General features: G+C 41.3%; 1 protein-coding gene across 4 annotated transcripts; it reads right to left on the bottom strand.

Moving 5' to 3' along the window:
- Positions 1–12,462: 12,462 nt before the first annotated feature.
- GPAM (glycerol-3-phosphate acyltransferase, mitochondrial) lies at positions 12,463–46,645 on the bottom strand. 4 transcript variants are annotated; one of them, XM_063337680.1, is made up of 22 exons: positions 46,071–46,645; positions 45,432–45,530; positions 43,926–44,056; positions 41,785–41,907; positions 38,740–38,813; positions 35,671–35,784; positions 34,262–34,411; positions 32,679–32,775; positions 31,571–31,707; positions 30,252–30,351; positions 29,314–29,526; positions 28,810–28,923; positions 26,717–26,802; positions 25,605–25,720; positions 24,823–24,893; positions 23,481–23,745; positions 22,846–22,988; positions 21,225–21,302; positions 18,064–18,204; positions 17,121–17,310; positions 16,953–17,011; positions 12,463–15,851 (listed from the first exon to the last, which is right to left on the bottom strand). In XM_063337680.1, exons 3-22 carry the CDS (start codon positions 44,025–44,027, stop codon positions 15,735–15,737), a joined length of 2,490 nt encoding a protein of 829 aa, XP_063193750.1. In that variant the 5' UTR covers positions 44,028–44,056; positions 45,432–45,530; positions 46,071–46,645; the 3' UTR covers positions 12,463–15,734. The 4 variants fall into 4 exon arrangements, with proteins under 4 accessions (XP_063193750.1, XP_063193752.1, XP_063193748.1 ...); XM_063337682.1 differs by lacking the exon at positions 46,071–46,645 and adding an exon at positions 45,690–45,898 and having other exon boundaries at positions 18,064–18,201; XM_063337678.1 differs by lacking the exon at positions 46,071–46,645 and adding an exon at positions 45,690–45,856.
- Positions 46,646–72,089: the final 25,444 nt, after the last annotated feature.

Here is a 72,089-nt window from a genome sequence, read left to right as displayed (position 1 = left end):
ATGACCTTGTAATGATCATAATTCTTACAGCAACACAAACCTTAGTGTCTCAGAGGCTGTTTGTGTCTCTTAATTTGTCTAAGTATGGCCTAGAGAACTGAAAAAAAAACATTGATACCACAGGTCTGCTCCTATTCCCAATAGGAAACTGAGAGGAAGAAGAAGGAAAAAAAAAAAAAAAAAAAAAGAATAATTTAGGTTGGGAGTGTCCTCTGGAAGTCAGGTGGTCCAACACCACCCCCGCCTCCAAGAAGGGCCAGCTTAGGGCAGGTTGCTCAGCACCTTTTCTAGTTGGATATTTGACACCTCCAAGGACAGAAGTTCAACAGCCCCTCTGAGCCCCTCCTGCAGGGTTTCACTGCCCACACTGAGGATTTGAGGATTTTTTCCTGGGATCTAATAGGAATTTCCTTTGTTGCAGCTTGTGTCTGTTGCCCCTTGAAAGCAGGCTAGAGCAAGCCTTTGTCTTGGGGTAGGGTGGGAGCAAAATTGGGCATGTTTTTCCAGATGTGTCCTATTAAGGGCTGGGTAGAGGGGAATAATCACCTGTGCTGAAGCTAACGCAGCTTAGGTGCAGTTGGCCGTTACGACCTGGGCAAGCAGTGTGGGTGATTGAGCAGCTTGATGCCCACCAGGCAATGGAGGTCCTTTTCTGTAACTGATTTCTATATAAAAGGCTAGTTAGTGTCGCTAAGACAAAAATAACAGCTCTAGCACATCTTCTGTACTTACTGAAATTTTAGTGCCTTCCAAGATTGCTTTGGCGTATCTGGTACACCAAAAAAGAAGAAAAAAAAAATCCCTAAATTTTCCAACACAAACAATTTTTTGCACTGTACTTTACTTTTCTTCTGGTCTGCAGTTGTCTTATTAGAAACCATAGATCCAGAGTGGCTTTAGAAGACAGACATGGGGAAGTCCATCTGGAGAAACAATTCATCGAGTGTCTTTCTCAGGCATTTGAAAGAGAAAATGAGGATAATTTTAGTCGGAGATGAGAAATTTGAGTAAATAACTGATGCCTCTCTGCACTTATTAAGTGCCAGTCTCCACTTTGATTTAAACTTTTTAATGATCTGGTGTCCCGACTCAAATTCTTCAGCTGGGTGTGGTATGTAATTTATGTAGCACCTGGTATGTAATTGGCAGCAGTTTGCTCTTTGCTCGTCTCTTTGGGTGAGCCTCTGTGATCCTAATGACCAGGAAGAATCTTGAAAATCCTTCCCGAACAAGCAGAGTCTCCTGTGCACTGATACTACATTGGCAGCCCTTTAAATCACTCTGTTCTGCTGTCTAACGAGGTTTCCACATCCTGCCTGGCCTCCTTGTCCAGCTCCCAGCTCCGTGCTGTTCCATGGAGCTCCCTTAACCCCTGTGCTCCTGTGGCACCTCCATCCTTCTGGTCCAGCCCTCTCTTCCAGTAGTTCCAGTGTCATCCATCAATAGTTTTCTAGGGCTGGGAGAGAGGGTGAGGATTTTATCAGCATTCTTCTTTTCTAAAACCCGAATCTTAGATAAACTTTCACCAGGCAGACAAGATTTTCCCTCAAAGCAAGAGGAGAGACACAGAGAGGATATGGAAATAGAGGTCCTCATGTAGCCCTTCATTATCCAACTCTACTTTTTTGCAAGGGTGGAAAGATACAGTCCAGTCACTCAAATTTTTCTCCTGCCCAGAAGTTTCAAGTGGGTGTCATGTTCTTATTCACTGAGCTGGTGTCATTTAATGCTGTCTCAAATTGTTAAGCAGCTTCTGGATGCTCTCTTCTGATGGATGAGGCAATTCTCCCTTTACGTAATTCAGAGGAGCCACATGAGACTTAATTAATATTTATAAAGCATTCAGGATGCTCAGTTGAAAAGGGTGATGATATAGAAGCTCTACAAAAACACTTACAATTTTTCAAATTCTCTGATGCTGCAGGTCAAGTTAAAGACTCATTTTTTTCCCCTTCATTTTGCTGCAGCAATTCTGTCCCCTGTGGGTTGTGTGGAAACAGTCCAATGCTCAGAAGCCAGTAACACCGGGAATTTAAAAAGAGAGGATAACCTATTTATACTTGTAAAGGATAGCACCCCATGAACAACCAAGCCAACGAAATGTTATTTCCTGTGAATTTGTGTCCTGTCTCCTCTAACCACCGCCCCGTCGTACATCTCCCCGCAGCCCTTCCCTCTCCCCTGGGGCACACGGCGGTGCGCGCAGCGGCTGGTCTGAGCCCGGCCGCTCAGCTGGCGCACACCGTTCAGCCACGCGGCGGCTGCGTCTTGAACAGCGAACGAGTTGAACCGCGTGGTGATGATATTACAGCTTGTTATTGCATCTGCAATTACTCTGACTTTGCGCGAGTTGGTTGAAACTGTCTGGGAAAAAAAAGGCAGACGTGCCAGATGTCTGAAGAACCTCATTTCTTTAAATTGCCAAGCACAGCCCCGAGCAGAGCAGACCGGACTGGGGCTCTCGAGCGCTCTCCATGATGTCTAGTTTCTACTCTTGCAAACAGCTACTGGTGCCGGCAAAGAATTAAAAAAAACCTGCTTAACTGAGGCTGGAGCAGAGTGGCAACCATCCCACCCTGCTGCAGGGCAGTACCAAAGAGATGCCATAGGGATCACAGTGACAACAGCAAAGGCACCGGACTGGAAAGGATGTGTTACAGCTGGCAAACAAAAGCACCAGTTAGAGGAACATCATATCCCATAGGGAAACGTGCGTGTTTATTTTTTCAGGTCTCATCTAGCACGCAGAGGAAAATTATAGAGAAAGATAGTGTTTGGGTGTGTTTGTATCTCCACTCAACCGTTACGGGAAAGGGAAATCGTCCAGAGCACAGATTTGTTTAATGTGGAATGATTTAATGGCATATGGCGTAATTCAGGGAGTAACCTGAGGCGATCTCCTCCCGCAGCATCCCGGCAGTGCGGTACTGCCATCCCCCGCAGGCCGGGCTCCGCAAGGATGCGGCCCCTCTCCCCTCCTGCTGCCTGATCCAAAGGCTGCTCCCACCCCTGGTGGGGAGCTGGGGGGTGGCGAAGCAGCTGCTCCTAAGACGGTTAGAAGTTGTTTTCTTTCTTAACGTGCAATGCCTACAACTGCTTCCCAGAGGCATTCAAATGATGGCGTCCCTGCTCTGTATCAATTCAAGGGATCGCTGGGACCGAGCTCCTGGACGCCAAGCCTCGGCACCACGCTCTGATGGAAGCGCTGGCATGTGCGGCCCCATCTTGCCTTCCCTTTCCTCCCTGGTGCCAGCTCCAGTGTGTTCCTGGTCCAGTGCTGGGCTACTTCAGCGCTGGCGGCTGGCAGCCAAGTCTCTGCTGGGTTTTTGCACACCCGTCAAACCCCTCCTCTCACCCTCCTCCGTCTCTCTCCCCAGAACGCCCCTCTCCCATTGCACCCACAAAAGCAGGCTGGCCGTCGCCTGAGAGCCCTGCCTGCTCCCCCACCAGTATCACCCTGCTCTTGGGGACTGGTGTCACCGCGAGCCAGCCGCCAGCCTGCCGAGCTGCTGGTGGCTCTGCCACCGCTTGGCATCTCCCGCCCGGCTGCGCCGCGCAGCAGCCAGTCTTCAGCCACAGCACGCCTGACGCTTGTGTCCCTTTTTTCGCTGCTGGGATGCATTTAGCCCACCCTGAAGAAGCTTCAGAGCTGTAAAAGGCCTTTAATCCTGAATTTCATCCATATCGCCCGTCATGCTCAATGCCCGGTCAGGTTACGGAGCGAGAACCTCTGGCAGGAGCAGCGGGGAGAGCTGGAGCACAGAGGGAGAGGGCAGATGCTTGGAGCCGGGGGCGAGCGGTGGTTTGACCCCGCTGGCGTTAGCCGTAGCCTCGGCTGCAGCGCTGCCGGCTGGCGGGTGAGCACCGGGAGCTGCCATCCCGGGTGCTCGAAAAGCTGCTGGATGTGAGAATAACGGAGTGAGAGGAAAAGGAATGTAGGAAAGCAAAAGGGAAATGTTTGCTGCAACAAGATAAGCCTGAAGTGAATCATTCGGGGAAAGATTAGCGGATACAAGGGCAGTTGTGAGTTTTACAGCTGCCCTCCAGTGGCTGCGTTACCATCCATAAATCTCCTCCGGGCTTGGTTAGCTAATATTTCAGATGTGGAAGAAATCCTTTTAGAGCTTCCCTTGCGCCAGAGTGACCACTTCTCTCACCAGCAGTTTAAGACAGAGGAATTGATTCCTTGTAATTTTGAGTAAAGGAACCAAATCCTGATGCCGAACAGTTTGGTCGCAGAATAACAAAAAAAGTACTGCTACTAAAACCATCAGCAGGCCAGGCTGCAGAGGACAGGCACAGGGAGTTAAATGCAACTTCTTCCATGCGTTCTCAGAGCACGCCTTTGGCTTCATGATTTCTGGGTTTCACCACCGTGCTGCTTCTCGCTGTTAAACCGTCCCCAGCTCTCTTTTCCCCGGTGCAGGCCGGGGGGTGAGCTCTGCCCCGCGCAGCAGCTGGGAGGGTCCTGTCGGTGTTGCTTCATCCCCCACACCTCACTTTTTGGGCTAGTTGGAAATCGCTTCAATTGCCACACAAACCTAAAGCCTTAAGGGTAAGAGGCCCTCAAAAATACTGGTGTGAGGTGTTCCCGCTCTCCTTTCAACCTTTCTTCATTATTATTTCTGTCACCGGCTTGGCTCCCTCCACCATGCTGACAGTGGCCAGTGCTGCTTTGCCAGGAGCCGGATCAGGACTTCAATCCGCCTGAAAAATAACCCAGAAGTAAAGGGGACGGAGGTGGAGGAAGCTGTGGAATTTCATTCAGCTGCGCTCCCAGCAAAGCCTCAGACCAGACACCCAGGAACAGGGGACACGGGCGTCTGGGAAGAACTGAGCAAAGACAGGGAAGGGGAAAGGGCAGGGTTTGTCAGCATCAATGCTGTTGTCAAGAAATGCACGTGAACCTCATCTCCTGGCCTCCACTAGCCATCTGGACACCGGGACAGAGGTGCTCAGCAGACACCGGCCACCTCCCTGTCCAGAGCCCGCACCTACGCGCTGTGCAGTCGAGTGAACTGCACCAACCCCCTGCCCTGAAGGACGTCTTAAACCCTGGGGACTTCTCAGTTTTTATTTAGGGCGGGTTCAAATTTGCTTTGCACTGGTGCATCAGGAGGTTTTTGAGTAAAAACCACTGAGGGCTGATGAGTTAGGCTGTTCACTGGTGTTTTAACGGCTCTTCTTCCTGGGACACTTGAGTTCAGAAGGTTATCTTCACAAGGAGAGGCCTGCAGAGTATTTTAAAATTAAATTAATGCTTGTAATGCTTTGCAGAATATTTAGGAGATGTAGTGATGCTGTGAGGACACTTTGTACCCACATTCAGACAAGATCTTGGAGTTGCCCTCCAGCATCAGAGGAAGGTTTTCATCTAAAGGGGTTTTCATCTAAGGTTTTCATCTAAGCTCAGCTGGCAGCGCTGCCAGGCTCTCCCAAACACCCCGAGGACACAGCCTCTCCTTTTCACCTGCCCTGCAGAAGACAATTCTCTGCCTCCCACAGCTGTAGAGGGGCAATGGGGTGTGAGGGTGGGGGGACCTGACATGGGTCTGCAGCCCAGAAGTCAGGTCTGGCATCTGGGACACTTCCAAACTGAGGCATGCTCAGGTCTGGACTTGGAGTGATGGCTTCATGTTTTTTAAAATGCTCATCCAGACCAGAAGTTGCAGGAGGAAGGTGAGGTGAAGAACTTCTCTCCTAATGCAAATTTTCTCTCGAAGCAGCCCAAACACTGCTCTGTGCCCACCGGCGTTGAAGATGGTCTCTCAAGGTGGTGGCGTTTGTGTCAGGTGCCAAACACAGCCTGACTCCTGCAACTATAAAAATCAATCACAGCAACAGATGATATCAGCTCCAAAAGAAGTGCTTTCCATGTTAAGCAAATATTGCATCTGGCTGCCGAGGAAATGATGTTTTGTTTCTAATGGACAGCCTGGGGGCTGAGGTGTGGGAATGGTGCAGGCCCTCTGCGGGAATCGCAGCTGTAGATGAAACTCCACCACCATCTACTGGACACAGTGAAGATGGAGCTGGGCTCCTCTGTGTTTGTTTGCTAGCGAAAAGACAAAATCCTTCTAAAGAAAAAGGTTAAACCCCTCTAAAGAAAAAGGTTAAAAGTGTCAGGGCCAAAGTCCTTACCTCCCTGTTCTCCAGCCGCTGGGAATTTTTCTACACGTGGACGTAAGTGGCAACTATGCATCTTCTGAAAGTCTGGTTTTATTTCATTGTAGTGTAACCCTGATAGATCTGAGAGGCAATTCTTATCTCGCCAAGTACAAGTCTGAATGCAAAAGCAGGCAAACAGTGGGGAAAGAGTGTTTTCTTAGGCAGTTCAAACAAAAAACCTTTATGTGGTTTACACAGTAGGGAGCAGTCGGACTCAAGGTTAACCCTCTGTGTGAGACTGAATTGGGAGAAAGAAATCACTGTACCAGAGCCCATGCAGACCGTGGAAATTGCTACAGTCACATAGCAATAACAGGGAGGACGGAATTTTGTGTATTAAAGAAAATCCCCCTGAGCTAGTTGGATTGGGAGTCTCACTGCGCCTCCCCTCCCCTCCTCCATCCCTACCTGCTGTGGTGCTGCTGGGTGGCCGGGACCTGCCCGGGCTGGCAGCTCTCCGTGCCTCCATCCCTGCGGTGGAGCGGCCGAGCAGGTACCACACCTCCTGCTCAGGGGCAGGGATGGGGCAGAGGTGCCCGGCGCAGAGATGCACCTGGCGATGCCAGCACAGCAGGGCACGGCACCCCGCTCATCGGTACCTGTCCATCCTCCAGCTCTGCCTCCAAGACCTGGGCACCTCAGGGCACCACGCCGTCGCTTCCGGGCACCGAAGGGCTTTCTGACAAACTTAGAGCATTGAGTGGTCTTCCCAGGGTGACATCTGGAGACCCTTTCGGAGCCAGGAGCTGAGTCCTGTATCTCCACGTATCAGAGCGACGTCCCTCCAGCGCACAGCCCTCCCAACTCTCCCTTCCCTCTCAGCTCCGCATCTCTTCACGTGACCTACAATAACAATCCCCAAGGAAGTGACCAGGTTATCTCCAGGAGGTCCCGCATATCCCAAATTTCCTGCACCCAACCCACCTTTCAGCTTATCCCAAGTCTGCAGCAGGACCCAACACCCCAGGCTATTGCAACAGCAATGTCTCAAACCTGCTGCATCATTTAGATTTGATTCTTTAATAAATGAAGAAGTGAGGCTTTAATAAGAGATAAGGGAGCCTTGGACTGCCTTGCTCAGACTAGGCTTTTAATGGTTGAAAATGATAGACAAGCTGCTCCAATTTCTTATCTAGCATTTTGCTTTGAATTATTAATAACAAATTTGTACTTAATTTACTTATTTCAGAAAATTAACTACGTGTCACTGGTTCCAACATTTTTCATTTTTACTGCCTTCTGCATCTGCAGATGGATAACTTCATATAAACCCATTAAAAGGGAAAAACAAACACACAACCTCCTGCCCTGGTGCGCCCTCCTCCCTCTCTGGAGTACAGCCAGAAATCCCAGCCTCTAATATTGCTATGCTGCTTTGCTTCAGACTTCCTTAAACTACAGCTCGGGTTAATGATTACAGCTGGTAAAGGGACAGAATTCTCCTTGTATCTAAAGCAGTTTTCCCAGACTCTTGGACAAAGAGAAACAATTTGGGGTAAAAGGGACAGAATCCGCAGCGTTGAGTGAAGAATGGAAGAGTTCTAAAACCTAGAATTAATTCACATTACATCTAAGTATTACTTAAATGTTGACACAGACGTGTCTAAACTTCCCCATTTCCTAGAGACAGGGAACATTGGCTTCATGTAATGATTTCTTTTGTAGATTTAAAAAATATTGTTCAAGGAATGTAGTATGGCTTCCTCAAATCATGATTTTTTGGCATAGAACATACTATTCTGCCAAGAGCAGCATAGTTTTAAAGTTCATCTCATTGAGTCAGGCTGGTCACTTTCAAAAACAATGAATAACATTTATTAAGGAAAACAAACATTGCTGCATTAATCAAGCTACTCTCCAAAGACAAGAGGAGATGAATGACATTTCAGTGACAGCTGAATGAAACATCACAGACATTTCAAATCCAATGGTCTTGTTGAAAGTATTTATGGAAAATTTTTTGAGAAGAAGCTTGTTCTGCCTTTCGCTTTCAAAACCCCCAACTGAACAAAGCCACTACTTCAATGCAAAGTCTTTCTTCAGATTTAATTCTTTCACAAGCACCTTGCCAAAATACAGAAGCACAGACAGAAATACACCTGCTTTTTAACACATTGATTTTTAAGGAAACAAGATTTCCTGATAGGAAAAAAAAAAAAAAAAGATAAAAAAGATTCATTAATTTTAGCTACCGTGTCTGGGTTTCAAAGGAGCTTATTTTTATATTTTGGGGGGTCTGTTTGAATGAGAAATATGAGTCACCCAGCCAAAGAGTTGCTGTTAGGAAGGATGATGAGAAGCACCTGGGAACAGGAACAGTCGCGAGGATGACGAGCATCTAAACTGGTAGCGCAGAAAGAAGAAACTGGGGAAACTGGAGGCTATAACGGAACGGCCAGCCAGAGGGACAAAGGGAGAGAGTTGTGGGCAAAGCTGCTGAATTACGATCATTAAGTTTAATGGAGGGGAAGTATCAACACTGAAAAAAGGGCTTTTACACCTGACAGGTGCTGGTCTAATTGTCCTTCTCCATCCTGCAGAGACAAGAGGAAGTCTGAGTCCAAAAGGTGCCCAGCACCACTGCTAAAATCAGGCTTCGGCTAAACTTAGAGACCACGTATATTAACGCAGCCGTAAGGTGAGCCGGTAAAACCTTCCACAGACAGGCAAACCGCGTAACTGGGGAACAAACCCAGTCCACCAGCCCTTCCCTAGCCTCATCCGAAGGAGGACAATAAATGAAAGGCGAGCCATTTGTTTTGTAGACACGCTCCAACTAAACCTACGCTAACAAAACCTCTCAGGTACCGATTACCCGGCAGCCATCACACAGTACTGAGCCCAAAGAGGTTGCTTAAGTATTTTGGGGGCATCCTGGAAAGTCTTCCAAAGAAAACGCTTTATGGTAAAACAGCGCCACTGACAATTCTGTGGCATTTATAAATGTTGTTGTTTTCTTTGCACAGATACGATCACTGGAGCCTGAACTCCTGAGGTAACGCAATAGTCAAGGCGGCAGTAAACCCGAAACTCAGGAAATACCACTTGGCTTCCAGCACTTCCAAAGCAGGGTCAGAGTTAAACTGTAACCTGTTAACAGATTACAGGGTTAATTTGTAATTTGTTATTGTGATCTGCCAAGAGCCGTCTGGAAGGGGAAAATGCCGGGGGCAGGATCCATCACCCATTTTCCAGTCACCGGGGGTTTTACTCCTGGCAGAGGTACGAGGGTCCTACACATCTCTCCGTGAAAACGCTCACACAACACTCAAGACGCAGAGCAGAGGCACGGTGATGTTATCCAGCTTCTTCTCTGTTCCTTTCCTGATCCTGGTACTCCATGTGCTTTTTCACACTCAACACACATTTTTTTTACAGAATAACCTTAGTAAAGCCCTCATATATTTTATTCCTGAGCACTTGTAGGAACAAGAAGCATAATTTACATTAGAGCTGTTTCTGATCTCAGAACTCGGGGATGAAGAGCCAGCACATCAAGTCAACGCAGCCTGACCAAGCTGCTTCTGCACAAACCCATTTCTAGTTCCCCCTGGGAAAGGTGCGGGCAGAGCTTCACCTCCCGTCCATTCTGCTCATCACCATCTGCCACAACCGCTGGGGACCGGGGCAGGGGCAGGGGCACAGTACCCAGAACAAGGGAAACATCAGCCCGCTCGGGCCATCTATTTTGATGCTTCTCTAGGCTTACAGCAAAAAGATTTTACAGTATCTAACCCGATTCTTTTCACTGCAACCGAAGACTGGTCTGGTGGGAGGTGTCCCTGCCCAGGGCAGGGGGGTTGGAACGAGATGATCTTTAAGGTCCCTTCCAACCCAAACCATTCTATGATTCTGTGATTCTAAGACTAAATTCACTACTTTCATCCAACCTGGGTACTCCCATATCCAGGGAATAATCCAGATTCTTCTCTTCTTTTCCACAAGCGGAGAAAATAAAAGCCATTTTTTCCCTTCCATCTTGCCCGTATCATCCTTCGAATAAAGCTGCTCAAGCAGAACCCGGTGTCCCAGCTGAGACCTTATCAATCCGAATGGACTGGAAAGTTTTGCCCTGCGTTTGTCATTCATGTGCAGGCGTCAGGTGTCTGTGCACGCCGCCTGCCCTTTTCATAACAGCATGCCACTTTTGACTCGTGTTCTGCTTGTGATCTGCCAGGAAATTGGAGTTTTCTCCAAAGAATTGCTACGCAGCCAGCTTATTTCTTCTCCGGTGCCTGCACGTTTAGTTTTTCCTCTCTTGGTTGTAGTACCTTGTACTTCCCTGGTTGAATTGCGTTCTTCTTTTTGCCTTCAGGACTTTCCAAAAACGTATAATTACCACTGGGGCCATGACAATCTCTGGTGTACTACCCGGCTTGCCCGGATCTCGTTACCTACAAATGTAAAAAGCAAACTCTCTCTCCCATTCCCCGGGTCACTAATGAAGGTCCCGAATAGCTGAGACTCAGAGCAGATGCTAGCGGAATCGTGTCCACTACTAATAGTAATTCTTCCACTCCATAATTCTTCCATTCTGACTGTGAATTGTGCTTTAAGGAGAAGGAAAAAAAATATGCTTAGTACTGTACACATGCAGCCTTTCCCACACTGCCATCACTTGCTAATGAAAATACAAATTAGGAGCAAACGAATAGGTTCATAGGTGTCACTGAACCCACGTATGGCCTTAGACACATTACCTGGTCTCCACGTCTAGGTTTCCTCATCTGTTAGAGGTTGTCACCCTAAAACATCTGAGACCTGGAGACTGCAAGTACTATCAGTTTAAGAATCAATATTATTACTATGCTGGAGAATATCCTTTTTATGCAAATTACTCATAGCAATTATTCCAGGCATCTTTTATTGAAATAGTGCATTGCATAATTACATACGTATGTATTTGTATAACTAATAGTAATACAATAATTAATTAAATAGCTTTTGTTTCTGTAACTGTCAATGCTTTATGACAGATGAAATCTAAAAGTCTCTCTGGGGTTTATGGTCTCTCGGGTCTGAACTCCAGCGTAACACGCAGCAATCGACTTTTCATTTATGTTTCTTCCCCAAAGCCAGAAAGTTCCTTATTCTAATGACAGCATCAATTATGATACTCTACTTTGTAGAGTGGAGATGATGGTTGGACTCGATGATCCCAAGGGTCTTTTCCAACCTAAATGATTCTATTCTATGATTCTATGATACTTTACAGACAATTACATTAACAGGTGGGCCAACGTACAGAAGAATTAACAAGGCTGACACGTCTCACCCAGCGAAGTGCAATGAACACCTGTAAAAGACTGAAACGCCAAAGTTCCAAGCAGCAATCCAGATCAATGTGGATCTCACCTTGAGAACACAGGGCTGCTGGAAACTTGGTGTACCGTAAGAGAGAAGAAAGCAGAGAGCTCCAATCAAGTGATCCTTCTCAATAAGCCTGACAAGCTTTTATTACAAGAAAACTGAATTAAGCAAAAAACGGAGATAAGTGCTTTATCTGACATTTGGGATTTTAAAAGACTGAGAAATAGGAGGACATTTACAGAAAGAATAACACGTAAGGTCATCACCAATACCAACTGGGTTTTATTCAAGCTATTGACAATAATTGAATTTTAGTTTCCTACCTCAGCCTAGATTTGTCAATTAATCGAGCCTTGCTTGCATGTGAACATTGCTAGAGGCCTCTTAAAGAATTGGTTGATTACAACTTTTTTTTTTTTTTTTCCTTTCTTCTGAAGGGTGAAACAGCATCCCTCCTTCTCAATTTAAGTAATGACCATCTATGCAGGTTTTATTCTATTAAAGCCCCACTCCAATTGATTCCCATTTGCCAGATGCTGTCAGAATTGCTGACAGGGGCTTATCGCGCTCCAGGTCAGCTTGGAATCACCCGGAGCAGGGACCGTCTGCAGCCTCAGAGCCCTCCCAGGCTCCTGAATGACCCACCTCCTCCCCCTAAGGCGAGAGGAACTTTTAGCACCTTTAAAAGAGGAAGCCACAAACCACAAACGGGGCCAGGGAAACAGAGAAGCAAAACAGCCCCTCCGCTTCGCAACAAAACAGGCCGTGACTCAGGGGTCAGGATGTCACCTTGATCTGCCTTTTAAACGGTTCTGCTCCAGTACGTACCCTGGTAGAGATACATAAACCATAAAAAGCTTTCATTGTAGAATTTCAGAAACTACCTGGAATGGGACAAAGTTATCGAATGAATTATCTTTGCAGGTTACTTTTAAAAAAAAATAACAAAGAAACCCCCAAAAAACCAAACCACACCAGAAGAGCTTGTTAAATGTCATATTAGCAAACAGTTTAATTTATTAAAATGACTCCAGTACACCTCTGTGCTTCTACAACAGACACGGCATCACACGTAACAGGTAAAACGTGGTAACATTCTCAAGGAAGCAGTATCAGGCTCATTAGCACAGAAACACAAGAGCAACGGCATCTCACATCACCTCCCAGCTCACCCTTCTTCGACACGGTGACTCTGACACTTCTTTGTGGAGCAGGCAGGCAGCGGAACGCGAGCGTGTGCACATGCTTCCTAATCCATAGGGGTGAATAAAGCTCTATACTGTCAAGGAGGCAGGCATGCCTCCCACGTCGGCGTGAGTAAACGCATTAACATTTATGATCCCTGGGGGCCTGGGTAGCTGGGGCAGCATGGGAAGTGGAATTTTACATTTTCATCACTCTCAAAATGTGAGATCTAAAGGATGCACATGGAAAGATTACGTTTTTCGTATCACGAAAAGATCCTGGCCCAAAAGGACTTGCACACCTGAGTAATACGCTCATAAGAATGATGAGGCTCGTGTAAGTCTTTATAAGAGCAGAGTCTTAAAATACATTTGTGGTAATTCAGGGCCAGTCCCTTCTTCTTTACTGGTTAACTTTACTGAAATTAACTCAGCCTGGCATTCTATCAGCACAGGAAACATGAGAGGTTAATAAAATCAGAAGACACTGAAGGTGTAAATACAGTGCAAAATTGTTAGTTTTCATTTTTGACTGTTACAGCCTGATAATTTGATATTCTGTGCTTTATTTTCAGGGAAAAGCATAGTTGTCGTGTGTCATAATATACACGCTTGCATATATATGTATACATACACACTTGCTGCAGAATGCAAAGGCTTCCAGTGCCATACGATTCGTAGTGCTGACTTCTCACATGCAGGTTTTCTTTCATACAAAACCAAACCAGTTTTAGAGGTGCCCCCTCCCTCTGCATACTAAGTGTATTCATTAGTGTGTATTCACATGCATTATTATCCTACTCACTGATTTATATTAACCAGATTTATTTTTTTATTATTTTTTTAAAATGTAAGCCATAAGTTATCTTAGTTGCAACACCTAGCCAGAACACTCCAGTGACCACAGTACTCCTGGGTTTTATGGTAACTAATACATCAGTTGGCAGAACATTCTTAACAAAACGTCTCAAGTTTTGTTTGCTTCATATTGCTTCATCTTTTAAAAAGCTTTTTTATGTACAGTCTTCGTTGTTAGCACACTTCAGATTTACTGAAATGCAGTAAACTATGAGAGCTCGTTATTCAGAAGCACCTAGTCTTTTTTTGACATTAAATGGAAGCCATCAGCAACGACCATTGTACGGAGCATTCCCCAGGCTAACGGACAGTGCACATCAGCTACTATGAGATGAAACTGTTTTCTAAATAGCTAGGAGACTTCACAAAACAAATTCTGTGCGATGTAGTCACTATCCTGCCAAGACAGCAGAAGGACGTCAGAACAAAAGCAACTCTAGGGTCAGTTTCTATCTGTATTAACGTAGCTTTGGTTCAGAAATTCTTTAAGTGTTGTAGAGCACCTGGTTTAGTGACAAATGCATGCGTCTCACAGTGCTAACAGTATAATGCTAATAAACTATAAACTGCAGGTTTCAAATATTAATAGCATTTAATAAAAAAAATCTATAGAAATACTCTTGTTGACAAATGTGCAGTACAAATGCGAGCTCCTTGGCCACAAACTCAAATTGTGTGCATCAGTTTTGTGCTGGCGTAACAGTGCAAACGCTGGGATTCAAGTATGCTTTTCCGTCTTTACGTTAAGCAACAGAGACTACAAGATGAAGTTTGGGGGATTGCTCACAAGGCCAGGACGTAAGAATCAAGCGAAACATTGCAGTAATTGAAATGGTTGATTTCCCTCACATAGAAGGCAATCTAAATGAGGAAAGCCACATTTCACAAGCAAACCAGCGTCACGTACCACCGAGTTATTGCTTCAGCTAGATCAGCTGTACTAAACACAGGCCTACAGCTTGCAATCGCATCTCCACTCGCATGAAGGGAAGATGAAATCTACAGTGCAAGTCCTCCATGCAAAAGGATCGCATCGCAAGACCAGAGTCCTGTTTCATAGGACAGAATTTATTCATCATTCAGTTTTGTCTGCAAATGTTTTGTTGTTGTTGTTGTTGCTAGTCAGTTAGATCAAAGTCAAAAATACACGTTTATGGTATTTCTGTGTTTCTCTAGAGGTTACTATTTCATGCCAATTTAGATCTGCTCAACAACAGAATATAATATGAACATTCGTTTTCAAAGAATTGCAAAAGTTATTGCTGAAATTTTTAGGGCCAAAATTAAAAGTTATTTCACCAAATCAAGGCTTTACTCCACTTTAAAAAAAAAAAAAAAAAAGATATCTGAAATCCTATTAATTAAAAAAAACAAAACCAAACTTAATAGCTTTCTTCAATTAAATAATAATCTAAGATTTTACAAGATATTCACATTCAGGCAACTGTCTCCTGACTTTCATCTGGCTGAATGACAGATGCCATAATAAAAAAAAAAAAAAAAGAGAACGCTACTCTCACATTCTTCATGACAGCAGTGATTAGTGCAATTTACCACTGCACTACACAGCTCTAATAGTGCAAGGTGTGCCTGCTAACAACGTTTCTCACAATCAGCTGCTACATGATCATTATTCTCAGATGTCTGTAACTGTTATTCTCATTAGAATTTTGGCATTTACGTTAACATTTATGAAAAACTATGGCTTTATCCATGAAACATATATCCTGCCTAAGCAAAATTTTTAAACCATTTATTTAAAACAGTAAAACTGAATAGGAATGAAAGTTACTTGTTTATGCCATAAGCTGTGTTGCCACTAAACTCAAGATCTCAGGGTTAGCTACAGATCACAAATATGTGCATTTGTGCATCTGTTACAGTCTTTAAAAGTATACTTAAAACATAACACTGATAAAACTTCACTCTTCATTTTAAACCTAATTCTAATAATTTATCTTATTTTTTGCAACATGTTTAATTACTTGTATCCAAAGTGTCATCTGAGTATCGCTGGATTACAACAGGATTGGGACTGTAAGAAACCCATAAATGCATACATATGAAGGCACTTGTCTTCCAGTAGTTCAAGTCAGAGAAGGCCTTACCCAGACAGTGGCACCTTACACTTTGAAGGATTAGCGAATGTCCCCAGGCTTTGACACAGTCTCAAAACCTGTCTTCATGTCCCTGGACAAAGGTGCTGTATGTGGTCTATAATACCATGAAGCTCATGATGAATTCCAGTAGTTTTTGCCTGTTGCGCTGAGGTAGGAACGTAGTGCTTAGTTCCAAAATGGTGTCTCTTCTTTGCTTCGTCTGATTGAAAACCTAAAGCACAGCAGAAATATATGTAAGTATGACCATGCTAAACAAATTTCCTTTCTTTTGTGATTAAAGTTTTATGGTCTATACTAAAGTTACCCTCATTTACAAGGCCCCCCCCCCCCCCGCGCCCTTTTCCTTTCTTGAAGGCTTTGGTGGCAATTCCCTTAGATATTATTAGAATTCACTCAACACTGAAGCCCTTTTAAGTGGTTAAGGAAGAAGAGGAACTGAGGAATAAGCAGAATGTATGATAAACAGCCAACTCCTAACAGCAAGGGACAAAACATGCACTCAAAAAGCATGCAAGACGGAAGTGTAAGCACTTTGAAAACAAATTCAGATGCTATGCTCTGAACAGATGCTCAGCAGGTGCTAACTAGTTCAACTTTTCCAATAGCAGAATGAACTAGAATTAAAATGATGGATTCGATACGCGCTTTCTTCGCAGCTCTTACAGTGTACAAGAAGATAGCTTTACTATAGGATTCACTATAGGCTAACTAGTGTTAGATTATTTAATACATCAGAATTTAAAGACAAAGACTTCAATAGCAATACTTTGCCCAAATGCTGATGCTTACAAAATTATAATGCTAAATCCCATCTGGCATTCAGGAAACCATGTCATTCTGATGAAAGAAAAACTCATTATTTGCAAAATCTAGATAGGTGATTTAAAATTCAAAATGCTAATGGTAAAGTGCAAAACTGATCCTTTATTTTCAAGAACACCTGTACCCTCATGGTCTATTTTAGGATGGTTCTCCTGGAGCATCAATCATTTGTAAGCCAAAATTCAGTAATTAATACTTTTTGAAGATTTAAGTAGTCCTTCAAAGTTAAATTTAGCCATTACTGAACACAGAGCATGGTCTCAGCCTTCCAACATTGTCACTGGGGTCTAATAAGGACATGGAGTAGAGCTGTGAAGAGAAGTACCTGCTCACCTAGCCCTTACCTAGACAGGTTTTCTCAGGGGCACGTTTGCACAGATACATTCGCAGATTTCAAACTGACACTGAACAGATTCCATGAGTTGTCAAGATTGGGCTCGTTATTAAAATGAAACTTAACAGTCTCCAACTTTGCTCACCGAACACTTACCCCAATTTCCTTAAAGACTTTGACTGCGTTTTTCACATGACTGTAGGTAGCACTCTCAGCTGCAAGAAAGAAAACCCAGAGATAAACAAACTGGAATTGAATTTGGCCTACCTTGCGCTAAGAGGAGCGGAACGAATAAAATACAGTTCCAAAACCAGTTTAACATACCATATACAGCAACATTCTTCTCTGTCCTGCTTATTAAGTGCCTGTGTAACTTTTGAACGTATTCGGACTCCGAAACTGGCCCACTAAAATTGTGCACGAAGATGACAGCAGAGCTATATGCCTCCAGTAAAGGACCCAACAACCTCTGCAGGAAAGTGATGTACTGCTGGTGCTCTTGAGACTGGCTCACCTAAGAAAGGGCAACAAGAGCTTAAGTGACAGAGACCAGCGGAAACAAGAAACGACCTGCAACACAGCACATGGCAAAATGGCAGCCCAAGTAATTCTTAGTACAAAAAGGAGGACAAGGGCAAAACACAGCACGTTATGAAAGCGTGGCAAAAAAGCAGTTTACCACGAGGGACAAAACGGGCACACTACATCACAGATCAATGCTACTTTTTTCTCCTCCGGGATATTAATAAGTATTTTCCTAAGATAAAATTAAAGGCATCATACTGTCCTGCAGCCAACAGAAGGGTTGCCAAACACTCACAGAGATGGACGGAAGTTTCCAAGTGTTAAGGAGATATCCTAAACAGTATTTGTGTCAGCTCTGTGAGAAAACTGGTGATATGTCTAAAATCAACATGATCAACCTATGAAGCGAAATTTCATCTGAACATAAATACCAGCCGGATGTGCCTCTTTTAGAGTGCATGCTCTCAGTAAAGAATATAACATTTAGATACTAAGATGCTTAAACCTTCATCAGTTTTCATGACACTAACCATCACCCTTCCACCTCCCTACAAGATTATTTGATGTTTATTCAGCTGTTTTCCCTAGGGGAAGGAGAGAAAGGCGTTTTACCGACTGTAGAAAAACACTACAGACTAACACTACGAAACAGCAAAAAATAAAATTATCATTTACAAACTAGTCAAGCAGTTTGTATCTCTCACAATGGACTTCAACGTTATTAGCCTTAGGATAATATTACCTTCAGGTAGCAATCTCTCTGCTCTTCTCCAAAATCACTGTCTTCATCTTCCTCATCACTCCTCCAAGATAATGGCTCAGGGAGTTTTTTATCCCATTGCTGTTCTGTAAGACTAGGGCTAATGTCCTCCTGATCATCCTGCTTAAATTTGAAAGACAAAGTGGTAAATATCTAAAAACCCCAGATCCAGGCAAACAACAGGTTTATTTTATAATCTCATCTGACTTAATCAGTCCATTCATTAACCAGTATTTAATGAAAGCAGGTGAGATCCAATTACAGACAGGGCTGAGACAAGCACAGAGAAGAGACATTTGGTGAAAAAGACTTTCTTTAGTTTGCCTGTCACATAAAAGTGAAAATCTTTGCAAGCGTTGCTGAATGTTCCTACCAGAGGCCATGCAGTAGCAGTTGCCAGGAAAGTGTTTTTACTTGTTAGGACAGAAAGTTGCGATGCTATCTGTATGGGGATGTTGCTGAACTCTGTACTAATGTTGCCTTGAAGACAGAGTAGTAAACGCTGTGTAATTCTATTACAATAGCTGAAATCTCAACCTAGAATGCCACAAGTTGCTATTTGGAAGTGGTAACTTACTGCCTCTAACGATGCTGTTCTTGCATTTGTCCCAAAAGTGAGATACTGGTTGGAACAGAATGAGCCACTTTCAATCACAAAGGCCCTAAAGTGTTTAAACCTTGATCACGTTGACATTAGGACCCCTCCACCTGTTGCATCACAGCAATTCCCTTCTGTTAATCACCCTGACAAGCACCACCCAAGTTTAGCCTACAAATGCCTCAAGGTAATCCACGCTCAGAGCAGGACATGGATTTACACTTACATTTATTGGCAGGTAGCTGTCTTAGGTAAATATACATTTCCTCAACCTTTTGAGATGAGCGTGTGACAGCAAGGATACCACTGGTGGAATTTTTTTAACTTGAATATTGAGAGGGGAAAATGAGTTCATCATTTGCTTTTAATCTATTTAGTAAAACCATCTATTGTAGTAAAACCATCAATTAGTAAAATGCTTTGTAAAGTTGTAAAGCATTGTAACCTTCCCCTGCAAGGGCATCGTGAGGTAATCCACCAGAGACAATAAGCACAAGTGACAAACATACATACTAGATCTACATGAACAGCAATTTTATTCTGTTGTGCAATAATGCAGGTCTGTCAGAAGTTCAGGTCTACAGTAACTGAGGTACAACAGAAATACTCCACCTGACTGATCAACGTCTGATGCAATATTCAATTTCAACAACACATCTTCAGAGATGAGTTTTAGAGATAGTAAACACACTCAAAAGAATAAGGGAAGCCTTACTGTCAATCATTCACCTTTTTTTTTTTTTTTTTTTTTTTTTCCCCCTCAAAGTCATAGAACAGAAAGATTCTTCCAAAGGTCATCAGTGCTAAGTCGGTGAGGAAAGACCCTCCACGCAGTAACTCCATTTACAAATGGGAATCAGGCAAGATTAAAACCAAACGGATAACAGACATCTCGAAGATGTGATTACTGTCATAATATGAACAACAAAGAAAAAGCCCTCTGCAGCGAACGAAGAATGTCATCCTTCCAATCTTACACTCTGACCAAATGTTTTATTTTGAATGAAGCAAAGGTCACAAAATAAATTTTGAAAAATATCTCTCTGATAACATGATCACTATGTGTCAGGAATATTTCTTAGCTTTTGAAATAGACACTAGAATCACAGGAAAATAATAAAAAAAAAAAAGCAGGGATCAATCAAACTCAATTTAATGGGAAATTTATCAATGTATTCTTATTAGCATAATTAGAAATAATTAGAAGGGGCAGAAGCTAGCTGCCTTCTTAGAGAACAGGTTGTAAAAACCCCAGAAACATCTCCAACCTGTCCAAGTCACGAAATAACCATTGCTTAGTGTTTGCACTTATTATGCAAATTCTTAACATTTTAAAAGGAGTAAGCAGGTCCAGAGGTTTTCAAAGTTCAAGAAATTTACTGAGGGAATATATCCCCTTTTTAAGCATTCAAATATTCCATCAGTGGTGTGTATCAGACAACACAAATATTTACATACTGCCTAAAAGCTATCCATATCCCAGCGATAAACAGCAAAGTACCAGACTCAGCATCTGAAAGAACCCTCAAGACAGGTTTCGTGCTTGAGCAGAGAGAGGTGCACATCTACTGCTGTCCACACCTATTTTCCTCATCTGTCCCCAGGCATGGAACATACAGGTTTCTTCCTAATCCTCCGATTAGCATTGATTTTTGGATTTATCTAATAACGATTACAATTTAATGCACGACATCATGTCAGTAGTTCAGATAAAAAGCAAGCAGTAGTAACTCCAAAGAAGGAGAATGTTTAATATCCAGGTATAACAAGTAAATGGTCCTACGGTTACATATATTGAAAATGGAAGCATGTATCAAAAGGAATGCAGTAAGATTAGAGTGAAGCAGTGGCCACTAACAAATACACCAGAAGCAGCTCTAGCCTCCTTTGAAACTGCAGAGCTGCAAGAAGAAAGCAGCCAAATATGTAACACTCTTCCACGCGCTCTTTAGATTTTGTTGCTTACTCCTGGGCGCCAAGGTTTCTTTATTGTGCACAACAAGAGTTTGGGAAGCAAAGGCATGCTGTGACAGCTGCCCCCCGGTCCCCAGGCTTTCTTTACCGTGTGTGCCTCTGGCAGATTGCAGCACACCGCGCCTCCAGCTCCTCCCTGCAACTGCAAACTGTGCTAGCAGGGGAGGCTTACACTAATTTCGAGATGGATGTAAAGAAATCAAAGAATGACAAAAGATCTGGAATACTGACTCCTGTAGAGTAAAAAGTAAACATCCCTGTAGCTACGCTACAATTTGAAAGGGCTCCAATAATAATATAAAACCCCATTTTACAAGACAGTATAAAATATGTGTCTTCCTTGGTAGGTTCAATGGTACAAGGAAATTACACACAAGAGTCATTCATAGCACCACAGGTGACTATACCCAAATGTCTGATGCTTATAAATGTAAGAATGTAAGTAGCATCAGTCCTGCACTTGTTAAATTGTTATAAGCTTTCAGTAACAGCATACATTTAAAACAAGACTCACAACTAAGCAGCATAAACTACAAGAAACAAAACTCATTTAGTATCTCTACCACCTTACCTCGGCCACCAGAAGAATGCCATATTGTATCAGCCTTTCCACAGATTCATGGCAAACTTGATAAATCACCTGGCAAGGCTGCACAACGTAAAAGAAATGCACTGAAAAAATCACATCCATTATACCCATTATAGCAACACCAGTTCCCTGTTCAATACGAATGCTTTAGATACAGTAGTATTATTCCTTTTAAGCAAGTTATTAAATTTTTACCAGCATAATCCCAATGCACCGCTCTTATGTTTGTCCTGACCGACAGGCAGACATTAAAAAAATTACAGTGAAATAGGATATTTAGAATTTGTCCAAGTTTTTTCAAGAAATGCATTACTACGCTGGTAGAAAACCACATTAAATATTCTCTCCTTTTAATTGCCTCTAACTAAATTTTAGTTTGTTAACAATTCTAGAATAAAATCATCATAAAACTAAAATCATTGAGACTCATATCAGCATATTATTTGGAATTTAAAGGAAGGTACACTTTTAAGAAACTCCTTTGTGTGTTTTGAAACTGAATAAAAAAAATAACCTCTTTCACATGGTTCATAATCATGTAGGAAATATTTTCTAAGTTAAAAAAAAAACCATTCAATTATTAGCTCTGAAAGCAGAAGGATAAAATTATTAAAGAACCCCACCATATGAGCTACGTTACTGCCCGGACAAAATTACTAAATTTGGCTTATGCTTCATTTAAAAAGGCACAAGTATGTGTGCAATTTAAGAACTAATTAAAGAATCTCGAGAATTTTAAGTAACTTCTGCATATAAGAAAAAAACCATCTAGCACTTAAAATTGCAAGTACACAGAGTGTAAGTATAGAGAATGTCTGAAAACCGAGATAACATCAGCTTCAACATAACAGATAACAGAGTCAAGCCATGTTTAAAATTGCCACTAAGTACTAGGTGTGGCACGCTGTGACTATTGCACTCCTATGCAAATTAGCAATATCTTTAGAATCTGGAGCCTTAGTTCCCAGCATAACTTCAATCATCTATGCAAACTCATATGAGTTGGGTACTCTCAAAGACTTGTATTTGTTTAAGTAAAAAAAAAAAAAAATATTAAATAGTTTGGGCAGAATGCAGATACAGTTGTGATGGTCTAATGACATAAGCGACACAAAATCTGTTAGAAGGCAATAAAAAGCCCAACCTCAAGTTGTGGGAAGCTGATAGAGAGAGGGTGAGCAGCTTTTCTTTCCTGGGAAAGGCCTAAAGCTGGCACAGCAGCAACGCTGCAGGCTCACCCCAGCATCGCCCACTTAGACCTGCAGGAGCAGCAGGCGTGCAATCAGTACGTATCCCCGAAACCAAACTGATTGATTTTGTCACGCCTTGCCAAGGAAACAAGGTAGTGCAGGAGTCTGGCAAGTTAATTCACGTGTTGTCTTAGATCAGACAACTTTTCGATGAACTGTTCTGACGGAACTACAATCGTTCGGATGCTTCCTTGAAGCAAATGAGAACAATGCTATCTTCCATTTTTTAATTATATTCAACCTCTTCATACCCACTACCACCAGACTGAAATCATCAATTCATTTTAAAGTAACATATGCAGTTACAAGCAGAACAAAAATTTGAAACATGGACGATTAATGCAATTACTTACCAAAGATATAGTAAATTCATTAGAGAGCAAGTAACACAAGCTGGCAGCTTTTCGGACCAGATGTTCTTGACTAATCAAACTGGGAGAAGCACCATTGCTACCATTTCTGTACCTCCTGCTCTGAACCGCATGAAGACTGCAGGCTAGAGCAGAAACAAACATAAGCAAAGTTTGTTTTTCCAAAGAGGTTTGTAGTAAAGGAAACCTAAAAATTTTGTTTTGTCTCTTTCTAGGCCTAAAAGCAGTCAAACGTTTCACATGCAACTGAATAATAAAGGACAGAATTCACCACTATTCCATTTGTGTCCACTTAATGTCAGACTGAAACAGAATCTCATGAAAATATCGGTGACAAAAGCACAGGTTTTGCCATGTTGCCTAAGGCAGTGACCAAGGCATGAATATTTCCAAGAAAGATAAAGGATAATGAGAAAAATGAGTGAAACATTCTACAAAGCAATACGAAGTTCACGTTAAAATTGTTTTTGTTAGAGTAAACATGGGCTGAAGCAGGAAGGGAAGAAATAGATATAAGTAAATCACGTGAAAAAGGGGGGGTGGGAGAGATTGTGCAGATACTTTTGACTTTCATGGGTCACAAAAAAAGTCTTTCCTTGGTAAACCCCAACACGTACCAATAATGGCCTCTTTAATGAATACATGAAGTACTCCATTGCTGTAGAAGTTGAGTTCAAAGACAGCAGGTATCGTTGTGCTGGGAGTGATGAAGAACTCATTGTTTCGGCTAGTGTTCGTGATATTTACGCAGTTCCCCAACAAGTGGATGGCATGCATGACAACATCATCCGAGTTCCCTGAAAATCCCAAATCAAAGTCACGGGCCAAGACCTCCTCCTTCATGGAGAAAAAATCTTCTACCAACCTGGAAAGATCTGTTCCCTAGAAATAAAAACAGAATCACAGAGTGAGACAATATTTCTGCACAGAAGAATGTATATAGCAAACGTATACAGCAAGAACGTATATTAGAAAATCTTATTTTCACAGAGATTTTCCTGAAATAGTCCACAGGTTTTGAATTACATGCAATTGTATTTTAAAGCCACGCAGCTATTTGAAAATCCAAGTTTTTGGTTACTTCTTGGTTTATTTCACAACCTGCAGAGACCTGAGCTGTTCGTTCAGAACATGTTAGAGATATCATATTTCCATTACCTAGGCTATAAAATGAATGATCAATTATCTGGGAATATTGTAACCGGTAGAACTTCTCTTCAGTTGTTTGGGGGCATGAGGAAAAGCCTTTCCTCAAGCACTTCCTTTCCTTGGTTTTTGTCACAATAGCTTCAGATCACATTGTAAAATTTTCTTTTAATCCCATTATTTTAGGAAATTGGAAAGACTGGACTGACGGGAATAGGGATACTGCCCTTGACTAGGAATATTACATATCTCACTAATATTTTTCAATTTGTTCTTGATTTATATGCAATACAAGTTTCAGATTAGAGACAGAACGCATTTCAGAAAAAATGCTATGCACATTTATAGGAGAGAAAAAAAATTTCTTCCATGCCCCATGCACAAGACGTCAGTTAAACATTTGCATCATTTTGCCATCGTGGTATAATGTTCTAGTACCAATGAACAGCAAAACTCATTTAAAAATTAACAGAAGAGTTGCTGGAATATTCAATAGCAAGTGGGTTTAAGATCTAAAAAACAATCTTAACACAATGAACAAAAACAATGTATTCTTTTTAAAAGCATAACTACAGTTTGAATTATAAAAATCTATTTCCACATGAGTATTTATTATCATTCCGTTAATAATGGCTTATCTTCAAGCATCCACTACTAACTAAAATATTAGCTCTCAGACTACCTGAAATCCACTTTAATTTAATTCCATCTTTCCTCTTTTATTAGTATTATACAATAGTAGAATGCATACTATTTTTTTAATTAACAAGGCCAAAGCAATGTTTGGCTATTTAAGCAGCATGGAAGCCTTACCTGCCTGTGTCTATATAGCAGCAAACAGGCAACAATGTGGGTAGACATCACAGCACAGGATTTGTTAGCCGCTAGAGGTAAACAAGATAAACTCGTTAAGCACCTGGGAAGTTCAGAACATTATTACAAATGCAAGAGTACCCGCTATTTAAAAAAGAAAAATAATAGTGATACTGGCACAGAACCGTACCTTCTGAATGAAATACAAAATGTGTTATGTCTATATGGTAACAATATTAAAGTAATCAAATTAAAGTAACTTGAACTGAGAAGGCTGAATAAAGCTTAAATGTTTACTAAGCTAAGTGCCAGTCTGTATGCATCTCATACCACAAATCACAGACACAGTGACTGAAGCATACACCACAAAACCTGTAAACCCTGGCAACACTGGTCAGCGCAGCAAGATGAGTTCACGTGAGCAGGATCTTAGATAAATGCCATTAAGACACTGCAATAACTTCTTTCATTAAATGAAATCAGTGTATCAAAACGACAATCAAATACTTCAGATTACAGCAACTTGAGTATACCAGTACAAGGAACACAAAAGTTAACAAAACAGAGTAAAAGGTTAAACTTAATTAGAAAGAGAATTTATTATACTTTGAAGAGGAGGGAGGGAGAGAGGCAAAGGATGGAGAATTGTCAAGAGAGCATGTGAAATCATGAAATGACCACCTGAATGGAGGGATTCGTGAAGTTAAAAATATTACCAAACAGCAAGTTCATGCAATCAGCAAAACAATACAGGTAGCAGATAGTGATAATGTAACACTTACTGAACAAAATATGCTCAGCCAAGTTGGATATCAGCTCTCTTCGGAACGGCTCACTGGTGATATCCCTGGAGTTGGGCAGCGAGGCCTCTGTACCTTCATGCACAGTATCATTAGGTCTGAATACAGAATAAAAAATTCACAGTATGACATTTAGATTTACAAAATGTAAAATAACCTAGACTGATTTTTTTTTTTTTTTTATACACTAACTGAACCACAGCACAGAAAACCACTATGCAGTCTGGTAAGGGTACAAAAATGTTATGTGTAACAAGCTCCACAAAAATTTTCATGCCTACGAACTTTTCCACATCATTTCTTCACACTAAACAATCATCCAAGATAAGACTACCAAAAGAAAAATTGCAATACAGAACATGTAGCTTGTGCTACTGGCTATCCCTGATTTTGCCATTACACCATTTGCACCTCATGGCTCTTTTCCCTTCAATGAATACGGACAACAGTAGAGTAAGCAAACCTGCCTAAAAGGCAGTTTCCAGCCCAGCCTCTCTACCAACTAGAAGTAGTTTTACATATGGACATACATACCTACCTGTAGGACCTGTATGGACCTACCTAAATGGCTTTATCTCTATTAGAACCACACAGGTTTGCAGAAGTCAAGCTAAGACCTCAACTGAAATGTTTATCTGTGTAACAAATGCAGATCTAGCCCGTGAGCACAGTTTTGCATTTCTGAGTGACAGTCACCTCCTTGAGCAAGGGGTACTCGCTCCCAAGTCCTATATGCTTTGAGATTATACCAAAGCCCACCCGAAATGTTTGTGAGGTTTCAAAACAAATCCTTCATTTTTCATTGTGTGTCATTTTTCCCCTAAGTTATTCCATAAAATTTAAACTCACAGAGGTCACAAAAATAAAAAATAAGAAAAAGCCAACTCGAGCTTATTTAAGCAGAACTCCCCAGACAGAATGCAACTCTCATAATAAATTGCAGACTTGCAACCCTGTAAGTTCTTAGTTTTTCTATACACTATTAGGTTACCTTTAGGGAGCTCAAGCACTGCTTGCAATGCAGTGCAGAACACTAAAAAGACAAACAACCCCCAACCTGTTCTCCCTCTACCCAACACCCAAAAAATTTCTACCTTGATGGAAGTATAGCTGGTAACAAAGCTTGTTCCAAAGAAAGAGGAGCAGGCACAGGTTTTTGGCTTTGGCTGTTTACATATTCCTGTTAAGAGAAGACTTGTTATTTTTTATAGATTTTTCCACTTTATTCTTGCATTCAAATGATAATACTATTATATGAAAAAGGCAATTATTCAAAAATACACTGTGATTAAAACTAGCTCACACTAAAGGAGAGGTAATAAGGTCAGAGAAATTAAGAGTTTGCAACATTTTATCCACTTTCAATTTTATTTTATGTAAAGGCAAACTTTCCACAGCAAGGAATCCATACTTCGTAAAGAACACTGCAACAAAAACAATACATAACCCCTGTCAGCACCCTGCTGGGAACAACTCCTTTGAGACTAGCTTCTCCATGATTAAATTAATGAGAACTGCCTTCATTAACATGAATGAGAGCAAAGTCTAATACCCTTTCAGAACCAACACGGAGACTGTAATTAGTGTTTGCTGCTGCTTTCCTCAAAGGCCAGGATAAGAGAATTCTCCGTGGGTAAACACCAGTGTAGAAACTCCAGTTGCAAGACCCCTCAGAGTTCCAAAAACTAAAGCCCCCAGGAAGCAGGCAGGGTACGGCATGTTTGGAATACCTGAATCCCAAATTTCTCAAAAACCAAACACCTCTCCTTCACAGGTTACCATGTACATTACTCTGTTTTCAGGACACAGTGTTCCTTCAGTTTCTATAAAGACTGATGTGGGAAACTAAAGAGCCACTTAACCTGCTGGTCAGGAAAACAGTTCCCTCCCAGGAAAGCTGCTTAAAAGACTTTCCCAGCCGGCTCACTCTCTTCTGCTTCTAAGCCTGTGCCATAGAACTGCACAAGCCCAAAATTAACCCCCAAAACTCCTCTCCTTTAGAATAACCTGCAGTGACATAACTACATCGATTTAAAAATACAGTTACACTTCTGCAAATCTTGGTTAAGGCATACTTAAACAATTTATGTCATTTATTATCTGTCTGGAATACGAAAATGAATACGCGAGCAAATGAGACTTGACAGAGGTTGCAGCGAGTGCTTATCATTTCACTAGATTAAGAGGGCAGATAACCTTCTTTTCCTTACACTGATCCAAGAACAATTGCTAACTCCCTACCAAGAATAGCCTGGAAGTGACCCAAGCCTTCTCCTTTGGAAGTGAATTAATATCTTTTCCTACTACGCTAATTATAATGCAGTGCAGACGGTCACAATAATTTCATGCTGCGGTAATTGAACCCTCCAAGCTCTCCAACCTACTGCTTTTCTGAGAGAAGTAGGGCAGAAAGAAGAACACCTAATTAATTTGAATACTATTCTAGTAGGTTGTTGTTACAGTAGTTAATCTTATTAAAGTCACACTAAAAATAAGGTATACTGTAGCAGAACACAGATTAGTGAAATGTAGATAAATTAAGCATAGTACTAGCAGATTCTGCAAAGAAATCAGAGAAAAATTAAAAAGTGAAGGCAGCCAGTACTGCACCACCCCATTCCCTGAGAAACTAAACAGTATTTGGTGAACTAGTGTATGTAGTAATTGTAAACTAATAATGAACTATGACACTCAAAGAATATGCAGACTTTTATGATATATGATCCATGATACTTTTATAGCTTCTCATTTGCTTAGCAGTTTTAAAAATCCAGTGAGATGAGTGCCTTTCCTCAACAAGAGTGTAAAACAAGTACTCACGACAGGTGAATACTGGAGAACGCTATTCAGTTTCCTTCAACTCCAAATGCCTCTAAAACTTAAACTTAAGGATCATTTTAAAGATTGATTGTTAAAACAAAACAAAAAAGAACCCCAGGGAGAACACTTACGCCATTTCAAACCTAACACAACCCTTTGTATCAACTCTGAGACTATCTTAACACAAACGTGTCTGGAGACTCGTGTCTTCAGCAAAACAGGAATACTTTTGTCTCACAGACTGGACTTCAGCAGATAATACTAGTGATGATAACTCACAAAGAGAAAAATCAAAATAAACGTGCCCCGCTATTGAAACATCAAAAATGTCAAACCTTCAAGAAGATCTTCAAAATATCCAACTTACTTTTAAGGAAAATGGTTGTGCAAAATCTACTCTGACACACCCATAATTCTTCCGCAGCATTCTGAAGACTCCTCTAGCTATACTCCAAAGACTTTCATTCTTCTTAGGCTTGCCCTGGAAAACATGGGTGGTTGTTTTGGGTTATTTCCAATTTGCAATTAAAAGGTTATGTTTAAAATTAAAATGCATACAACAGCACACAAAACAAAGCTGAATCTTTTGACACACCTAATAACTTCAAGTAAATCTAGAGAACTATTGTTTTCCATAGGTACCCACTAGAACATACTATTTGTTATGTCATGAATTTGCATTTAGAAGTATGTCGCCCCTACCTCAGCACTTCCAATCAGAGATTTGCGATTCATGGCTCCACGCTCCTCAACGCTAACACCAAGTACACGTGACAGAGGACTCCTAGCCTATCATTTAACTATGTAACACATTTTCTTGCACATAAACAGAAAATCCCCTAGGCAAAACAAGTTGTTCAGTTGCTCTTACCAGCTGTTCACTGTTATAGTGACCTTCAATTATGCGATCATAAGAGATTCCCACAGGTATAATTAGGACGTCAGGAGTAGCATTTGATAAAAGAGCATCCACCACCACAGATAAAAGACCTGCTCTAGCTCCAGATGTCTTTCCACTTCGAGACCGTGTGCCTTCCAAGAATATTTCTAAAAACTGCTGCTGTCTCAGCAATTCTTCTATATGCTGAATACAAAAAGATTGGGAAAAAAAGGAAAAAATAAATATCTAATTATAGTGGAAAATTCACATTTGAAATATATTGTCAGCAACCACTTCCTTTTAAAAACACTGAAGATCATGAGTTGGCATGAATACTCGTGAAAAAAAAAAAAAAACAAAAGCAGTAATTCATGCTTGACACAAACCCAGACCAAACTGCAACTGAATCTGCACGAATATACAGGCAATATAATGCCATTTGTTCAAAACCAGCATCTCTAGCAACAGCTGATCTAGCCGATTTGCATACATCTCTCCTTCTGGTTCCTCAGTACATTCCATCTTCCAAGATGCAAATACAGCTATTACACCGAATGGCACAAAGGATTACACCAACCCTTCATAAACAGAGACTTCCATTAAGTTAACAGAATCAGCGTAGATATGGCCCAGCACAAAAGAAATCAGAGAAACAAAGTTCGACATTAATTCAGAGACTATTAATTCCACTTTCTTTAATAAGGATTATGCAAGGTGAAAATCTGCTCATCCTCAAAGGTGCCGGGCATTCCACTCTCTCTCATTCTACACATTTGAGACTTCATACAAAAATGTATCCTTTTTTTTCAGCATGAAACCTAAGACAAATTCACAGCAGTAAAAAAAATCCCCAGACTGATGGAACTCACTTTTCCACTTGCCACTGGACTGAAGTGCTCCATACAGAAACGAAGACAAGACATACGTACCACATAGAGCAAAGCTCTGTAGAGGAAATCCTTACGACCATCAGGACTCTGATCTAACTTCCGTCGAATGAAAAATCCTCCTAACTTGCGGATCAACGTGCTACATAATAAAGAAGAATTATACTCATTAATTTTAGTTTGCAGGAAACTTCTATATATCCAGTACAAAATTCCTAGCACACAACAGGAACCGAAATTACTGAAAATCCCAAAGACTAAAATGTATTACCCTATTTGCACATGATGGGACCACACAAATATTACTCTATTTAACTTCAGAAATAGGCTTCTCGACACTGTCTTGCTCTATTTAACGCCCTTGACAGAACACTTACCCTCTGCAGTGACCCTGACTGAGAAACCATTGTACATTGAGATGTTGGTGACCCCCCTAACAGTAAACCTGAGCTGGCGCAAGTCTGCTGCACATACAGCATGGCCTTCGTGCCCGTGCTGCACATACCCCTTGGCAGCAGGATCAGCTCAGCCAGCTAATTTTAAGAGAGCAGCCTGCAGGCAGCTCCCACTTAGCACCAGCAATTACGCCACCTGCATGGCCTTGCCTTTATCTAACAGTGCAGCAAGCAGTTCTCATGCGAACATCCTTTTCGCTTGACAGAAGAAACGATGAATAGAGTTGTTTTCTTGTAAGAAAACTCTACACAAGCTCAAATGACCAAAATGGGGTAACCCTTTCTGCAGACAGGTCTACCCAGCGTGTTGTGTGTGGATCGGAGGCCCGCTGGACACTGCACAACTTGGGATTCCCAGTGTCTAAAGGGATGTTAGATTACATGTGATAGTCTCTCTTTCTTTATACTGCTAGCCCTAATAAACTGCATTTTGATACTTTATAGAGTCTGAATGCCTTTCTTAGTGGGATCGTCACAGACCAGCACCTACTGGTTTTGGTCCTCAAGTTCTTCAGCCACCAGAAATATAATTTAAACAGAGACCAAATTGGAGCACCTCCCCACAAAGTACTATTCACTCAGTACTGTTGCTGCCCATTAGCCAGCTCATTAAACTTCATGAAGAACTTCGCAACGCTTTTTCACATACTCATCTTTCCTTAGTCACCTACCCACTTTGAGACTCCTAGAAGAAAGGAATATCCTTCCTTACCCTATTTAGGTTATGTCAGAATGTCCCAGAAGAATCTTGCTATGCTTTCTCTCTGAGCTTGCAATAGGAACCAAAGCAGTTCTACACGATGACCCAATAATACTCAGATTATCTTACACTGGAACATAAGATATATTGGGGTCATCTGAAGATTGCCCCACCTCGGTCTTTTTCAAGTAAGAAGAGGTTATTACCTGAAGATGGGGATGTTGAGATTGTTCCCTGCAGCAATGTAGGGTGCTTTGATGTTATGGCAGAAAAGAATGAACGTAAGCAGCAGGTAGTCAATGTGGGATTTGTGAACAGGCAAGAAGATAAGAGGCAAATTCATCTATCGTGGGGAGAGAAGGAAAAAAAAGAGATGATGATTGGTAAGAAATGTGGTATATTACTCCTTTTCTAAAATCCATCATTGAGATAGCTAGCATCATATTATCAGAACTGATGGTATTCTCCAGTTACCATCATCCGTTTGTTTACTTCTGGTTTTCGTTCAGCTGTGACAACGAGAACATTTTAGTCAACTGTACTTCTTAATTTTCATGGACTGTCGGTTTTAGTGGCATGCATTACATTAACAATGATTAATATTCCCAGTTTCTTCAGACTCACAGCATTGAGACAACTAGCAAACAAAGGGATGTGTCCAAATCATCAATGTCACCAAAGCACTTCTATTTCTTTCTACTAGATATCAGCAAAGACCTATAAATAGTGGGGTTCCCAAACACTGTAATCAAAAGATAACAGAAAATATCAGGAACCTTTTTTGTTTGTTTTACCTGATCCATCTTTCTAAGGTAAACCCTGCAAAAAGAATCAATTCCTTTGAGTGTAAAGAAAATGGTAGAATTTAGGAGTTATTTTGCTCAATTTCAATAAATATCGAAGGACTGGGAACAGATTGCTAGTAAGAAGCAGGAAAAGTTTACTTCTTAAAGATTTTCATTGCAAATTAAGAGTGAAAAATCCTAAATAGGCCAACTAATTTATTACTGGCTGCCTCAGCACAAAAAGAGAAATCATACTGGATGCAGGTTATCTGAGATAATCATTCAGCCTGATAGTTAAAATTTGATCCTGAAACAAAGGTAAAATCAGAGTTCACATTTTAGGTTACACAACTCAAGTAGCTTTATATTTCATTAAAAACACCATTTCACAGATATGAGACAGTTCTATCTACAATCTGATATCATAAAGACTTAGCAGAGCTCTCCTAAAAAGAGAAAGTACTGTAAACATTACTAGAAACTACATCAGAAATTCTGCCTTACTAGATTCTTTCCCACCCTCCCTTACCTCTGTTGCTGCTTTGACCATTTCTATTTGACCTCTGTGGATCTGAATATTCCAGAAAAAGCTGTTAAACAACTTCAGTAACACCCAGCCAGTCAACCTGAAGGAAGGAAAAACACAAATCCCAAAGTTTCATTTGTTTCTGCCTGGTTTATACCACTTCTATATGACTAAAGGCAAAGCCATAAAATCTGATTACTTTACAGGCAAACAAAATTGTTATAAAACCCAATTGCTTAACAAGTTTTTGCCTACCAGCAAAGCCATGGTTACTAACCACATTTCAGCCTCCTGCAATTATGACACAAAACTTGTTAGTGTCAACCTCGGTGAAGGCTGTTCAAAGGGCAGAGACCACATTACATATGGGCCAAGTTAATGGAGGTCCTATGATCAATGATAATTAAGCTACTTAGGTGACATGTTAGGTGACAGTGTAGTTCTGGTCTTGTGGGAGAACGTAATGGAGTTACAAAAAATATGGGGTTTGCATCACTGAAGTTGGTGAAGGGCACTAGGAACATGACAGATACATATTAATCCTTAGTAGTTATCGTGGTTTCGGCTGGCATGGAGTTGACTTTCTTACTAGCAGCTGGTGTAGTGCTATGTTTTGGGTTTGGGATGAGAATGCTGATGATAGCGCACTAATGTTTTTGGCTATTGCTAAGCAGTCAAGGCCTTTTCTGCTCCTCATACCACCCTGCCGGGGTGTAGGCTGGGAGCACACAAAAAGTTGGGAGGGGACACGGCTGGGACAGTGACACCAACTGACCAAAGAGATATTCCATGCCATGTGGCGTCATGCTCAGTACATAAAGCTGGGGGAAAAGAAGGAAGAGGGGGATGCTCAGAGTTATGGTGTTTGTCTTCCCAAGAAACCATTACGCCCTGCTTTCCTGGGGATGGCTGAACACCTGCCTGCCGATGGGAAGCAGTGAATGAATTCCTTGTTTTGCTTCGCCTGCACGCACAGCTTTTGCTCTACCTATTAAACTGTCTTCATCCCGACCCAGAAGTTTTGCTCACTTTTACTCTTCTGATTCTCTTCCCCATCCCGCCTTGGGGGAAGTAAGTGGCTGCATGGTCCTAGCTGCTGGCTGAGGTTAAACCATGACAGAAGCAAACACCACAGTAGAATATTTTATCTAAGATAAGACTCTCTCTGAGACATTTATAACAGCTTATGATATTCAATGGGCTACTGGAAAAAAGATCTTTCGCAGTCTAAGATGCTGCAGCTAGCTGCTCTCACCTGTATCAGCCTGAAACAACAAAAGATACTAATATTGGTCTAAGCATTACTGGTTTCAGGAGGAAAAAAAAAAAATAAACGTCTGCATTTAATGTTAACATAAGATTTATCCCTTGAAAAGGTGGTGGGTTTCTGCTTGACCTCAAAATGAAGAATAACTACCATTTCATTAGTTAGCATCAGAAAAAGGATTTTTATTAATGTCCTCTTATTTTTTAGAATAATTATTGATTATTTATGAATAATGTGTTACAAGCTCTGCTGGTATAACAGATAGAGATCTTGGCCATTCTTCTACCCATTGACAATACCGATGAGACATTTTTCTTACCTGATTAAAGCAGGTGACACATTTGCTACCATTTCTTGGAGAATTTTCCTAGCTTTTTTCTTCACTTTGTTGATAGCTTTAGGATCCGTCTGAGCAAAACTACCCGGAACACTTGGTTCAGAAGCTTCATCTACAATGGCCTTCTGGACTCTAACATTAAAAAGTAAAACTTATGAAAAAGTCCCACAGCAGAAGTGTTCAAGACACAGACGACAACTGCTGGGAATGAGCTATCTATTACTATAGGAGTAACCTGCGGGCATAAAAGAACATGCGCTCAAGTATTTTGTACTCCAAATGCATTAAATTTAATTCACTAGTCTTCTAAGCTCTGATTAAATAGCTGGATGATGGATGAATGCACTGAAAGTTGACCATATAAACAGTATACACGTAGCTCACAGGTACTGATACTAAGTGATCACCAATTTTCAGAAATGGTTAATACGGTCAATAATGCAAAAGGAACAGCTGAAATCTCCTTTTTGTTACTATTTTCTTTTTCCTGCCATAGCAATTTCACTTACCTCATTAAACAGATTTATGCAGTTGCTATTTTGCACTTCTACAGTGTATTCCCCCTTGAATTCTCACCTTTACAAAGTGTAACTAAATTTTGTAAGGGCTATTTTCCCCATTTAAAGCATAACTAAGAGAGATTAAGTGGTTTAACACACCGTAACTGTGGCACAACTCAGTCTGCTTCGCTTTTCAAAAGCGACACAATCATCTTCAAATGGGACTCAAAGATTAAAATTTCAGGAGAGTTAGGAATGTTAATGTAGGCAGTGCGTGGCCTCTGACAAAAGTAAACTCAAGGGGTGGGCATGCGGTTGAATTTCTTTGTGTCCAGGGAAAACTGATACCTTAATAGCTCAACAGGGGCTCAACGTGTCATTTTAAAATGCAGTATATCAAACAGAAAACAAGCTCCACAAAGTAAATGGTGGGTATTTCATGCTGTAGCCCTTTTCCAGTTTGCCTCACACTCTCAGTGTACGCTCAGGGTACTCTGAAATGCTGCTTTCCTTACATTTCTGAAACACCGACAGTTTCTGATGACTGCAGTATGACTTTAGTGGTAATGATTTACATGAATTAGATAAACAAACGTGTGAAGAGTTCCCATGTAGCAATTTATTTTTCTGTGTACTGTCTGCTGTCCACGCACTATGCATAATTCATTTAGAGATTTGTAATTCTTCATCTCTCCTCTTTTATTATTCACACACTGCATGCTACAGTCCTGAAGGGCTGTGCTGAAGATACGGTATCTTTTAGTATTTTAAATAGCCTGATTTCCAAAACCTGCTGTTTCCAAATTCTTCAATCATATTATAATAATCATATAAAAACTATAATATAATGTATCAGTCATATAAAAAATAGTTTGTTTTTCATTATCTTACCTGCTGTTATTCAGCACATTTTCCGTCAGATTCTTGGCAAACATACCCTTATGAACATCCCTCTCTTGCACAAAAAGGACATAACAAAGGCGTCTTGCAAGCCACCCTCGGTACCTAGAAATATATGAAGGGTATTTGAGCGTGACCCTCAAAATATTTCATTGCCAAAAAAAAAATTTTAAAAATATAATTAAGAAGCAAAAGTAAGTAAAATTTTATGAAGGGCTGTCTAAAAGCTTCTGTATCTTCTAGTAAATTGTCAACATGTTAACATTACGGATGAAATAACTGATGTGTAGCAAAAAATATCTGAGACAACTGAGGTCTGCATTACTTCACTTCAGGGTCATACTGGCCTTAAAACATCCATAGCATCACAGGTTAAGTAGCTACAAACCAGCACATACATTTTGTCTGTCCACTGGAACCGAGTCCCCAGCTCAAGGAGGAGGAAAGATGTAGTGCCCATTTCTGATTCAGTGACCTTCCACTGAGGAATGTAAATGCCCAGCTGAGAGGTTTGTCAACTTCTTCAGGAAACACTGAGCCCTCATGGAAGGCTGCTCACATCGTATGCGCAGGGTAAACTCTCACAGGCACTTTTGAAAATATGTTTGCATTAGCCACTGACGCTAAAAACAGTTTCTTGGTAATCTTTTCTTCCTTTCCAGTGCTTTTAAACGCGCAGTCCTATGTGCCTCCTATGTACCTTCTCCTTGCAAAGTTTTAACAGAAGTAGAACCACTAAATAATCAGTAAATCTCTCTACACATTCAAGCATTTAAGTAAGGCATCTTAGCTTATGTGGCCAGTCGCTGCCTTTTAAATTAACCCTGTCCTCTACTCTCTGGATCATCAGCAGCAATCGTCGGTGAAAATATAATTTTGAACAGTTTTCCTAACACCACAGAAGCTGCATGTGACATAGGAAGGGGTAAAATCCAGCCCCAGCAGTGAATATTCATTACTATTTTCTCTCCTGACCACCCTCACTCACAAGGCCAGGAATGGACAAGCCACCACTTGTGGGTCACTCCACAAATCAAACACAGCTGGGACCTCCGAACAGCAGAGCTGATGTGATGAGGGAGAACTAACAGCTGGAAGAAACTAAATTCTGTCCATTCCTAAGATCTGAGCATTCAGTATTATACAAAAAACCTATCTAAGGACTGCCACGCGATGTATCGCTGATGCTCCAGCAAATATCCCAAACCAAACCACAGGTGGCAATACTCATGTTGGTTTCCATGCTGGAGTGCTGCCAAGGTCTCACTCCTGGTTGTCACTGGAGTTACTCATGTTGGCTGCTAAACCTCCCTGCCCCATTTCAGTAAATTTATACATGCGTTAAAACCGGTTAGGAAAGACGAGATGGAACTTTTAGACTGTAAAAGGCCAAACCACCTGAGCGCACTGGCCACTCGCACTGTAATTAAGAGGAGCGCACATACACAACCCATCAGTACAGTCTGACACGTAGCAGTTATACAAATATTCAGACCGTCTCGAAGGATAAAGAATTTTGCTATTTGTGCTGTCAGGGAAGTAGACTGGTGACTCTGTTTTAATTGTTTTTCCATTTTCCCCTTCCCATTGAAGTTTGAGAGCCTTATTGATTTTTCTAAAAAGCAAAGTTAAGAAGATGTGCTTCTTTCTGACAACAGTTTTGGTAACTACAAATGTATCATCGCAACAGCATACAGTTATTGCAGGGATCTGTCAAAGTATAAATGCTTCTACATTCGTTTTACAGCTTAGATATGACGTAATATAATTAAAAAAAGATATGTTTTCTAATTGTGTACCAAAGACAGCAGACAAAAACCACACAGAATAGACCCAGTCAAGATATATTATAAAACTGACACATTCACACCTCAGAAAAAGGCTGTGGTAACGTCTCAAACCAGGTACAGTATGCTAACAGTTAAAGAGAATCCCTCTTGCTTTCTAAGGCCAAGAAACTGTGACTGTGTAACCCCATGGGACCTCAGAACTTCATTAAAATTGTCAATTTTCAGACTATAATGACATTCTGAGCTAAAGGCATTTTATTTCAGAATAATTCATTAACCCATATTTTGTTGCCCTTATATTTCTCATTTAAGTAACTCTGACCATTCAAAACCATTCAAGCATTGAGACTTTTGAAACTAATTTTTTTAAAAAAGGTTAAAATTAAACTCTATTTCTGTTATTTTTCTGTATTCTAAACTACAAGCTCAACTCCTAAAAAAGCATAATTAATTCAAATTGAAGAAAGAACAGCCTCTAACATTAGCTTCCTCCCTCTCAAGCACAGCACAATGCTGCCTTTCTTACACTCAGACACTTTGGCTCATTTCTTTCAGGCTGCTGGCCTCTCTTTGTTTGCTCTGACTCTACAACAAACACTGCAGGATCTGCTTATGCTAATGATTACTGTAAAGACCTTAGCAAGCATTATTAACTTTCCAAAGAACAGAATAAAGATTTTTGTGTACTTCCAGAGTCTTCATCCCAGAACACAAGATATATTTCCAATAGCACAAAGATACATCATCATTTTTAGGTCACAAATACCATCCTTCAGGAGCTGCACTCTGCCACAGAGGTAGAGGAAAGAGAGTCTAGCAAGACATGTTCAGATTTAATTGTCATTAGTGATAATAGTAAATGCCTAAATTGTAAGCCAGATCTGCTCAGTAAATTAAAATGCAGCCTGAAGTCATTCTTAAGTATGGGAATAAAACAGCTCCTCTCAGCATTATGCTATGGATGCTGCCGTTTGCAGTAAAGGAGAAAGGAATTAAACATGCTCTGCTTTTTGTGAAACAAGTTCGACCCTTCCACTCCTTGCCTATAACCCCAAAAGACTTTGCCCAGCTCCCAAGTACACACAGCCGGATTTAACAAGTCCATTACTTTCCTGAAGTCAGCATCAATTCCTGCATTTAGAATCACAGAATCCCTGCGTTTTAGGACAGCAATACATATTCACTCAGTCCGGACTATCCTAGACGTTTCCCTGACATAAGATCAGAACACATTGAATTTTAAATGCAAAAGAAAGACTTGCTACATTACCTCGTATGCGTTTCATTGATATATATGACGTTACGTAGACCCAAAGAAGGAATACTAGCATTGAAGAAGTTATCCTGTAAAACCAAGAAAAAAGAAAAGATTGCTGGATTACTTTTTTACATAAGAATAGTTGTGTCTTTTCATTCATTGTAACATTTAAGATAATGCAATGTTTTTCACCTCTATTATAAACAAAAGCCAAAGCAGAGAAGTGCTGAACTTGCTTATAAAGTACACACAAACCCTTCTGAAATGAAAACGGAAATTGTCAAGTCACTATTCCCAACTCCCATGCTTTGAAAGTATTCTCTAGGCATTACTGCATGCAGAAATGGTTGTATTGGTTGAATTCTTCAAGCCAGAATATTTTATCCTATTCTGATGTAATATAAACCAGGACTTGTCATAATATAGAATGCAACTTTGAGACAGAACTTTGTTAAGCCACATTCAGCATTAGTATAATCAAGAGCCTTTTGACGCTCAGCCCGCGATATCCAGTTTGCCAGCAGATCACACGTCACGCAACGGCAGCCCAAGGGTCAGGACACCCATCCATGGTTAGATGGCGAATCTACACATCCCTGCTCAGCCTGAACAACAAACTCAATCCAGACTCGTACACCCCCGGTACAGACTCTACATGCCAGGCTATTAAGCATTCTGGGATGAGTTTGGGAGCAGTTCCACTTTGCATAAACAAATATTCCCTGGCAGGAAGACCTAAACTTTAATCGTCCATATTCCAAGTGAGTACTTTGACCGAGAGGCTGGTTTCTCTCTGCCCAAATAATATTTAATTATAAAATTGGTACCATGCCAACCGTGAATTACAGCTAAAACCACTGGGACTGTGCACATCAAGAAGGGCAAAAACAGGACAGCAAAGGAGAAAGATGGTTACCAGCAACAGCGTAGCTGCAGAATAGCCTCACTACCAATTCTGCAATAGGCGTCAGATAAGAGCCTCTTTTTTTTGTATTTTGTTTAGGACACACCACTTGCCACAAATTAAAATATATGAGTGTCTTACGTCATTTGAAAATCAGGTAGAAATTATGTGCTACGGTAGGAACACACAGTCTTTTGCACCATGCTAAAACGCAGCTGTGTAGTACATACAATCAACAAATTGTTGCTCCAGGCCCTTAAGAGGAAACCTCAAGGTAATACTAATTTCTTTGACTATTCACTGGTAATTTTTTGTAGATGAAATGTTCTGGCAAAGAGAATTGAAATGAATTGTTCTTGGTCTCCCAACAAAATCAGCAACAAAGTTAAGTACCACTGAACACCCAAGTCCACCCCAGTGCTCTAACTGCTAGGTTATAACCTCGCCCTGTGAAATTCAACCTCCAGCTGTAATGTCACACGTTAGTTTTTCCTTATTTAACTTTTCCATGACCCTATGTCAAGATGTGGCTCTGTGAAACCAAGTGAGCTGATACAGCATCTCCCTGCCGCTGCGAGAGAGAAGCCCAGGTCCCACCACCACATCCTACCCTTTCCCAGTACTGTCCCCCACCTCATCACTGACACCACCCCTAGCATTCATCACACCCCTCAACGAGCCAACTTCATTCAGGAAAGGTAGAAAACTAAGACAGCCAGACTAAATGAATAAATAAAGCAGGTAGTTTTCTGCTTGGTTAGTGAACTTGATCAGCCCCCAGGAAAGCAGGAAGGAACAGAAGAGGGAGAAGGAAGACTTCCCACTCCCTGCACCAGCAAGGTGTTAGTCTGGCCAACACACTTAAGGAATTCTGTCTTCCTCATACATCCCTTTTCTTTAAGAGAATTAACAAAACAGGTAGCGCAACAAAAGTGAAACATCTAGAGTCTAATGAGAGGGTCTGGTTTGTTATCATTTGCTGCAAGGAGTACTTTCTTCTGTGGCAGAAGGAAATAAAGAACTTAATCAGGTCATGCCCCTTTCGTAAGTGGGATCTCTGGACAGGTAATTAATTCCTTACTAAGTGGACAAAATACAGAACAAGATTTTAGTTCCTAAAGTGTAATTCCCAACTTAAGAGGAACAGCCTAATTACTAAACATATAAAGGCCCAAGTTGAGGATTCCTACACAACGTTTTAGAAGTCAAAACACTTAAGTGTCTGTTAGAAGTAGTTTCAGTTTATCTAATTGGTTGTCTTGTTGCCCATATCTTATATAGCCTTCACAGGACATTTGGATTTTTATCCCACATTTGTATGTCATTGCTACAATTTTCTATTCTGGCGTAGGAACAGAGTGAAATAACAACTCCTTAGCCAAAGAAACAAGCAAATTTTAACTCTAGTCCAGCCAATCCTGGAGCTCAGTAGCTGAGTGCAATTTAAAGCCCATGGGGTACACATAGTCAAATTATGTGATGAACTGGTTGCAAACTATATTATACCATATCAGCATTTTGCATCTTCAGCTTACGGAAAGCCTGCCCAAAACAGTTCAATAAAGGTGACATTTTAAATCAGCTTGTGCAGCCCCTCTAGAGCCACCATCTTGACGCTGTTCCCAGCAGACAACGATCTCCCCTATCCTAACTGGCATTCCTTGTTTTCAGGCTGGGCTGTGAAGCCAGGAATCAGCCAGGGGTAGAAAACCAACCTGTCTTCTCAAGCACAGGACTGAACTCTTCAAGTTTGAAGGGAAGCATGTTGCTTATTTTCAAAACTGTACTTATTCTGTGGACAGAGAATTACATGTCCTAAAAGTAAGTCTTAACACTTTCATATGCACCAAATTCCCATTATTAATGTAGCAGAGCAGATTTTTTTTTTCCATACAATTTCGTGGTGCTAGAGAGTTTTGTGCAAGGACTAAGTCTGCACTGAAAAGCGGGGGACAAAGCATCACAATAGGTCTGTGTCATCCATTAATTCCACGACAAAGAAAATATAAGCACAAACAAAGGTGAAAAACTATATTCCTTTATGAAATAAGAACACTGTGACCTTAATTCTGAAAGTAAGAAAACTACTGAAACTTCATTACGCTGCAACTATGCATTATTGTCAAACATAATCCAGTCTGTAATCTTCTTACCCGGCTCTGGGGAGTGCATACGTAGCAACATCGTCCCACAAACGGCCTTTTTCTGCTCAACAGAGTCTCTTTCCATTTTAAAGTAGCGGATCGGAAGAGAGTGGGCCTAGAGTTACACTCTCCCTGCAGGACAAAAGACAACTGCGTAAGTATCCAGAAATATATGTTCTACTGGGTAAGCAAAATCTTTGAGTAAGAGGAGTTGCCAGATTAAAAGAAAATAAAAAATTATCCCCCAAATTACATTAAACAAACACACTTTTTTCCAAGATTTTTCTAAAATAAATTATATTATCTCCAGATGACGTGATTTTAAAAAATAAAAGCAAAATCACAGTTCTGTACTTATGTATCTTGCACTACAACATTTGCTGACCTACTAAATTCATAAATAAATAGCTTTAATAAGAAACAGCAAGGAAACTGACAGCCCAGAAAAGTGGAAGGAATTAATAGTAAATTACACTCTCAATAACGTAAGGGTGCTTATAAAACGAGCAATGTATTTTAAGCTTTAACTGGACATCAGCCTGTAAAATTGCAAGAACACTGACTGTACGCAAAATATTAACTCTGTTGACACTGTAGGCTCTTATTCAGCAGTTTCATGCAAAGTGGTATGAAAAAGTAACCGCTGTGCCTTTGCCAATGCTATGCTGTCTTTCTGAAGATTACAGAACCAAAAAAGCCAAAGTAACTGCTTTCACAGAACACGTCTCTATGTTAGGACATGAAGAAAATATACTTAACTACCATTTTTAAAAAGACATTGAATGTTCCCATTAAAGTCTACTGAGTTACTGCTTGCCTGAGAGTGAGCACTGGATTGCCATTTTCTGAACCATATATTCTAAGTTTCTAATAAAAGGGAAGTTACGGAAACAAACCAAAACAAAATCAAAATGTTTAAAATAGAATATTTAAGTGGAAGAGAAGCAGGATAGACCCAATACCTTAAAGTGGCATAAGGGCTGGAAAACACAAATACAGATCACCACATACTCAGCTAGAAAGCCAGCCCAGGAAGAAACAACCAGAAAGTCAAAAGCAATGCTGAAGATGCCTAAAAACTAAAATGTGCATATATCACATTTGGCAAGCGGTATGAATTGGCAATTATTCCAGGGCTAAGTCTTCCATCCGAAATAAACAAGCCTCAAGATGCTCAGCCTGGCCCAATCCTTTCCCTATCAGCTTCTGTAATGTTAACTCCAAAATTAACCAACTTTCTAACGATATTGTCTTCCTTCTGCTCGCCTCCAAGCCCTGATTGAGTTCACCACCACTTTCTTACAGAACCTCCTTCCGATCTCTTTTGTCTCTCTTGCTTTTAACCCCACTCTTTCACAGATCTCTTGGTAACCGCAGCTTGCTGTCCCATGTAACTTACATCTAGCTACATGAAAAACCCAGCTGCCAGGACATCTGTCCTTTCCCTCAACTCTGACCACGGCTCCAACTCTTCTGTATCAAGTTCAAACTCCTCCTCTGCACAGCAGTGTCTAATTCCTCCTGACCTATGCTTCTAAACCAGCCAGTACAGCCTGGTCCCCATGTGGCTCTTTTTGCTCCACCCAGCGCTCCCTGCTCACTGCCCCCTTTCTCTCCTCCAAATCCCAAGACTCGCTCAATAGAGAACACAGTCTTTTAATAGGTTCCTTATTTATATCCACCAAATTTTCTCTGCCTCCTGTATTGCATGAAAAGCTCCAGCTATGACGGATACATGACTGTGCATCTTCAGCTTCACGGTCCTTTTCACTTGTGCATTTCAAACTACATCCTTCAGAATAGCAACGAGCTTTCTATTTGTCTTTCTGTTTGACCTCAGTCTACTCCAGAACGGGATTCTGCACATTTACTGCTATATAAAATGATTAGTAAATTCATACCAGAAGACTGTAAGACTATCAATAAGGTTTGAATAGGGCTTTTCTTTTCTAGCAACATTAGCCTTTGGCACAGCAATGAACTGTTGGTTCCTCCTTACATTTCAAGTTAAATTAAAACCAAACTTGCATCATGCATGAGAGAGGTGATGCCTTATCTTCATTCTTTATAATAATAAATAAAATGTCCACCTGTGACGTGAAGAAAAAATAAGATAAAAACGGCCCGTAAGATTCACAATTTTTACTTACCCATTCTTCACTGGAATGCTTACATCTACTTATACTGCACTCTGCTGAGGCGGACAAATAGGAAACATCTATTGCTCCAAGGGACAAAGCAGTTTCATCCATGACACACTAGTTGAACTGAAGATCAGAAGCTGCAAAATAATAACATACATACACACATATATATGCAGACACATATGCAGAAACACATACACACATGCGTAATTTCAGTGATGGGTATCCAGCAACAAATTAGCAAACTGGTACTTCTTCACCCTTCAGTAAAAGTTAGGTTCTGAAGAAGTTTCATCACAGTCAGAAATCAGGATGATTTTAATATGATTAAAAAGAGACTCCAGCACATTCAATTTCCATAAACGCACCATACTGATCAGCTACCGGCATGTTTTTCTCTCCCTGCTCTTCTTCCCATTCAGGTCAGTACAGTCGCTTTATGCTTTTCCACTGTTCTTCACCGCATGGTTTAAACCATTCAGCCACAAGGATACACATTTCAGCCACTTTCAAAAGTTTACTATTCTCTTGCACTACACGACCTCACTCTTTCATCATTTGCTTCTCAAGGACACCTATTATCTACAAAAAAAGTTCATTAATGTTCTCTCCCAATCCTATCTCACAGAATTTTTTTATGTGTCTGATCCAGCTGTAGTCAAACCAGTTTGCAAACTCCTTGGAGGAAAGAGTGCTCTATACAAAATTACACCCCTAAATCTGAACGTGCTGCTGACATAAATGACATCATCGGCTTGTGGGATTAAAAAGCAGTGGAGAAGTCTAAACTTGCACTGTTATTTTAAAATAGAAGTTTTACAGTTCATGTAATAAGCACAGTAAATAATTCTCCCTTGGCCAAAGAAAAAAGAAAGCAGGCTAAACATAGCAAAACAACTTAGCGCTGTATGGGGTATCTGCAAAACACTACAAATTAAATTGCTTTGTTATGGAGACCCATCGAAACAGGAATCCCAGCATTTTCCTCTAGAGAAGCTGTAAAGAGGCAATACCGCCTCTTCCATCTGTCACCGCAAAGAAACTTACATTACGGCCAAGCTTTCAGCCATGCGGGAATGAGACTGTTCCCACCCTATACGCTAAATTTGGGAAAGCGAGGCCTAAAACTTTAGTCCAACATTTTGTCTTTCTTACCGTCCTCCCTGAGCAGACACAAACCTCTGTGGACACCGCCACGCACCAGCTGGAGCTCGTGTAGCCACGCACATACTTGTCTTTGCACAGCCTAAGCACCTAAGTTGTCCTTTATTCTTTGCTGGCTCTTAGGCTCAATTTGCCTTTTCTTTTTTTATTTGTACTGATGCAAATTAGTATCTAAACCACCCACTAAATACACGAGAAAGGCTCACGAACACCTAAACGGTGAAAGCGAAACGCGTCCTGCAATTTGTGCTCAAGGTGACCTTGGCTGCACCGGCACACATAAAAGATGAACTTTAAAAAAAATACGCAATTAAAAGCCTGCTCGAGCAACACCAACTCCGTACGTACCTCTGACGGAACCTGCCCTCCCGAGCGCCCGCTCAGGCCGTCACCCTGCCGGGACACGCCATCCTCCGGGGCCGGGAACCCGCGGGCACACACGATCTGCTATAAATAAAAAACACGAGGGCTGAGCGCCGGGATCGGGTGCGGAGCCTCCCCGGGCACTGCCGGCGCCGCTCCAAGGGGCCGGCCCCAGGGGCGGGCGCCCACCGCCGGGCCCGGAGCCCCCAGCGGGCACGGCCGCCGAGCTTCCCCGCTGCCCACCTGCCCGGCTCCACGGCAGCCACGGGGACGGCCGAGGCCACCGCTCTCCCCTCAGAAGCCACTCGGCGCCCGGGCCGCCCGCTCCGCCGCCGCGCAGCCCCACACGCCCCGGCTCCGCCGGCCGCGGCCCGCCCCCTCCCGCCACGCGGCAGCCCCTCGGCCTGCCCTGCCCTGCCCCGCCGCCGGGGGCAGCACCGCCGCGCCCGCCTCCCGCTGCCCGCCGGACCCTGCCCGCACCGCTGCCCCCCTGCTGCCCGCCCGCCGGCGCCGGGCCTGACGCGACTTCCTGAGCGCCCGTCGCCATGGTGCGGGCCCGCCGCCTCCCGCCCGGCCCTCGCTGCAGGCCCGGGGCCCCGCCGCTGCCCTCCCGCCCCGGCGCACCCGCTGCGGTGCCCGTCCCCTGAGAGGCTCCGGCCGTCCCCGCTGGCGGGTGTCACCGTCTGCGGCCACCGCAGAGGCTGGGACATCCTCGGAGCGCCGCTTCCACCACCGAACCGCCTCCCCCCGCCCCTTCTGGCGACTAACGGTTATTCTGCTCTCGAGTCGGCGCTGCCAGGAAGGAAAAACACGGGGAAAGGGGGTGTAAAATGGTGTTTTATGTGGGTTTACGGCCCGTCCGAGCTGCAGCCGAGGCGCTGCTGAAATGAGAACGATCGCGGAAAATTCGGGACAGGTATCGATCTGCCCGCCCGGCCTTGCCGCGGTGCCAGCGTGCCTTTCACTGCCTGCAAAAGCAAATGTTGATTGAGGTTGCTGCATATCAACAAACATGGGCTGGGAGTATTTTTTGGCTTTGGCAATCTTGGGCTATTTAAAGATAGTCTTTCTGTGGCTTAAGTTGAGCTAGCAGAGCTATGGAGAGGCTAGCGCTGCGTTTTCTTCTTTGCAGGCTTTGAATGCTCCTTCGCTGTTACTTAAAACAGTGCAACAAGGGAATAAAGTGACAAAATACATGACATCATTTTATGTTAATGACAGTAGCCCACTTACAAATTTAAGTAACCAAGGAGGTGTTCTCGTTCTAGGGGTCTCACTTCTAGACGTCATGTTGAATTTATTATAAATGAGAATTGTTAAGTAAGAATTACAAATGCTTTTTGCACATAAAAGAAAATGCATGACGTTTGATGGACAAACCCCAAACTGCTCCACACCTGTGTGAGTTACCCTGCTTCCCACAACCGGCTGCCTGCCAGGGAATATCACGGGGCTCTTACAGCTGATACTTTAGGAAGGGCATTCTGCACTTTACGGGTCAGAAGAGAATTTGGATCTGAATTTTCCTCCGTTTAGCAAGCAAAGATAGTCTACATTGTTGCAAGGTGGACTTTGGAACACGAGAGATCAACTTTTCAAATCACAAAAATACCATAAGATGTGATCTAGTGAAATGTACTACTCTTACAAAAGTTTGTATTTCAGCATAATACACAGTGCAGCACTTGTGCAGAGTGTATAGCAAAGCACCGTTTTCTAGGGCATCATATTTTGTATAAAGGACAATCTCTAATTGTATTTCTTACAGCGCATTCACATACTGAAGTATTCTCCCAGTTTTCACATCATCTGGGTCAAGAATTTCAAATTTGATTAGCGGTTCTGTGTGTCAGTTCTCACGAAGGAGAGTTGGTTGAAATAGTGCCAAACACCCACTTTTAAGTTTTGGTTTTGAAAAGCGACGTTGCCAGAATCTCTTCTGAAATACAAGCCCATAACTGTCCAGCTTTACAACGAACCTTTTGACTTAATATCAACTTTCTCTTGAATTGATTTACTGAAGGTCAGGCGGGAAAGAGGGGGCAGATTCTGCTTTCATCTGGGTCTACTGCAGCTAAGTGGATTTGTAACTGCTTCGCTAATCAGAGCCTGGCGCAGGAGGCCATCGATACAGAAAGAAAAGACATAAGGGTTTTGAGAGTCACAGTGCTACCGCCAGATTTGTGTGATCTCAGTTATTACATCCTCATCTCAGCTTCACTGGCCTAATGAGCATCTCATCGACTTGGCGGAGTGGTGGAGGCCAGAGGAGGAGTTGTCTGTCTCCCATCCTGTGGCCCAGCCCCTCAGCAGGGCCACGTCCCGCGCTCGGGCTTGCCTGGAGTTTGTGTTGGGTGCATCGGAAGGGGAAACTCTGAACCCCCCTCAGAAAAGTGAAATCCAGTGTTACATCACATACGTTTGTGTAACTCTCTTTGCACAAAAAGCAGATCACAAAAGTAGTCAAAGGCCCAAGATAATGCTGCAGCCCGCATCCGGATCACTGCTTCTGCGATGGGTCTGTCTGCGTGAGTGAGAGCGTGTGCAATGAGGGAACCACGGCTGTGACTAAAGTGGCAAAACTGACCTCAGAAATCACATTGGAGGAGATGATTCAACAACTGCATAACGTGAAAACTGAATATAACAGAGATGACACTGGATGGTTACATCTAGAGCCTAAGAAAGTACAGGAAACATATGTCAGTTTAAATTCTTATTAGTGTTCTCTAATAATTTTATTGCTCCACTGCATTTGTATTGTTACATGGGAACTTCTTAGTAGGTGCTTTACATTATAAAGGACCGACAATATTGTTTACGCACAACTTCTTTACTTTCTCTAGGTGTGGCATCACTTTGATTTTTTTTTTCCCCTTTGATGCATAAAAATATGGGATCAAGCAGTGCCCTCAGTTTTTCAGCATGCTCTAATATAACTCGGAGCAAACTCTCAGCCACCGAGTATAAAGCAAGCTTGGCTGCTTTGCTTCCCTCTATAAAAGATGAACTATTTTACATTCAGAATCTGATATATATTTCTTGGCATATTTTTTCCTTGCATGCTTTTACACTGGTATATTTTTCAGGTTGCAAGGAGTTATTTCTGTGATATAAGTAATATGAAAATCAGGACAGAAGCCTCAGTGGCTTTATCATAATTTTATGTAGTCTCTAGAGTCTGATTTTAGTGTCATTTGTGAGAAAACTGCTTAGGCTATTCCCTAGACTGATTTGAAAAGAATAGGATATAGATACAGTGTTTTGCTCAAACATAGCGATTCTGTGTAATAAAAAAAAAAGTTGTTTCTGGTATGATTGTAAAGAAGTTTTCTTGTTTTTCTAACCTTTGTAAATTCTTGGCTTACCGTAAAATAAATCCAGAGAGAATTTTGTCACTCATCTGAAAAAGACGCAGAATTAATCCAATGGCAGTTGCAGCTCAGCAAGATCTTTTTGCAGGGTACACTTGTATAAATCCTCAGGCTTAGTAGTAAAATCTCATTTCAGTATTGAGAGCTTGGTGGGGATGTTGTGTTGCCATGGAATCAAGCAAATGGGAAAAATTTTGGAATGCCCAAAAGGAACAGACTAACAGACTTTCAGAGCTGCATGTGCTCCAAAAAGCTCAAATACCGCCCCAAATACCGCCGGGCCTCGCTTCCAGAAAAGAGAGACTCTCTCCTGCTTCCATTGAAGTCCGTGGGAGGCTTGCCACTGATCTCAGTAGGAGCGGGAGCATGCCTAAGTTTTGCAATCCATCTTTTTAAACTCCTTAAACCGAGGTGTTTGCCGTGCCAATGAGTCCAGGGAGGTAATTTGCATAGGATGGCAAATCAGCAGAACCCTGGCTTTGTGTGAATAAGCCGCTGACCACACCGTGCGCAGCAGCCTGCAAATGAGAAAGAGGGTCTTTTTTTTAACTAATGATCAGTCCTTCCTATGTTTAAACTCCTCATGATGCTTCCAACAGAGTTCAACAAAGTACCTGTTTGCCAGACAGTGCTGGGAGGGGGAGGGAAGGAAGGACGCGGGGGACCTCTTTTTACATCGCCTCTACCCCAGGTCCGTGCCCCCAGCTCGCTTCCAGCGATTCCCATGATGTCACTCTCACTCATGGAGACACGCTTACAAAAGGGGTACACAGCATCCTCTTTAAAAAGAAACTTTCCACCCGGGGAGCGCTGCAAAAGTTAGGAAACCGAAAACTGTGTGAGGAGGGAGTAAAGATCCAAACAAAGGTTCTTTTGTTTGCGGTGACCGAACTCAACCTCACATGACTATGAACAATAATGAATATGCAATTTGGCAGCCGCAGGACTCCATGTCGGCAGCATTGCCTTTGGTATACAACGTATTAAGAGCATCTGAGAGTGGCAAGTGGCCTTGAAATGGACTGATAAGATTGTACATAGAAATGGTTCGGGTATACTTTGTATCTCCTTTCAAGACAAATGATTTCTCCTATTTCATCTCCCTTATCTTGAGAACAAATGCAAAATTCATTAAGAGTGCATTGACTCTCTCCTATGTAATATAGCACATCGTGTTTCTGTAATTTCTTCTCATTCAGATATCGTATTTATTACTGTAATTTTGAAAAGATAAGGAAGGGTATTTCAGCCTGAGCTGCTCCTAGCTTTTCCCTTGAACTTGTTACTCACATTTGTACAAAAAAGGCTTTTGTTCTAACAGAACGCACTACTGGGTTAAAACCAATAAAACTAACTTTTACGCTTGTGAAGTTAGCACCATTTATCTATCAAGCAACTACGCACGTACTCACATTACGTACAAATTAGAAAATCTTAACTATCCAAAGGAATTTACCAGCATTTTTAATTTAGGAATACTGAATGACGGAATTTGGAACAAGACTGTCCCATACTCAGACCTTAAGCAATTATCTGCCATAACAACGCAAGCTTCCCCCTGCCCGCTGTGAGTACGGGGGACGTTTTGTCAGGGTAGTTACTGCAGTTCTCTGCCTTTGTTTGTCGTTCTCTGTTGTTTTGTCTGCAAAGCTGACGTTTTATCTAAAAGTTGGTTTTATCTGACAAATAACACAGATGAAACAACCAATTTACTGCATATAGGCCCTAAATATCATTGGATACCTCAAAGTTATCCATTTGTAAATCATTAAAAATCAGTATGTGTGGGGACTCTGGTTATATAAAGGATAAATCTAGTTTTGCGTTTGCAGATATTTCAAGTTTCACTAGTGACTTTATGGCAAGAATCATAGAATCATAGAATCATAGGGTTGGAAGGGACCTCCCAAAGGACTTCTACTTGTTGCCAACTTCCCCACAGAAGACAGAAGAGTTTCTTCTCATCTGGTCCCCGCTCCAGGAATTTAGAGCCGTTTTCTATCCCTCCAAAGAAGCAACCAAGGAATAGAAATAAAGAAATCTGAGAGCTGAGGGCACTGTGGACCATTTTGAAAAAAAATGACATCTCATAAAGAAATCACAAAATCGTGATCTCATCAAATTTGCTGTGACTCATCCTCGAGGGATTGCAAATTGTTCTAGAATAACACAACCCCTAATTATTATGAGATGCCAGGCAAGTCTTTCGTCAGTATCTCAAAAGGAGGCAGTTTTCACTGCTCAGGTTTGCTCTGTTGTGCAGTTGTTGGCTTCAGAAGGACTTGTCATGTCTTATAATTTAAAGCACTGTAGGTATTGGAAGTTGGGATCAGAGACAGCTCCTCAAACACCAGACCACAAGAGACGATATGGCCCAGGTGTTAAATGATGTGACTTCCCACTCCTCCCTTCATTTTTTGGGTATTCAGGACCTTAATCAAGGCACTGCCATTTGGGCCACCGCAAGAGTGGTCATGCCTTTGACATGGAAGACATAAGACCTGTTGGTTGGGAAATTTTCTCAGAATTTTGAGGACATCTTTTGCAAACACCTTGGGAGGGTTAGGAGAGCGTCAGGGCGTCTGTTCTGACCTGATGCAATGATCCTGAGGGAGACTGCCATATATTCCAATGAAGGCTTTACAACCCCAATATTTTCCAGTCTCCTATTTGATTATCTCTTCTGCAGATGAGCAGAGAGCCAACTCCAAAAGGCAACACCCTCCACCTCAATTTACCCAGGCAAACAAAATGAATTTGCTGATTTGGGTTTTGCAAAATGTAAACAGGAACTAAAACTTCCCAAACTTCTCATAGATATCTAGACATATTTCTTTTTTTTTTTTTTTTAAGTCAGTCTCACTAAAAATACAAGGTCTTCGGGCTTTAGTTTATCATAGATACATATTATTAACTTAATGGAGCTGAAATTTCATCTATGAACAGAAACAACAAAAAGTAAACTATAAATTTTGCTTCAGCGCTGCAAAATTAACTGAGAACCCTGACAAAAGTGGTTATTTGCCTTTGTCCTTCCCTTTGCACTAATCTGGCTACATCAGTTGTTACATTCCAATTCTGACATTTAAATCATGTTGAGCAACTTTCCCACAGTGTGTTTCCCAAACAAAAGCATTTTTTCCCACTCCCACTTATGTGTCTCCTGGATCTGGGAACTGCAGAAAAATATCCTTGTTTACGTCCTAAGACCCGGCCAGCAATCGTGTCGCAGTGCTAGATTTCACGAACTATCTGTGAGCATTTGAGCAAAATGATACCAATTGACGCAGCAAAAGAATACCTTTCAGTTACTAAATAACAGATACTCAACTCACAACACAAAATCCTACTTAATGGTTTTTTAACTGTTTGAAGCATAACCTAATACTTTCCCAAGGACCTTATACCTTCGTGAGAGCAGAAATATTTTTATGCGTATATCCTAAACTATTAAATTGCTTAATTATTCCAGGATATTCACCTGGAATGGCAGACAGCTTGAAAAGGATATCACCTCTTGCTAGGAGATGATGGTTTTGCAGCTCTGGCCTTTCCCCTTTATACAAGAACAGTGCATATTACTAGCTTGGTATTTCACACGTGACCAACCATCGCTTCAGGAGAATTAGATGGGGCATAGCACGGCAGGGTGGTTTCACGCAGCTGTTTGTGGGCTTAGGACTGAGTCGCTCCACAGCTCTTTCAGGCTGAGGATCATGCAGGATCATATATGCCTTGTTTATCCTTGCTGCGCTCTCCCCTGTCGTTCTCTCCACAGGAGGGGTAAAGCAACAGCGGTTTCTGGAGGGTTCTTGTTTGTTTTACCTTTACCTGCAGTGGGAGATTAAACTACACGTCCCCTGCAGCAAAGCAGCCTTGGCTGTAGGGCAGAGGTGTTTTGAACCAGGTCCTTTGGGGAAGAGAAATGATTGATGCCTTTCATTAGGACCTAATCAGGTACAAGAGAAGGTTATATCAGCTTTTGCCTTTAAAACGTCTGTCTTTCAGAGACACAAAGTTACAAAAAAAAAATATTTCATCCAGCATAAAAAAATGTGCAAATTTGAGCACCTATCGATCACCGTAAGTTACTAAAAGTGTCACAGTCGCTCAGGTAAAATAAAATCGGCATAACGCGTGATAGAATTCAGGCTGAAAGGCAAGATGAGGAGCCTCTGGAAGCAACAGCGTTTTATTTCTTCTGAGGAGCTGGAAAAAACCTAGTAAGGTATAGATACCACTTCTGCATTTTGTGATTGATAGAACTTTTAAATTTTCAGCGTTACGGATTGACTACACTGGTCAGATTTTATGAAATAATACAAGTAATGAGCATGCCAGTGCACTCTGAATGTGCATTCAGAAATCTTTAGTGGTGAGAATATACTGGGCATGCATCTGCCTCAGGGTCTTACCAAAATTTTTCTTCTCATTTCCTATCATCTGTGCTACTACAGTGTCTCCAAGATCAAGCTAAATTCTACCACTCAAGCTGAGTGGTGTTTCCCCACCAGCTTTTTTCATATCAGAACTTCCTGCACATTTTCACCAGTGACATTTCTGCCAATGAAATGGGGATCCAAGGAAAAACTGGATGTTCTTGGGGACCAAAATAATAGATAAGAGAGTGCACCTAGAAACATTTACTCTATAAATTTTCATTGTCATCAGTTAGAAACAGAAAAAATAACCTTGGGTTTTAAGTTGATCACAGCGTTAGAGCCACTAATGTGGTGCCACATGAGAAAGACAATTATTTCCAATAATATTTCAACAAAACTAAAGTTTATTTGTGCATTGGTGTAAAACCCTATCTACAATACCGTGTTGAGTGGCTGAATGCGGCTACCCATCTTCTAGGCAGATGGCTTCACACGGTAACAGGTACAGAGGAGGGCTAACAGAATAATCTTAAAAAGTTTACAGTGATTAACTCTAAAGAAACAATGATCAAGAAGGATTCCAGATTCCAAGATTCCCAGAAATTCCTCTGGGAAAACACCATCCAGAGAAGAAAGCCTGTGTGAGCTACAAGGTCATGGGGGCACAACGCTGAGAAAATGGATGAGCATTGGCCATACTGGAAACTGGAGAAGGCTCCTATGCAGTTAAGAAGTCATTTCTGCAGCCTTCCAAGAGGACTGCGGGGCAAATATCAGCCTCAGGTCCAGCCTACATCAGGGATCATCCTGACATTTTTGGCCATTCCTCATTCAGTTTCAGCTCCTCTGGTAGATCGTTAGTACATCTGGGCCAGGAGGTACCGTCAGTAATCCTAGTATGATGAAAGATGGAGCAAAATTTCATAGTTTGTTTACATTAGGAATACCTGTTGCTAAAAATGTCTTAGTTACTATATTTTAACTAAAATTTCAAGCCCTAGCATAGATGTGTTATCTGTTCCCGATCAGCTCTCAAAGTGAGAGCCAATTTATTTTGAAACATGATTTATTTTCTAATCTAGGTCTTGTTAAATTTCATAAAACCTGGGTCAGGCAGAACTGGAGAAAAAGTCATCCATATCTCTGTACTTGGAAAATTTGGAAGCAGAACAATGCACGATCAGAGTCCAAATGTCATTTTGCAACTTTGTGATCAGTAGCATGATCCACCCTCTCTGCTCCTCTGTTCTATCTGTTCCTCTGGTAAATCTATATAAGATGGTTTCTGACTATAGATGTGCCACATCTCATATTCATGTGGTCAGTTGATATTCGGAATTAAAAAAGGCCCCATACAAAGCAAGGTGTGCATTTTCAGAGGACCACACCAGAAAATATATGCTGATGGACCCCTTCAGCGAAGAAATGCCTTAAATCTGACTTGTGGGGTTTGCTATGGGAATTCAAATTAAACATTTAGAAAGGTGTTAAATTAGGAAAGGTGGTAGGTTACTATAGCTAACACATTTCAAATTGCAACTCTGTCTATAATCCTTCAAACATGAGGAGGAACTTCTTTACCCTGAGGGTGGCAGAGCACTGGAACAGGCTGCCCAGAGAGGTGGTGGAGTCTCCAACTCTGGAGACATTCAAAACCCACCTGGACGTGTTCCTGTGTAACCTGCTCTAGGTGACCCTGCTCTGGCAGGGGGGTTGGACTAGATGATCTCCAGAGGTCCCTTCCAACCCTATGATTCTATGATTCTATGATTCTATGATTCTATGATTCTGATTTACATTTAGATTTAAATACTTGTTTCATTTCTGCTAAACTAAGATTCCCTTCCCCATCTCAATTCTCTTCAGTTTCTTCCATTCCAGGCTAAACTCTGTATTTAGTACAACGTCCAAGACATCTTTAGACTCTCCTCGGTACAGATCCCGACTTAGACTAATTAAAATTAGACTAAATACAAGAAAAAGGGCTAACACAGTAGATGTTTTATAAAATGAGAAGAACTTGTGACTGTTGACTAAGTCTTCTGATGTCTTCTCTGCCTGTATGTTATTGTGTTTTAGCTGATCTCGCCTGAGACCCTCAGGGTAAAATCATGGCATTGCAAAAGACAATGGTGAAACTCCCACCCAGAACAGGGAAGCTGCATCACACTGGTATATGGTACGAATATCACAAAACTCATATACTATCTCACAGGACAACCTGTACATACTTTCTGAGCCCTATTTGAACTTACACTGCACACTTCTGTACTAATCAAGCATTTGACTTACGTCGGGAGGATTTTAATGAATGTAAAATTAATTTAACCGGGAGTAACCTTTGAAACCGCACTTGCATTATCAGGGGTGATTTGTGCAGGATACCTGATGGAGCTGCAATCTACGCATCCTTACGTAAGAGGCATTAAGAAGCAGTTACACAACTTAATGCAAACACCACCGACAGATGAAAATCCATGGCACAGACAGGATCTTGAGTAATCGTCAAAGCAGTGCCAGAAAGCAAATTCTACCTGCAGAAAACCTTTTTTTCATGTTAAATGCATTTCAGGGGATGCTCTGCGTTTCAGTTGCTGGTAGGCAGATAGTGCTTTAATCAAATAATAGCCTTAATATAGAGTCTGCCACAAAGTTGCTTTTTTTGGTAAACTTTTTATCCTTCAGAACCTGTTAATACAAACGTTGACCAACACTGCCAGCCACAAAATGTGTGTGCAATTCAACTCATATCTTTGCTGAGTGCAATAATAAACTTTTGGTCTAAAACAAACAGGTCATTAGCAAACAGATACTTTGGTGCACTGTGGTGACTTGGGCCTCTCTCCTCCCGTCATCCCGTTTTTCACTCCCTGTTCACATGCTTAGAGTTTGATGTCTGACTACGTCTTCATGATGCCGTGGCCTTGCAGCTTTCTCAAATTCCGTACCGGGTAAAGAACATACTCCATTTCCCTGTGCACAAAGTTTATTAGTCTCCCTTAATTATAACTGTTCATTCAGGCAATAATTCCATCTCGGGTGTTAACTTAAGTCACAGGATATGTCTAAATTCAGGCCGCCATGCTCGTAGGTAAATGTATTCTAACTTCAAGAAATCTTATCCAATTATCTTTGCTCTAATTTCAGAATAGTTTTTTAAGTTGATGTAATTTCTTGATAAACAGATCTCATTTTGTACAAAAGGAACATTCCAAGACCCCTTTTAGATACTTTATATTGCAGACATTGCAGTGCTATACAGTCCATTTTATGGGACAGATTCTGGTTGCTTTTACATCAATAGAAATTGGGATGACTCCAAATTTCTAGTGGTATAACAGAACACTTGTTTTTCCCCCCAGCCATTACTGGGGAAGATAGATATATCCCGCGTGGCAAGATATAACTATGTGGTCAGAGATACTTTTTGTAAGATGCATAGGTTTTCACTGTTTAACTACATTGCATCTTTAGAAAACACTCGAGTACTTTAAACACCATCACGCCCAGAAGGAGACGCTTACAGAGGTTTTTTTAATCACTGAGAATATCATCACAACAGACTAAGAGGTAATGTGCTTGCATCAAAGATATTCGAACAGCAGTGAAATAGCAGTACTGGGTGACTAGCGCATGCAGATCTGGGCTGCTTTCAGGGGGACAGGAATGCTGAATGAAGGGAAAAATTGGTTTTTACCTTTTTCATAGCCTCATAAGAATCCACCCATACAACTTTACTTCTAACCCGCTAGTCTAAGGAGGTATTTTACTTTCCCTTTTAAGTCTCCTGTACTTAGGCTTCAATCTCTCCAAACACAACCACTTGGAAACACTTAAATACATGAATTTGGTCACTGAAAAACCTACTCAACAAAGCAGAAAGACCAGGTTTAAGAATTACCTGAAAACCTGGTCCTCCTGATTCACCTTTTCCATTGTTTTTCCCGCCTCTCTCAACAGAAAGAAAATACATAATTCCTTTGGGGTTTTTTTTGGTTAAAACTTGCTAACGATTACATACATCCCTCAGCTGGGAGGCGGGCAGTGAGCAAGATGGGAGAAGCGATCCACCTGAGAAATAAGTCATCATCAAAACCACCATATGGTTGGCTGCTCCAACTGTAGAGGCAGCGGAAGGGTGGGAGGAATGACCGAGGGAGGGGCAGGAGCTGCACAAAGTGGCAGGGCCATTAAAAGACATGTATGTGGAGTTGTGCTCAGAGAGTCATATCCTACTGCTTGTGAGGAACAGCCATGTTTCCTGTTATGGAATGAGAACATAAACATGGGGGAGGGAGAGCCCCAGGAAGAAACCAGACTTGATGGAGAATGAGGTCAAACTGCAGCTTTAAAAAGTACATTCTTTACATGATTATCCAGGTTAAGGCTTAGTTTTGTTTTCTGGGGGTGAAAAAAAGGAAAATAACTTAAATACTCATAACATGCCTTTTCCCTCATTTAAACTCCCAGTTTAAAAAAATAAATAAATAAATAAATAAATCAGTTTTTCTTGTATGCCAGCAATTCAATTTACCAGAACATATTTGCATTCATTCCCCAATTGAAACTAAATTCCACTTGTCAAAGCCCTTAAAAGCGCAGTTGTGTCAACGGGACACCAAAGCGTGTTCTTCTTGAATAAGGTGTCTTCTCCAATGCGATGTTTTGCTACAAGCTACATCCAATTCAACCATGCTTGAAAACACTGTAATTATGTCAGTCAGGAACGTAATTTTTTTCTTAATGAAACAGGTTTCCAAAGTGGTTTCTACCACCTACGGTTTGGAAACCAGTATACTGTCACATAGGCCACTTTTCTTCCTTGCCTACTATTGGCAAAGTCCCATTTTATCTCTATCTGCATGGTTAAAACCTCTGCATACAAACTGAGGATCTATGAGTACAGAAGAATCTGGGAAATGTGAAGCATTTATTCACTATCTATCTTCTGAATTACTTTTACCTTCAGCTTTTAATTTTTTAAATGCTTCTTTGTACTGGTTATTCCAGAATTGTCTGTCATCTACAACATCCTAATTGTATTGCTTCAACTAACAGCTAAGTACAAAATATAATTCCATGGACTTATTTTTAATCGTGGATCTCTCTTCCTTGATCAAAAAGTAACAATGAAGGAATGCATAAAAAGATAACTGTAAAGCAGGCAGTGATTCAGGCGGAAATTAAGCTGCTCTGCCCCAAAAAATTCAGTTCACTTTGCCCAACGTAAAACACCTGAGAACTGTGCATTTCGCACCATTCCCTCTGCTTGCAAGAATCCTGAGCTCTGTATGGGCACCTCTAACTGTATTTTCTTTTCCTTTTATGCAAAAAACTAATGACAAATTAACCAGTGTCTTACCACATCCAGCCAATGCTGCTAAGCGTGTGGTCACGAACAAGGACATAAATAAAATGTGCCTGGATGAAGCATGACTCATGTTTAGAGACGAGGTACCCAGGAGATGTGCCAGTGATGATCTCTGTCCCCTGCTATTTTATCTGTCTTGCTAAGGCATTTGCACGGCTCCCATTACCGTGCTGCCAGAATATATAGGGACACACAGCTATTCTTATAACACTCAAATCGAGTGGCCAGATTACATGGGTTATCCCAGGTCAGAAGCCTGAAGCAGAACAGAGCATTACACAAGCTTCACAAGCTCTTGATCAGGAGACGGTGTTTATCGACCATTTTTATATAAATCAACACCTAACGCCATTCCCAAAGTATCCAACTGTTTCTCAAGCATTTATGCCTAAATAATCTAAAGCCCCATGCTGGAGGTTTTATTGGACATGAACCAATGGTTGAAATGAACTGGTGTTTGACTTACAGCAGCTTCTTTTGGTGCACTTCAAATGCTCTTCAGCTATGGCTGTGAAGATAAATATATTTCATAACAACACTTCTAAATTTCTATTTTAGTCAATCATTTTAATCATAGAGTGCCTAGTAAGACTGTATTTCCCCCCATTGTCCCTATGGTCATGAAATTGAGTTCGTTTCTATTAGATGAAGTTGTCACTAACCTACTCATGCCTTTAGGTTTTCAAGGTTAGACTATCAGAACATGCTTTAAAGCCAGTGAGATTTCTGTGTGGAGACGTGTTAACATCTACTATGAGTGATGTAAGTTCGGGCTGATGGTTGGATGTCATCTGGTAGCTTCTCCTACAGATGCACTGCTTGCTGGCTGGCTGGCTAACACATTGTATGCCCGTCCACTAATAAACTCTATACAGCTGCTTCGGCACAAATGGAGGAATCATGCCCTTTATACAAGCTTTTATGATTCCCATATGATACCATACAGTCAGAAATAGTAACATGTTTATAATTATTGTTATCTGTAAAATGGCAAAATATTTACCAACCTGGTAGGATGCTGGTTAAGATAATTAACTATTCTTTGGAGAAGCTCTTAAGACTGCTGAATACTAGGTCCTACAGGAGAGAGAAATATGTGATCTACTAACACTTGGTTAACACACGCCCATGTCATCACTCCTGCAGCCTTTACGGCTTCACCGGCCTCGGTAGCCAAAAGATAAAAGCAAGGCTGAATCGCTCAAAATTAATAATGGCTTTAGACAACACTTGGCAATGAAAAGTAATGTGTTCAGTATGTTGACGTCTTTTCCCTTAAAACAGCTAGTATTCCAGTTTTAACCTAAATATTTTTCATCTAGTACCACCCGTCTAACACGATGCATTACTGTATCTCCCATCATTTCACTGATGCCAATATGTGTTCATGCTCAATAAGCCTAGTCAGCAGGAATTTCCTTCATATTTCATTATGAAAATGCTTTTTTCTAACCATTTTATTTTCTAAACCAACTTCTATTTTTTTATTCTAGGTTTTAAAGTCACGAGGATATGTTGTAGATACCTAGACAAAATCCTCATGACAGAAAACCCGTGACCAATAAAGGTACCACAGCAAAAGCATACAAGAAGAAAATGTCATGAAATTCCAGATGGCAAAGATACCTCCTGCAGCAGCACCATTACAGCAATGTAATGAAGGATGTTTTCAGCATGTATTTAATACATTTCTACTTTTAGTGGTGACAATTTAAGCTTAGCCAAATCAGAGGGCTTAGACTGGAATTCATGGCAACGATGCTAGACAGTTTCTCACAATGCACCCATTCGAGTGGCTTTGGGACATTATGGTTTTCACCTTTCATATCTTCATGCTGAAATACCATTATGACTATTTCAGGTGTAACCAATGTGAGCTTTAAGATTAATTTAACAAAATAACCTTAATATGGTGTGGTCAGATGTAAACACCAACCAATTCTAAAATGTTGTTAACGGGTTTTAATAATATCTTGCACTAGAGCTGGTAGGATATTTTTGCATGAAAGAACTGATAGCAAGTATTATATAAAGTTAGTCTTTATGTGAATTTTTGTTGTTCAGCTCTCATTTCATCCAAAAATATGAGTAATTTTGACCAAATCACTTGCTGATAAATGAAGATGTTAACAGGTTTTGCAACATATGCCCTGGCCTAGTGCATCTGGAGAGATTTTTGTCTGAGATGATGGAAGTTCACGCATGAAATGCATCTCTCCATGTCTCTGCAGCGATATTTCTGAAGAGACAAGCATTTCAGTTGCCTCTCTCAGAAATCTTTGGACAAATCTGGGAACGCAGAGTAACTTTTCTCTGTTCTCTTTACAGAGGCAGCATTGCACATACACATGACAATATTTCCAGTAAGTTCAGCCATGCAGGGCAGTCTGCAGTAGAAGCGCATTAATAGATAATATAGATATAAATTCAAGTCTTGACCCTCGGACATTTGTTCTGCTGAACAGTCTGGTCTCAGGAGAGAAATCTCAGTGATGCTGAAGAGGCCTGCGACATATTTATTACTCATAAGAGCCATGGTGCAAGACTGGAAATTCAGTTCCAACTCATTATGCATGTTTGGTTTCAGTTCTCTTAATGGCAGGCTCACATAGATACATACATTTTAACTATACAGCGGTGGGAGTAACAAAAATCTACAAGCATTCAGCATAAGTGTAACAGTAATATTCTGCAGTAGACACCTCTCCACAGCAACTGGGATGAGCTGGTAGCTGCTGCTGTGCCATATCTCAAACCAGCACTTTCCATGGAGAGGAGATAGGGCAGAATGAAGCCTATGAGGAGTTCTCACATTTTTACACCAGCATGTCTAAATGTTCGTAACAGGCCTTCAGAATTTCCATTTCAACCCCTGGATATGCATATTGGAAAGAATAAGATTCAAGATGCAAGGATCATAAAACGCAGCAAGAAAGAAATCTGTGCGTGAACAAGAGGAAGGAAAAAGTAGGTTCACTATTCAGTGGAGATGGAAATCCACTGATGAATAATGCTGAGAAGGCTGAAGTGTTTTGTGTCTTTTCATTTTCTACAACTACCACAGAGAACTAACAATTCAGTGACTACTTTTGCTAATTCCTCAAATATCCTAGGGCAGTTTTTTCAGATTCTGGTCCTCTCTGTATGCATGCTTTAAAATACTCTTTAAACTGTTTTGTTTTTTTTTCTGTTTTCTGACTTAAGCTCCTACCATATAGTTAGAATTAATTTTGCTAAACTTCTGGACACAACTTTCAGATTCAAAGCTTTGAATGATTTTATTTTCTTATCATCTGCTATTTGATCTCTTTCCACGTTAAGTACTGAGCTTCTAACTTGCCTTTGTCTTTCCTTTACATTTTCATTACAGAATCTTTTCTTCTTGCTTTTTGTTTCAGTTTAGCCCTTCTGACTTTATTCCTGTATTCTTGCCCTTTATTCTCACCCTCAGATATGTCTCCTTGCTTCTACTTTTTACGCACATTTCATTTAGGTTTTCAAGTCACAAAGTGATCCTGATGCGGCTTTGTCAGTTATGGGGGGAGGGCATAAACACAGCTCACTGCAAATCAGAAGATTCAGGTTTTAGTCTTTTTAAGTATAACCCTACAAGAAATTTGATTATTAGAAACCAATAACCAGGAAAATCCAGTTGCTGATACGATAAGATATAACATGACTAGCAGATACTCAGATGAGTGAAAACAGATTTGGTGCTAATCAGGTGGGAAAGTCTGAAACAGCAACACAGAAAACCATTGTGGGTTCTTAATCTAGAGGAGTTAACCATCTGGGACAATATTGCACATATCGTGACCACAATATTATAACCTCAGTTCTATCCTAAGGGGAGCTGTGATTCTCTCTCCCTGGCCGTGTGCGAGACCTGCAAGGTCTGCAGGGTAGCAGGTGTTGCTCTAGTTCACTCGGAAGGGATGATAATTTGGAGCTTTTTTGAAAAAAACATTAATAACACAAAACCGGAGTGGATTCATAGGTCTGAACAAGCTATACACGACTGCCACACTCTGCTTCTCTATCTGCTTTCTCTGTGCTTCCTACAACATAGGAAAATTGTCCTAAGTCCTGCTGAGTCCTGCTAATACTGAGAGATTACTGAGAGGCTAAGGAAAAGCTGAACGGGACTGAAGGGCAAACGTACTGGGTGAGTTTCATCCAGCTAAGCTCAGACATCTATATCTGTATCTCACTCTGGAAAGAAACATTCATTTCTAGGGCACAGTTCATCTGATCCCAAAGCAGATGCCTCAAACATTCAGATGCATTGCTCGTAACAGGCTCCGAAGGACCCTGCTTCTCTGCACTGAATACGAAATCAGTTTAAGGTGACTAGCCCAAATATAGACAAACCACTGACTTCTAATGATGGGCAGACTAAACTGCATCCCAGTTGCCAAGCCTTGACAGTACGGTACAAAGCAAATAAATGAAGAGTTTAGAGAGATGCACAGGACTGACATCAAGCCCTGAGATATTCGTAGTAACCCACTGGAACAGCTCAAGGAAGTCAAAGCCTGGACTTTGAAATACGAAACTATAAACAACTTCAGACTGATCATCAAAGGCTTTAATGAGCCCAGATCTATTCCAGCCGTACTTTGCAGCTGGGCTCCCATCTTCCCTGCAGGGTTGCTTCAGTCCTTGGAGTAGACATTATCCTCCCACTGAAGATCTCCAAGGATCTAGCTGTGATGGAGCTAATTATAGGTAATCTGCTGATGTGTGATTAAATATGCTCGCCAGCACAATTTGTGGGTTGCGTGGTATGCTCTGCTACGCCAAGCAAAAGGATCTGTCATTGAACAAGAATAAATACCAGCTCAGCCTGCAGATTAGTGCCTGTTGTGTGACAAAGACATACAAGCTGGGATGCCAGTTCAAACAAAGTCCCTTAAAGAAGGGATGCCTTGTCACATATGTGTTAGGAAATACAATTATTCCTTAATCACAATTAAGGAATCATTTCTTAATATTTATTTTTTACTACAGACCAGAGGAGGAGTGGGTGGAACTGCTAATCCACCCACCGTGCTAGATGTGCTACAAATATAGTAAGAGACAATTCTTCCACTAAGGAGACTGGAAGGTAAAAATACAAGGCAGAGGCTGAAGGGCAGCCAAAGGCACAGGGTGATACTCCGTATCTGTGATCACACAGCTGGTCTGTGCCCAAGGACTGTTCTCTGTCCCCACAGCACTGCTTAAATACAGCTCAGAGTGACTGTGGAAATGAGAAAAGCCTCTAGAGACCGTAGAAAAAAGGTTGCACGGAATGATGTCTTTCATGCTGTCCTTAAGTTAACATTTAGCCAAAGATCTCAATCAGTGCAAGATTGCATCAGTTGCTGGCTACTCTTCTGTAAAACGGATGGCAGAACCTGCTTCTGAGTGACCGACCCTACCAGCACTGTCTGAGGACTGATAAAACCAGCAGTGGGATTTGATTATGAGTAACCTCAAACTGGATTAAAAAGCTTTTACTCTTTTTTCTGTAAAAAAGTTTTACAGAAACCATTGTGTAACCCACCAAGTGAGCCTTAAGAGAGGTCCAAGGCACCGCAGAAATCCCTACTGAACTGGACACACAGGCCTGGCAAGGGACTTTGTACTACACCAAAGTTCCCAGAGTGCCTCCAGTCTGAACACAAGAAGCTGCAAAAAAAAGGACTATCTTCTACAGAACAACACAAAGTGATTCTGTCTTCTAAACCTAACAAAAAGTAGCCATCACAAAACCAAACATACCTTAACTGCTGAACCCTGGTGGGAAAGTCGAGGTGAAATTACGTCCTCCCAAAGGTTTATGCCACTGTCAAAGACACACAGAGGTCAAAAAAACACAAGAGACCCCCAGAGAGCATGGTGAGTGTCAGAACAAAGTCCAAAATGTTCTGTTCGAGTCATCTCTTTGAAGTTGCCATCAAAAATGAAGCAGACAAATGAAAAAAACAGCATTAAAGTGCTAGTAACAGAATATGAAAAATCCAAAGAAACTACACAAGACTTCTGATTCCCTACGCCAGGGCTAGCATGTAGCACGTACGTACTTGATTTATTCCTATCCACGGACTACTCAGTGTATTTATGTTTGGGATTGATCTATTGCACAATGCAATGAATAACGCAGTAATAACAGAGAATAAATCAGTTTCCTTGGCACCAGGTTCTGGATAGTAATAACCTGCAAATAACACATGACTCATTGGCAATTCCCTTTCACATGCCAATTTAAAGGGAACAATATGGAAGTTCATTAAATTATGCCCATACAGTCAGCTATATCCTGTTCAGAGAAGCAGCTTATGTGGGTGCTGGCACCGAGGTATTTTGTCCACTAACCAGGGTCCCGAGCCAAAGATTATTAACCAAAAAGCAGTTACAAGAGAATGATGAACATGACATAAGTAAATCAGTATCTTTAGGCCATTACACCTATGACAAAACAACTGCTATCATGTAAAAGCAGAGCATAATCTATAAGCGAATTAACAGCCACCTATTTTACAGGTGGGAGAGGATTAGTTTTTTTCCAAAAGAAGGTGGCGGGCAATTTGTTTTGGAAACAATCCATGCCTTCAACATTAAGATCATAACACTTAAGCCACCGCCGTGGGTTGTTTGAGGAAGAACAGCAGAAGACATGCCCCCACATCACAGGAGAAGTCTTGGTCTCCTTGACATTCGATGAAGAAATGTCTCAGTTCTGAGCCTTGCTTTTTACCCCTGTTTGGGTTTGTAAAAACAACACAGGGAGTAGAAATTCAGCACAGGGGAGGCAGGTGGTGGACACAACACACTTCCAAACACTGCATAGTTAATTACAGCCCTGGAGTCACACTCAATTGATAGTGTGGGCCAAATATATTCTGGTGGTTTTTAATTGCTTGTTGCTATATTAATATTACTTTTACAGTGATTAGAAAAGATGTGACTCAGAAATGAGCCACGACAGGAATGACAAACATTTCAAACTGGAAAGAAATGCACTGGGCTTTCCTGCTGCAGAGGCACCAGGTGGTAAGGCAGTGAAAATGAAAGGGAATCTTATAGCAGATAAAATATTTTACTTAGCCCATGCATGTTATTAAAAATCTGTTAGATATGAGTAGCATAGAGTTTTGTGGGGAACAAAACTGATGAAGTTGGGTCCACCGTGCAAGTGTTTCAGAAAGACCAGACCCTTCCTAGAGGTGATTCACATGTCTGCAGGTGGGTGCTTGGCTAATGGGTGTACTTACACCCACAACTGAACACACCCATGCCGGCAGGCATGCACCTCTGTCCATACTCAGGATAACATATCTACACAGCATCATACACACACTGAAGACGACCTCACGCCCCTCCATGGTAATTTTCTGGTCTGTGCTAAGAGCGCATCCTCCCACTGCTTCGTGCTAATTTGGCCTCCCAGCTTATTTCTTTTTTCTCATTCACTTATCTGCTTGCATTTCTTTTGCCTTTCAATGTTTTTCAAAAACAAATGAATGCTATGCAAAAGCTGTGTTATTGCAATGTTTACCCAGCAAGGTCAGGAAGATGGCAAAAGCTATCTGGCATACAAAGATGGGGGAGAAGCGCAAACAAGAGCAGTCATGCCAGACACTTTCAGAAGCATAGCCAAATGCAGGGTCAGGGAGACCAGAACAGTCAAAATCAGTCAAAATGTCCTGTCCTGAACACTGCAGTAGGACTCCAGGGATACTCATGTAAATCATCACCAATATCCAAGAGACTAAAAATATGTTTAAATTTTCCCTCGCACTGTGTAAGAAAAAAGTTTTCACATCAGAAGCATCAAATTTCCTAGTAGAAGCCTTTGGCCACAAAACATTATCAAGATCTCCTACAGGTATCTCTCACTTCAAGGCAGAAATAAAAGCAGGATGCAGAGGCTGACTATTCTCCCGCCCCCTACCAGCTGCTAGCTGGCTATTTAGAAACTCATTAACTTCCTCAAGAGACCTTGGCCCTAATTAGTGCCTGGACTGATCAGCCTGCCCCTTTCTCCTTCACCTCTGCCTCTCAGGGCCTTCCACAATGATTAATGGAAGCCATGCTCCTTTTGTACAAGTTAAAAAAACCAGAATTTCTTGAGCTATCAGGATCTGCATACAACTTCAATTCAGTTCTGCCTTGGAGCTTACCAGACCACTCCAGAATTATCCAGTTTGCTTCAACACCCTAATTCTTCATGTGTACATGTATCATTCTTAAATTCTTCTCTAAACCAAGCTCTGTAGTTTCCTTTTCTTTCCCTTTGGTACAACAGAATCTGTTTTAACTGCAACTGAAGTGTCACCGGGGCCATTCAGCCATCTGCAATGTTGATGCCAATCCTGCAGTCTTTTTAACACTGTCAGTGAGAAGGAAATGAGCAAAAAATGGATTAATTCCACCTTCCAAAACTATAATGTATTTTATATGTAAATATGTAGCTATACGCTCCATAATGGTGACAAAAACCCCATATCGATATAATAGAAAACCAAGAGGACTCCTCACTTCAATTTCTGTCTAAATGGATGCAGTTAACAATGTTAAGTCCAATAAATATGTGAACTGAAAGATAAACAAAATGTAGAAGGCAAAATGAGGAAAGTTATGATTGCAAAGCACAAGCAAAGTCTTACTCACACTTACACAGTTTAATGCATGTGGCCAGCTTATGCAAAATGTTTTTAATTTTCTGAATTTCTTCCAATTTCTCAGAAATTCGTGTCTGCACCTGAAACAAAAAGCTCCCATGCCCTGAAACCGGTCTTTTTGGATGACTGGACATGGGTTCCACTGCTGCACAGCCACAGGTGCACTCATCGTGCAGCTAAAACCATCCTCTTCCCAGGTAACTGTCATAGTCCTTATTCACCAAAATAAGGGGAAGTATTGTCCTTGCATGTGGACTATTAAAATAGTCAGTCCAAGGGCTATAAAGTAGTAATACTACCCTAACACCTCTCTAATTAATATAATTACTGTAAACGCCACCTAAAGACTCTTATCTTATTTTGGATATAACACAGATCTTCCATTGGCATTACAGGAAGGCAAACTGAAGCCATCATAATTCATTATCATAATTACATATTAATGATAACCCTAGATTTTTTTTCCAAAACAATGTTTGAAAAACATCATCACTATAACAACAGAAATCCTAGCAGGAGTGAGGATGGTGATCTCCTGAAGGGTATCCTCCCTGTAGCAATTAAACGAAATTGTAACCAAGAGATTTCTCAGTTCAAAGACAGTCTCGTGAAAACAATAAAATATTTTAACAAAACCTGATGCCATGACACCCAAGGAAATTCTTAACATTATATCTAAGAGAGGCATGAGGCTACAAGGCCCATTTAAAATAATAACAGTCAGTAACCTGTTAAATATGTTCCTGTTCTGGCATCCTTACCTTGAGTAGTCACTTATTTACCCAGCTTGAGCTGCAGGTATGGTCAAACCACTGATTAAATATTTCCTGAATTCTGTCGCTGTTTTCCTTAGGATTCCATCTGTATGTACCCAGACCACACTTGCCTGTTTTCTGCTTTCTCACATTCTCATACACCAATTTCCAATTCCGTATTAACTGTCCTTTCTATTTCAAACACAATTTCCCTCATACACTCAGGCCTCTTCAATTTCTTAAAGACCAGTCTTTAAAAAGAAAGAAACTGAATAAGCAGGCGTTTCCTTCCACCCTTCCTAAGTAAAAATTTCAGTCTCTATAATTCCTGGGAGAAAAGAGTTCTGCTTCAGTGAATTCCGGGGAACAGAAAACTTTCCCAAACAAGAAGTGCTTCCGGCTTTGTAAGCACCACTGATCCAATTTCAGAATTTCCATCCTGAAGAACATTTCTACATTCATTCTCTGCACAACTTGGACGAAAAGTTGAAATAATGGACTCTACAGAAATATTGATATACCCTACAGATATACTCATCTGATGGAACAGAGCATTATCTCCTTACCAGTTCTCATTTTTAAGTAACTTAAGGGCAACAGTTCATCTTCAGACTGAACACCGCTTTTCCGAATGGCCCTGTCTGTCAGTATTCTCAGGGCAATGAATTTAAATTGCCCTCAGAAATGATGGAGGCTCCCTGTACTTGCAGGATGAAGACCAATCTGAAGAATACGTGGTGGGCTCAATGGCCCCGTTGTAAAGTAGTCTCACTGCAGGCAAAGTAGCTTCATTGGAAAAGGTACTTTGTGAAAGAGAGGAGTTATTTTTAAAAAAAGCTGTTCTGCCTGAAACTCAAAGTGTAACGGATTTATTTGGCAAATATAGATTGAGAAGCTTCCAGTGCTGAATAATAATGGCAAGAGGACCATCAGTTCTGCAATCATGAAAATCACTAGATTTAGATTCCTAAATAACTTCTTTTTAGAATATGAATTAGCCATCTAAATCACTTAGCTCAAAAAAATTTTAAAGGTATTTAGGTGCCAAGTCCCCCTCGAGTTAAGATATTTGACCATAAACAAGAAGATTTGGATAGAAGAGCTACAGAATTTAAAAAAAAAAAACATTTCAAAATGAGAGCATACTGGCCAAGCAGCAAAAGATGTTACCATCACAACAGTCAAACACATAAATAAATCATCAGCATGACTGATCTCAGTGGCCTTTAATCCCAATGTCTCTTTTCCCAGGCCATCTAGGACACTTTGTCCAGCATGTTAAATCTAAAAGATAATAACTACTGCAGATAATACGGCTACCTACAGCATTTAGATACAAATATCAGGGCATGTCCCTGCACCAGAACTACATTGTCCACTAGTCAGGATGCCCCCAACTTTGTCATGGATGGATAAATAAGAGGTAAGAGGACAAGAGGAGCTACCCCTTCTTTTGTGATCTGTGTAAAACAGATGCATCGGGGTCCAAGCATCAGGGAAGGCTGGGGAGGTCCCCTTGCACATTGAGCCACAGAAACCTCCCTGAAGAAGGCAGAGCAATGAAATATCAAGGTACAGTTTCCCTCTTTCTCCTTTGAGCTTCTGGGGCCTCTGACAAGCAAAACTCAGGCTGTACCTGGCCTCCTCACTTCACTTCAAGAGACTGTAGTTAGACTGAGACTAAAGGGTCCAGGCTGGCTACGACTGCGCAATAAGAACAAGCAGCACAAGAGCCTTTATTTCATTCTCTTTAGATGGTAATGATTAAAGTAGCTGATAAAGTGCAAAACCATGCATGAATAACCTGGGATCATAGTAACAGCCAAGGTACCATGTTAGCTGACCACCATCAACTGCCCAACAACAGCTAGTCTCCCTGCCCGCAGAGCCTTTCCTGGCTGATGGCATTCTCCTGCTGAGAGGAACAGAGGGAGAAGAGCAAGGAGGGAACCACCACTGAAACCCTGCACAAAGTGAGGGAGTGCTGGAAGGAAAGATTTACAAACGAAGTCTCACTCACAAGCATATTTAAGTAGCATGGGCAAAGTCATGAAGTGAAGGAGACGGTACGAGCACCGGTGTTTGCTGAGCTCAATGAAAGTTGTAACTGAACAGAAGGGTGGTGGGAGAGGAAACAGTAAAGGAGGTGTGAAGATGAGAAGCCAGCCCACAATACCAGAAGGTGGCATTATGTAGTAACAGCTGCAGACAATGTGGTTTTAGTGGCATATTGGACAAACAGTAAGGGTTGCAACTACAGGAGGAAAATGAAGATTAGAAAGAGGAGAAATGAGCTGGCATAGGGATCAGCAATGCTGGTAGAAAAGGAGACTGAAAGGTTTGAGGTCACTCTGCAACTGGAGATCTCAATTGAGTTGATTCCTGACAGGAGCTGAAGGAGGAAGGGAACAGGTGGCATTTGTTGTCCTGGAGAGGAACGTCTTTCCAAACTACTTGTTACTGGCCACAAGATTAAGGCTTGGAAAAGAAGTCAAAAATGTCTCAACTTATTTCACTCACATCTGCTATTCTGATCTAGTCTACTTAAATTTACCTGATAATAAATTATCTACATTATTGGTTAATGAATCTATCCCCAAAGAAATTATTTCAAGGAGATTATGTTTGCCTTCATATCATTGCTTGCTTGCCACATTGAAACAGCAACACTGAATAATAATTATTACAGATAATGCAAACAATCAGAACAGGCCAATGAAAGGTCCAGGAGGTGCGGCAGCACTCAGAGGAGGGTGAGATGTCTTCACCAGATTTCATATGAGTTTGTGAGTCACTTTGTGAGTCGCTGTGTCACGTGTTTTCTGTTGATAGTACACCACTAACACCATCTCCTGGCCAGTTGGTGTCTGAAGTCAAATCTTTATAAAGGTTTCTGAAAGCCTGGAATGAAAGGTATTGCAAACCTAGCAAATAGTATCTTTTCCATATCTCATATATGTTCATATTCATTGACTTTACATATGCCAAAATAATACCAAAAGAAACTCCACAGAATGAGATGTACGGTGCAGGCATTTCAACTAGATTTTTTTTTCCAGAGTGTTTCCAGCAAAGTGTATCAGAATAGTCTAAAATCAGATCATGTTTTCAGAACGGACCATTGATTTGCATATACTTTGTTTTGAGACCCACTGAGAAAACCAAAACTGAAATTAAGGAGAAGCCTGTGAAAATAGACCCTTTTCCAGTGTTTCAAGTTCTGCTCTTTAAACCTTACAGACTTTCTGAAACATCGCTAATATATCTTCACCACCTATTGCTATCACAGATTCAGTATTTCCTGATCTTTTTATGCATTTTTTTTAGATATCAAGACCATCCAGAGCTGCAAAGGATAACTCTTCAACTTTAGGTGCTTTTGGTACAGCCAAACAGTCAAAAGACCAAGGTCTGTCCAGTTAGCACTTACTGAATGTATCCAGCTGTTTTCAAGCATTAAGACAGGGCTTTGACTTCTTGATCTTTCAAAATGTATCCAGCTGTTTTCAAGCATTAAGACAGGGCTTTGACTTCTTGATCTTTCAAAATCTTAAGTATCTGTAGAAGTCCAACATAGCATGTTAAGGAGTTACCCTGGAAATTGCTCAGGGGTTATTGTTCATATATATCAATTGACCCAGACACATTTCATTTCAAATGCATTTAAGAACTGACACAACTCAAGGAAAACACCTTCGTAGCTTTGGCTTTAGAGGCCGTATTTCCAGAAAAATCAACAGAATCAGTAACTTGTATTTTTGCCTTTAAACTAATTCAGGAACATAGCATCAACTTCTAATTTTAGCTAATCCCAGAATAAACAAACAGCAGCCGAGCCTCCTGCGTCATTACCAGCATAATCAATCTAGAGTCTTCAGCACACTCTGTCCTAGAGAATTCAGTACTTGGAGCTACACTGGGTTTCTGATGAGAGAAACCGTATGAATCCCTTGGAAGGTAATCAGATTATTGTACTCCTGAGGGATTTTCATAGGAGAAGGTAACTGCTGTGTCATACTTTCTGGAATAGCTTGTAAGAAATATTATATGAATGTCTCTGGTGTATTATAATTGCAGAAGTTTTGCAGATGA

The sequence above is a fragment of the Chroicocephalus ridibundus genome, chromosome 6 (assembly GCF_963924245.1).
Source record: "Chroicocephalus ridibundus chromosome 6, bChrRid1.1, whole genome shotgun sequence".
Lineage (NCBI taxonomy): Eukaryota > Metazoa > Chordata > Aves > Charadriiformes > Laridae > Chroicocephalus > Chroicocephalus ridibundus.
Note: the sequence above shows the minus strand (reverse complement) of the source record. Positions and strands in the feature narration are given on the sequence as shown.

What these genes read in the sequence shown, in the direction of transcription:
- GPAM (XM_063337680.1), bottom strand. Translation starts at nt 44,027, where the DNA reads ATGGATGAAACTGCTTTGTCCCTTGGAGCAATAGATGTTTCCTATTTG. An exon ending in TATGCACTCCCCAGAGCCGG is followed by an intron (nt 38,814 to 41,784) that starts GTAAGAAGATTA and finishes TTGGTTTTACAG; the next exon opens with GATAACTTCTTCAATGCTAG. An exon ending in ACAGAGCTTTGCTCTATGTG is followed by an intron (nt 29,527 to 30,251) that starts GTACGTATGTCT and finishes TTTTGTATTCAG; the next exon opens with CATATAGAAGAATTGCTGAG.